Source organism: Homo sapiens (genome assembly GCF_000001405.40).
Source record: "Homo sapiens chromosome 16 unlocalized genomic scaffold, GRCh38.p14 Primary Assembly HSCHR16_RANDOM_CTG1".
In the NCBI taxonomy this organism is placed as follows: Eukaryota; Metazoa; Chordata; class Mammalia; order Primates; family Hominidae; genus Homo; species Homo sapiens.
In genome coordinates this window covers 980,615-1,052,703 of record NT_187383.1, presented here as the reverse complement: position 1 = coordinate 1,052,703, position 72,089 = coordinate 980,615, and the positions used below count along the sequence as shown (strand labels likewise).

General features: G+C 41.9%; 1 long non-coding RNA gene and 2 pseudogenes across 2 annotated transcripts; 2 read left to right on the top strand and 1 right to left on the bottom strand.

Moving 5' to 3' along the window:
- Positions 1-15,085: 15,085 nt before the first annotated feature.
- On the bottom strand, positions 15,086-51,074 carry LOC102723753 (HECT and RLD domain containing E3 ubiquitin protein ligase 2 pseudogene; annotated as a pseudogene). The gene is made up of 25 exons (NR_135178.1): positions 50,970-51,074; positions 49,963-50,065; positions 45,047-45,368; positions 44,768-44,897; positions 44,212-44,321; positions 43,542-43,713; positions 42,339-42,513; positions 38,970-39,142; positions 38,482-38,585; positions 37,338-37,488; positions 34,420-34,630; positions 34,014-34,146; positions 33,779-33,906; positions 33,491-33,686; positions 30,687-30,820; positions 29,758-30,153; positions 29,489-29,640; positions 28,599-28,790; positions 22,117-22,304; positions 20,592-20,784; positions 19,702-19,884; positions 16,790-16,971; positions 15,818-15,965; positions 15,423-15,619; positions 15,086-15,318 (listed from the first exon to the last, which is right to left on the bottom strand). The product of NR_135178.1 is annotated as an HECT and RLD domain containing E3 ubiquitin protein ligase 2 pseudogene (transcript).
- Positions 51,075-51,245: 171 nt separating this feature from the next.
- Positions 51,246-57,796, top strand: LOC112268315 (uncharacterized). Its single transcript, XR_002958852.1, has 2 exons — positions 51,246-51,378; positions 55,698-57,796. It is a non-coding gene; the product is annotated as an uncharacterized LOC112268315 (long non-coding RNA).
- Positions 57,797-62,839: 5,043 nt separating this feature from the next.
- LOC102723964 (alpha/beta hydrolase domain-containing protein 17A-like) lies at positions 62,840-65,771 on the top strand (annotated as a pseudogene).
- The last annotated feature ends 6,318 nt before the right edge of the window (positions 65,772-72,089 follow it).

Here is a 72,089-nt window from a genome sequence, read left to right as displayed (position 1 = left end):
AGGCAGCAGCATGTTGGCATGTCCAGAGGACAGTGAGGTGGCCAGGACCACTGGTAAGATCAAGGGTGAAGATATAAAAGAATTTTGGCAGTTAACATGTGGCAGATGATGATGGGCTTGCAGATCATTGTAAGAAATGTTGTTTTGGCCGGGCGCGGTGGCTCACGCCTGTAATCCCAGCACTTTGGGAGGCCGAGGCGGGTGGATCACGAGGTCAGGAGATCGAGACCATCCTGGCTAACAAGGTGAAACCCCGTCTCTACTAAAAATACAAAAAATTAGCCGGGCGTGGTAGCGGGCGCCTGTAGTCCCAGCTACTCGGGAGGCTGAGGCAGGAGAATGGCGTGAACCCGGGAGGCGGAGCTTGCAGTGAGCCGAGATCGCGCCACTGCACTCCAGCCTGGGCGACAGAGCGAGACTCCGTCTCAAAAAAAAAAAAAAAAAGAAAAAGAAATGTTGTTTTTAGTGTACATGAAATGGGGAGACAAATCATTATCCCATTATCAATATTTTAATAAATTGGATCCATGAACCAAATCCAATGAGATTAAATCAATTAATAATAATATGCAAATTTGTATTAAAATTAAAAGAATTACTTGCACATTTGAGAACAGGAGAGACATGATTTTTATCAGCAATAATAAACATTATTAATTTTAATTGTGATCAGCTAATTGAGATTAATTGCAATACATCATGCTTTATAATGTGACTGCCAAAAGGAAAATATGATTGTAATCTTATACTACATCTATCAATGTCTTTTATACATAAGAGTATAGAGTAAGCCCGTAGTTTTCAAAGCCAACCTATGAAGCAGTGACATCTTATGCAAGTTTGCTGCTTTCTGCCACAGTGATCCTTGGTCAGCGGGCACAAATTGTTTTACAAACGCCCCCTAGGTCTAAAAGTAGTTTGGATCACAATGAACACAGAAACACCTTCATCCCTTCAGAAATACCTATCAATTACTTCCAATACAGAATGAAAAATTGACAAAGGAAATATGTGGATTGTAAAAATGCCAGTTAGCTTGCAACTACATGAAAGAAAAATGCCATTTTTATTACATTAGGTCATTGTTTCACATGAGTTTTGGTATAGCAAAATGTTGAACCAAGGGAAAAGAGACATGAATTAATGAAGTCTTAAGATATCAAGAATTTGAAAGAAAAGGCAGGTCATCTTTGAAGGTTAGTGACATAGCATTCATCTTCTGTTGTCACCTTTCCTGTCATTCCCTGTATGCCTGATGGACAGGTTTCACTCAAGTTCAGAGAACAGCATGCAAAATTAGCTACCAATTAATCTTTAGGAAGTGAGCTGCATTTCTAGCCAGACTGAGCTTACGTTTTAGCAGGAAGCATTTTTGGGAAATGTTTATGTTAGAGTTGGCCCTTCTTGACAAGGTGAGACATAAATGTCTACTTTATAGACATGAATTAAGATGGGAAGATATTTGGGGGAATCATTTACTCAAACGCTAAATAATAAAGGTACACAAAGGGCAAATTATACTAGATTTCTTTCCCACTTGTTTTCTATGTCTCATGCAATTCACCTTGATTCCCTTCAGTTTCTGTTTAATGTAGAAAGTGGCATTTTCATTATTTTAAGCTTCTAGCACAATGAAAGAATTTCTCTTTTTCATGAACAGGATCATACATGAAAAGGAGGAAGAGTGTCCTATATCATATTTATTGTTCAACAAAACACTGCTCCACGGCTTAAATTCAGTTTAAGAAAGAGAATTTGTTGAACATCTAACACATACATAAAAGGCAGTAAAGACACATGAGAAGAGGGCAGGATATTGAAGTATACAGACTTCAATGCTGAGTTTTATATCTTAGGGAGTTACTCCACCTTACAGAGGCTCAATTTCCCCTGATTTAGGAAGGCGATGCTAATGGGTATTGCATAGGTGTAAGTATAAAAATGTTGTATTGAAGAGAATCCCACAAGCTTGGTATAAGGCAGAAAATAAATTGATGTGACATGAATAAGTAGTTTATTACATTTGTATGCTACCTGCGGACTAGAGGAAGCAAGAAACACAGCCACTATGCTTGATTAGCATTATAGGGATGGTACAATGATTGTTGCCAGAAGCTGGGGGGAGGAAGAAATGGGGAAGTATTGTTTAATGGGTATAGAGTTTCAGTTTTACAAGATGAAACGAATTATGGAGATGGATGGTAGGGATGGCTGCACAATGTTATGACTATATTTAGTACCACTGAACTGTACACTTAAAATGGTTAACCGAGTACATTTTATGTTATGTGTATTTTACCACAATAAAAAAATAAAATACCTTAGGAACATTTTCATGAAAAAGCCCACATAAAATTCATTTTAATGCACGTGTTTATGCATAGCTTTCTATTTTTCTCTTTTCCCTTTACATTCCTAATTCTAATCAGAGAAGGGAATCCCCTCTGTACCTCCAGGATATTCAGTAAAGACCACTGGAGGTTCATGCCCTAGTGACAGTGCTCATTTAGCTCCAAATTACAGATGGCTCTAGACTAACTCAACAAAGCTTAAAGAGAAGATTTAAAACAACAACAGACAAATACTCATCCTGAAGTTACTGAACTGCCTGCCACAACATTGTTCAAAGGTAGCCAATCAAATCTAGATATTCAATAGCATAACATCAAAATACCCAAAAAAAACTCTGAAATGCAAAGAAGCCGTAAGATATATATAATTAAGATATATATTAACAGGATAAAAATAAGTCATTTATAAATGACAAAAAAGAAGGAAATTTCAAGGTTCTTAAAGTAAATATATTTTATAAATACATATAGATAAATACATATATATGTCAAGGTACTTAAATGAAAATTAAACATAGGAGAAAAATAGAAGTTATAAAATGAAAAATGTGACATATATAGATGAAAAATAAATATTTGAAATAAAAATTCCATGACATAGAATAAGTAATGGATTTTACCCTAACATCAGAAAATTTATAGAACAAATTAGAAGCATTACAAACTAAAGGACAAATGGTAAACTAAAATAAGAAAACCAGAAACTCACTGATACGTCAGACAATATGCATCAGTGTAACATACATGTAATCAACATCTCAAAAAGGATGGGTGGGGTAATTATAGGTGAATAAAGAATGGTACACTCATTCCTGAGGGCACCGAGGAGGGAGGATAGCTTTAGATTTCTAAGGGAGGGTATTATCCATTCATGAAGGTCCAACCCCATGACCAAACACCTCCCAGTGAGCCCCACCTGCAACATTGGGGATCAAATTTTAACATGAGTTTGGAAGGGGCAAGCATTCAAACCATAGCAAGAGTTAAATTTCCTTTTTAAGAAAATCACTGATATGATTCCACTTCGCCATAGATAAAAACTAGTATTTCAGCCTACCATTGAGTGTGCTTATAGCTCACCAAAAGGGCACTCTGTCTCGGGAATACAGATTTGCCTAGAGGTATCCTATTGCAGTCAAAGAAAGAGCAATGAGGGATAGAAAAGGTTAGTGATGGAGACACCAGCGCTGCATTTTGCAACAAACAATGTAAAAACTTTACGGATTGGTTCTGCTAACTTACTACAGTTTACATGCCTCTCAGGTGGGAGAATTGTTGCGTTTTTTCTTAAGATAGAAAAGCAATTCAGATAATCTGAAATCTCCACAAGAAGGATAAGAAGCACAGCAGAAACTATTCTAGGCAGGAAGTCAATCCTTTCAACTGTCTGTGCTCCATAGAAACAATTGTCTGCACTGGGAGTCATATGAGGTACAGACAACAGCCAGACTTCTGATCCTCTCATTAGTGATTTCAGAAGAAATTACCAGTCAACTGAGTAACTCACTGAGTATAGTAAACATTTGGCACTGAAAGAGGTTAGACGGATAACTATTTGTATCACCATATTCATGAAGCTGGAATATTTTCCATTACTGGTATCACATCCGAATGGAAGATGTTAAAAGGTCTCTCATCATGTAAGATAGATATGAAAGAACATTTTCTGAGAAACGAAATTATTAACACACCTGTGAGGTGCATGGAAGAGAAAAAAAGAATAATCACCTTGAGTTCTTCTCCTTGATAAGAGAACTCACTAAAAACATAAAGAGAAAAATACAAGTTTAAAATAATTAACCAGAAGAAGACGACTCTAGAGATTTTAAATTGCTGATAAGATTTTAATTTGCTCCAAGTTGAAAATAATTATATTGCTTGTGTTTTAAGGCACATAATGAGCAATTATATCACACATGATAGTTTCAGCAGTAAAATATGATCCGTTAACAGCTGGAACTCATAAAAGCATAGCACAATGTGAAGATGGAATTTGCTAAAAGAAACCATCTGCTGAAAACTGCTATCCTGCAAATTTAAAAATAAAGTTTAAATGTTATTTGTCTTATTTAATAGGTCTGTGAAAAAAATGCGCTATTTGAAAAGTAGCTGCTACCTTAATTAATTCTTTATATTAGACGGCTGGTTACAGTAATGCACAGTAAGGTGCTACATAGATATATTGCTAAATTTTCTGCATATACTATGTATTTGGCTTAAATTATTTGAAATTTTATAGTTAAAATAACAAATGTATATTTAAATGTTGTGACACAAATTGCAAATATACCTTTAAAAAGCGTCTTACACTCTAAATATTATTTGTCACCTATATATTTGTCTTTCCTCTATAGGAAAGTTTAAATTCTTCCCTTGAAGCTTTAATTATTGGAGTCTATAAAATAAACTGATAATGTACAAATTAACAGGAAAAAAAGGTTTACAGATATGTGCACAAGTATGCACTTGGAGTTTACATAATATATATAAATATATCTATACAAATATTTGTATATTATAAAGAGATATACAAATATATACTCTTTATATAAAAACTCCAGGAAAGGCAAGGTAGTCAACACGCCTATGCTGTCTTGAGGTTACAGAAAACACAGAGCTGTAGGTTGGTAAATCAGGCTTTGCGGAAGACAGGTGACGACAAGGAAGAAAGAGGAGCCTGGCAGCAGAGGTGGTCTTGTTACATGGATGAAACCTCACAGGGAGCAGCCCTCCTCTTGGGAAGTATAGATAGGAAATGGTTTTTAGAAATGTAAACGTGCCAGGCTCAGTTAATCATTCCAAAACCCAGACAAGGGAGTATCTCAGGGAAAGCCTGTATATATCAATGCAGATTTTCTCTACAAATGCAAATCTCCCCAACAAACACAGCTTTTCAGCTATTCTTGTAGAAGAAGCTATCTCCAGTCTTCCAAGTAGCCATCTTGAAATATGTCAAAAAGCTGGCCAGGCGCACGCCTGTAATCCCAGCACTTTGGGAGGCTGAAGTGGGTAGATCGCCAGAAGTCAGGAGTTGGAGACCAGCCTGACCTACATGGTGAAACCCCGTCTCTACTAAATACAAAAAATTAGCCGAGTGTGGTGGTGCATGCCTGTAATCTCAGCTACTTGGGAGGCTGAGCTAGGAGAATTACTTGACCCTGGGAGGCTGAGGTTGCAGTGAGCCAAGATTGTGCCATTGCACTCTAGCCTGGGCAATAAAAACAAAACTCCGTCTCAAAAAAATAATGTATTTTAGGGTAATATTTTGAGTATCTTTACCTCCATATGTACAATAAAAATTATTGCGATTTTTAATCTTTTCTGTGGAGAAAACACAGTTGTGATTTCTAGTGTAGCTGAACATCGTTTATTTGACAATATTGCACTTCTGTGTGGGTGTGTGCATGTGTAGCTACTTTTTAATTTGGTTCTCACAAAATGATTAGATACTAACAATTAATTCAGTAAAATGTATGTTTTGCAACATTTCTCCATGTTATTATGCTTTAAATTAGTTTAATCATGCCCCTATAATGTGTACATTTTAACCTTTGACTACAGGTCTCAATCCTACTTTGGTTCCTGTATTTGAATTTATGCTAATAAAGTCCTACAGCTAAAAAAGATTACATAAACTTTTTAATATAATTTTTACTAGTATTCTGGTGTCATTTTAAATTACGTAATGAAATCACATTTTAATTTGGATTATTGTTATCTGAGTTAAAGATCTAAATTTTTAATTTTCTTATAAATATTACATAATTATTTCTGAACCATATATTGACTAATCTGCCCTTTATAGGATGTGCATTATAAGAGCTTGGGATTGTTTCATTTGCAAAGATGAATGCTTGAGAAGTAGATATTTAATCATAACATTTCAAAATCTACTGGATAACCTAGAATTGAAAAATAGCCTATAGGTTGAAAAACTCCTGTAGTGAAGAAAGAAAATAACTAATATACAGTGACAATATAAATATTATAAGTATTTATTTTATTATCACCCTGAAATTTGATAATACAAACATGTAATATCTACATATCATCCATATATCAGGTCATAAAAAATCAATACATTCTTCAAAAATTTAGAATAACAGAAAATGCACTCTCTCTCCTTGATGGAATTAAGTTACAAATAAAAGTAAAAATAAGTAGATAAGTAGATGGAAGTAGATGTTTAAAAACAAAGAAAAATATTTGTTTTGGATAACATAAAATCTCAATTGACAATTCCAATATTTCCAGAACTTTGCCTGTCAACTGGTAGAGAGTTTTCCCCAGGAGACATTTGTCAATGTCTAGGGTTATTGTGGGGATGTCAAGACTGGTGGAGGTGTGAAATTTAGAGGTCAAACGAAACACCTAACATTGCTAGGGCAGCCTCCCACAACAAAGAATCCTCTGGTCCTAAAGGTAAGTAGCACCAAGATTGAGAAACCATAATCTAGACAGGAAACACTACGTAGCTATTCCAAGTGCTCAGGAAAACACATCAGTGCCCTCGAGGGGAAAAGTGTAAACATTTTAATTGCTGTACATGGTGACACAAATCCATGTTGTTAATCTAAGTGGAAGGGGCTGAAGCACAAAACATAATTCAAAGAGTTTACTTGAGCCACAATGAGGACAGCTGCCTGGAAGAAACAGACCCAAGTATCCTTGGATATGAACTCCCTTTGGAGCTTTGCAACAAGCAGTTTCTTAAAGGCAAAAAAGGGTCCAGAAGTGGGATGATGCAAAGAGGTTTGTCACAAATTCTCATTGGCTTATGGAAATAACATTTATTAGTGACTGGCTATACACTGTTACACTATTTTGGGGTGTGGATTATAGTGTCTGGTGTGGCGTTATTGGTTAATTTATAGCTACTGTGGCAACAGCAAGCAGCCTAGATGAACACACAGCTCAAAGAGGAGCAGGACAGAACTGCTGTCTCATTTGAATAACTCTCTGGGCCTGATTATATAAAAGGACTTGCATTTCTCACATGAAAGTTATTTTCTTTTCTCAATGTCCATAAATGAGAATAAATAGACGTAAGATACATCTTTTCGAGGATGAGGTAAATGGAATGAAAAACAAAACCCAAGCTGACCAGAAATCATTGAGGGAAGAAAAGGATATAAATACATGGATTTTTTCAATGTGATTTTAAGCTATTAGGAATCAGTTAAATGTTGGGGGAATTTGTCTGAGAATGGGCTAAAGAGAATGTCGCTTTTGCCTTCTGAAGTTTCCCTGAAAATCACTAATAGGAGGCAGATAAATAGTAGAAAAGGCATACAGGTTTCTGCAATGTGTGTACACTGGAACCCTTAGAACGAAGACCCAGTCACACGATGCGAGCAGAAGCTTATCTACCACATGAAGTTTACAGAAAAATGGGGTCTTGGATCACAGGGAAAAGAAAGAAAAAGGTTATGTGAGAAAACGACCCTGGCTAGCAACAGTGGACTTATTACATTGGTGGAACCTCACTGGGAGTAGTCCTCAGAGAGAATAGACAGAAAATGTTTCTTTCAGACCTTTAGAGACCTCAGCCTCTCAGTTAACCTTTCCTAGATCCAGACAAGGGGGCAGACCTCAGAGAAAACCTGGCTGCATCATGGCAGATTCTCTACCGATGCAAATCTCCCCAAGACAGCTTTGCAGCTAACATTGCATTTGCAGCCCTTCTCAATAGCCATTTTGAAATATATCAAGGAAATATATTTAGGGGTAAAATATATTAGTTTCCTTCATACAGCTGTAAAACATACAGGAATAATTTTTGTCAATGTCTACTACAAATCCAATATAGCAGTAACTATGAAACCCACCAGATATTGATGAAAAAATATGTAGAGTACCTCAATTACAAATGTTGATACTAAAATGCCAAATAAAATACAAATAATATCCAACAATATTTGAAACAGTAAGACAAGAAATTGGCAAAAAAAAAAAAAAAACAAATATCCACATTTGGGATGAAAGTGTGTTTCCAAATTTGGTAATCCAGTAATATTAATAATCATATTGATTAGCCCAAACTAAAAATAAATAGGCGATTCTCAGTACATGGTAAAATATATTTGTTAAAAGGCAATATTCATGTCTTTAAAGATTTTAAATGCTACAAAGAGTCTGATATTCTATATGCAAACGTGTATGTCCATTAGAAGAAGAGAGGCCTGATTTTCATATGTTACTACATAGAGATAGAGAAGTGGATAGATTAATTTGCATATGCATAGAGAAAGCATAAAATAGAATTTACTATCATATTAAAGGAATTTTAATTCAACAATAAAATAATTCAAAGGTAAAATTTTAAATATTTTTAACAGGTACATTATTAGTATTAGATAATATTTATAATAATTGTGAAAATATTCAGCGCTAAAATAAGATACAATGTCTAAACATCAGTATTAAAACTAGTATAAATATTTGCTTGTTTATACAAGGAAAATTCAAGCTCAACCTCAAATTATAAGGGAAATAAAAGAAAAATATTAAGGGAGCTCTTTAATGACATAAACATATATATATAAACACACACATATTACATGTATATATGTTATATGGGATAGATATAGATTTAACAGGTTATATCTATATTTGTATCTGTAACTACAGCTGTATGTATCCACATTTCTATATATTTACTCAGTGATATAAATGTAGACTGGAATAAATATAAAGACACATATGATTCTTGAATAAAAAGGATTTAGTATCATAAAGACAAATTCTTTCCAAATTCACTTATGAATTCACAACAATATACAGTTTCATTAGTATAATTTAATATTTCTAAATAAATTCCAAGATTCATTTAAAGGAATATACATGTATACAAGCAGTCGAGAAAGAAGCAAGAGGGCACTAAACTAACTTGCTATTAAAATACATTTTTAAACTTAGTCACTAAAACTGAGCAGTACTGATTTGGAGTACTGGAATTTAGGTGTATGGGATCTCAAAAGCACAGAGCTCAAAGGAGGCCCCTGTATGCACGAGAGCTTAGGATGTGCTTTAGAAGGCATTACCAAACCTCGGGCAAAGTTACTTTAGTGTCTTAGTCTTACTAGGTTTGAAAAGCCAGAGAAAAGACTCAAGACCACCATATAAGAGCAAAACAAAAGGACAGGGAGAGAATGTGAAGATACTGAAACATTTTACATAAAGTTGTATAAAACATCCTTTAAAGAAAATATAAACTTTAGGATATACATCAAAATCAGCAGAGCCACTATATAAATAAATAGGCATTGTAAAATAACAAGAGAAAATTTAAATGGATTTCTAAAAAATATTGACACCTATGATTTTTAAAATATGTTTAAGAAATCCCGTATTTCACAGGGCAGCCTTTCACAACACAGATATGTTAGGACATAAAGGTCCTTCTGTTTTTAATTTACTAGTGTTTATAGGGTTACAAATGTCTTCTACACTTGTCTTTTGTCTGATGGTGCAAAAAATTTTCATAAGCATGTATTTCTGAATGCCTGATGGATTGACATATATAATAAGCTGCTAGTATTAAAATATGAGACGGAAAACGCATCCAATCTTCTCACTGTTTACGTAAATTCTAGGTTTCTCCTCTTTACCTCAAGCACATATGGATCGAATTCTTACCTTTTAATATTGCCATGGCATTCACATTGAACATAAGTTGAACTCTCTCATATGGTAGCTGGGTTCGGATTCTCTTGACAATTTCCAGTTCTAACCTTCACAGTTCCTCAGTGTGGTTGGCCCAGATATTGACCCTACACAGTTGTCTCCTCGTGGTGACTACCAGCTATGGAATCGTTGGATACAACCTACCTGACTCACCCCACAGACTTCACAGCACACATGGACAGCACCCACATGCCACAGTAACCAGCTCGGTTGCAGCGGGAGTCAAGAAATGTGCCTGCTGGCACTCACCCTACTGACTAGTACCCCGTGGAAAACTTATTTGGGTAATGTTCTGGGCCAAATAATGGCTGGAGTCCCACAGACCCCTTTTCTGTCTCCTGCTCCCCACTCATCTTCCCCATTTTGTTCAGCCCTATGAGGTGTGCTACTGTATCAGTCCATTTTCACACTGCCGGTAAAGACATGCCCAAGACTGGGTAATTTCCAGAAGAAAGAGGTTTAATAGACGCACGATTCCACATGGCTGGGTAGGCCTCACAATCATGCCGCAAGCTGAAAGGCACATCTCACATGGCAGCAGACAAGACAAGAGAGATTGTGCAGGGAAACTCCCCTTTATAAAACCATCAGATCTTGTGAGACTTATTCACTATCAGAAGAACAGCATGGGAAAGACCTGCCCCCGTGATTCAATTACCTCCCACCTGTTCCCTCCCACAACATGTGGGAAATCAAGATGAGATTTGGCTGGGGACACAGCTAAACCCTCTTCTCAGCTACCCTCTTCTCTCTGGATCTGTGAGTAATAAACCTACTTCTGTGATTTCCCATGTTTGGTTCTGTGGCCTCCATGTGTCTGAGCTGACCTACACTGGAACCTAACTCTCTTCCTGGCCAGGGTCTCTGAGAGTGGCTCTTGTCAGAAATACACAGGACACAAGTCAGGCAACAGTCACTAGGCATCTCCTAGTCTCAACAGATGTTCTGTGAGAGGGAGGCCTGGCCGTGGGATGCACACCTGGCCACTGCTGGGGTAAGGAAGTGTCCTGTGAAAGGCACATGTTAAGCATCCACAACCCCCTGACCAGAACCCCAGAAAGGCAGGGCTCCAATTGACAGTCACTCTCCAGAGACAAACCTCAAGCCCTAACTGGAGGAAAAGAAAACAATGTAAAAAGTTCAATTTATCTTACTATTTTAATGATCCAGTAAAGACATTCTATGCCTGTACACCACATATTTTCTTCAATTGTGGATTTATTTTAGATAGAATTTTAGGTCTGGCTTTCACTTTAGCCTGGTCCCTACCTCAAGCATAAGGTAAAGATTTTCCATGCGTTCTTTTCTCGTACTACTACCTGCCAGTGTGGGGTCATGTCCTAGTCTATCTTGAGGGAATCCCCCTGTTCATTATTGTCAGAGTGAGACTGTTAAGTCTTGATTTCCCTGGACAACTTCACTGCATGACTTTTAATATGATTTTTTAATATACCCTTTACTGGAAAATAAATTCTATAGTTATCTGAGTAAGAGATATGGTCAGGAAGAGGCATTGCCTCATTCAGCTTTTCTCTTTGGTGAACTCGCATATGTTCTCCTCACCCGCCAGTCACCTCTAAACCGTATTGTTCCAAGACAACAAACAGAACTCGAGTGTGTATCTTTCACCACTGGATTTGTGTTTGCTCCATAAAGCTTCATGCTTAACAGAGTTTCCGTTAGCATTTTCTCTATTTATTTTCCCATAAAATATCACAGGCCTTCTTCATATGGAATTATGGGTGATTTCCTTCAATCTGCATCATATCAAGTTGAGGTTCATGTTGATGAAAAGTAAAACATACATTGAAAATATCAGTAAGGATGTTTTCCCCTCCTTTTTAGCACCTGTGCTTGTGATACAAGCACATTTTAATACAACTGTACTCTCATGCTTTGATCATTCCTATGATGAAAATAACATTTTTAGATAAAATATCTGAGTTTTATGAGGCCTTTAGTATGTGATGTGATAGAATATCAGAAGACCATACTTTTTTCTAGTTGTCCGTGCAATTCTATCATTGTTTCATCTTTACTCCTACCAGAGTAATTTTCCAAAATACATATCTTGTCATTCTTCCTGTTGTTATCAGTAAAAAAGTGAAATGAAAAGCTAGATTATATAATTTATCTACAACAAGAAAGTAGAATTGAATCTATATTCATTAATGAGTCTAACCAGTCAATTACACAGACAGGCATTTTACATTTTGAAGATCATATGGACCCACTGTCAGAAATATTATTTTTTATGTCTATATGGACATCACCTGTGCATATTTACATAGAAATCAATGAGAGTTGATTTTTATTATTATATATATTTTTTGAGATGGGGTCTTCCTTTGTTGCCTAGGCTGGAGTGCAGTGGTGCAATCGCTACACAAATCAATAAATGTAATCCAGCATATAAACAGAGCCAAAGACAAAAACCACATGATTATCTCAATAGATGCAGAAAAGGCCTTTGACAAAATTCAACAACCCTTCATGCTAAAAACTCTCAATAAATTAGGTATTGATGGGAGGTATTTCAAAATAATAAGAGCTATCTATGACAAGCCCACAGCCAATATCACACTGAATGGGCAAAAACTGGAAGCATTCCCTTTGAAAACTGGCACAAGACAGGGATGCCCTCTCTCACCACTCCTATTCAACAAAGTGTTGGAAGTTCTGGCCAGGGCAATTAGGCAGGAGAAGGAAATAAAGGGTATTCAATTAGGAAAAGAGGAAGTCAAATTGTCCCTGTTTGCAGATGACATGATTGTATATCTAGAAAACCCCATTGTATCAGCCCAAAATCTCCTTAAGCTGGTAAGCAACTTCAGCAAAGTCTCAGGATACAAAATCAATGTACAAAAATCACAAGCATTCTTATACACCAACAACAGACAAACAGAGAGCCAAATCATGAGTGAACTCCCACTCACAATCGCTTCTAAGAGAATAAAATACCTAGGAATCCAACTTACAAGGGATGTGAAGGACCTCTTCAAGGAGAACTACAAACCACTGCTCAAGGAAATAAAAGAGGATACAAACAAATGGAAGAACATTCCCTGCTCATAGGTAGGAAGAATCAGTATCGTGAAAATGGCCATACTGCCCAAGGTAATTTACAGATTCAATGCCATCCCCATCAAGCTACCAATGCCTTTCTTCACAGAATTGGAAAAAACTACTTTAAAGTTCATATGGAACCAAAAAAAGAGCCCGCATCACCAAGTCAATCCTAAGCCAAAAGAACAAAGCTGGAGGCATCACACTACCTGACTTCAAACTATACTACAAGGCTACAGTAACCAAAACAGCATGGCACTGGTACCAAAACAGAGATATAGATCAATGGAACAGAACAGAGCCCTCAGAAATAACGCTGCATATCTACAACTATCTGATCTTTGACAAACCTGAGAAAAACAAGCAATGGGGAAAGGATTCCCTATTTAATAGATGGTGGTGGGAAAATTGGCTAGCCATATGTAGAAAGCTGAAACTGGATCCCTTCCTTACACCTTATACAGAAATCAATTCAAGATGGATTAAAGACTTAAATGTTAGACCTAAAACCATAAAAACCCTAGAAGAAAACCTAGGCATTACCATTCAGGACATAGGCATGGGCAAGGACTTCATGTCTAAAACACCAAAAGCAATGGCAACAAAAGACAAAATTGACAAATGGGATCTAATTAAACTAAAGAGCTTCTGCACAGCAAAAGAAACTACCATCAGAGTGAACAGGCAACCTACAAAATGGGAGAAAATTTTCACAACCTACTCATCTGACAAAGGGCTAATATCCAGAATCTACAATGAACTCAAACAAATGTACAAGAAAAAAACAAACAACCCCATCAAAAAGTGGGCGAAGGACATGAACAGACACTTCTCAAAAGAAGACATTTATGCAGCCAAAACACACATGAAAAAATGCTCACCATCACTGGCCATCACAGAAATGCAAATCAAAACCACAATGAGATATCATCTCACACCAGTTAGAATGGCAATCATTAAAAAGTCAGGAAACAACAGGTGCTGGAGAGGATGTGGAGAAATAGCAACACTTTTACACTGTTGGTGGGACTGTAAACTAGTTCAACCATTGTGGAAGTCAGTGTGGCGATTCCTCAGGGATCTAGAACTAGAAATACCATTTGACCCAGCCATCCCATTACTGGGTATATACCCAAAGGACTATAAATCATGCTGCTATAAAGACACATGCACACGTATGTTTATTGCGGCATTATTCACAATAGCAAAGACTTTGAACCAACCCAAATGTCCAACAATGATAGACTGGATTAAGAAAATGTGGCACATATACACCATGGAATACTATGCAGCCATAAAAAACGATGAGTTCATGTCCTTTGTAGGGACATGGATGAAATTGGAAATCATCATTCTCAGTAAACTATCGCAAGAACAAAAAACCAAACGCCGCATATTCTCACTCATAGGTGGGAATTGAACAATGAGATCACATGGACACAGGAAGGGGTACATCACACTCTGGGGACTGTTGTGGGGTGGGGGGAGTGGGGAGGGATAGCACTGGGAGATATACCTAATGCTAGATGACAAGTTAGTGGGTGCAGCGCACCAGCATGGCACATGTATACATATGTAACTAACCTGCACAATGTGCACATTTACCCTAAAACTTAAAGTATAATAATAAAAGAAAAAAAAAAACTTTAAAAAAAAGTTTTTTTAAAACTTGAGTTGTTCAATAAAAAGTAAACTTCATAAATTCACATTTTAAAATAATTAGAACTACCTCATAGACGCACGGTACCTTCTAGGTTGCTAAAGCCCTCTTCATGTCTCTGAGGCTGAAAAACACAGGAACCACTGCTTTAGGTGCCCTGTGAGACAGGCCCTGCTCACCACAGAAGCGCAAGCTCACACAGCTTCCTAGAAGGCAAACTTGAAGTACCAGAATCAAGTTCTTTCAAGTGCTAATGTTGGTGCTGGGTCCTAGTGTAAAGCCAATTTCCCTTATCATACAGTAACTGAGCACAAGTTCACCTACTGGTTTCAGCTGATTCAATGGGCAAATGTGACACGTCCGCATGTCAGAGAACTGCACGGTGATTTTGCCCTTCGGGGTGATGCCAGTCACAGTGCCTTCTCCAAACTCATCGTGCACAATTTGGCCGCCCAGGCACAGGCGACCATCGATGCCTCCAATCACAGCCAGGACCGCCATGAGGCCCCCCACTTCAGGGTTCTCGGAGTCGGGGAAGTAGTCCTCTAACTGGGCCTAGTGCAGACCAAACAGTGAGCTCGACCAGGGACACTCACGGAGCTGCCCAATCCCTACAAGTTTACTGTTCAACTAAATTAATTCTGAGAACACAAACTCACCCCTTCAGAAGGCCTTCCCGCAAAGCTGTGGGTGATGGAGCGGAGCTGGGAGTTGATGTACTTGTTGATGAGCCCATTCCACTGAGTCAGGGAGTGCAGCGTGCACAGCAGTGCCACCACCACCTCCACCAGTGTGCTGCTATGGGTGGCAGTCAGCAAGGCCTGCGGGCGCACCCTGCGCCACCTCGGCATGGACTCTGAGGAGGAAACAAGGGGAGAAGCTGCTGCACTGCTCTTCACCAGGACACAGGGAAGGGAGACGGCCACCGACCTCTGAGTGATGGCACTGTGCCGCAATTCACCAGGGCACAGGGAAGGGAGACAGCCACCCACCTCTGAGTGATGGCACTGTGCCGCTCTTCACCAGGGCATGGGGAAGGGAGACGGCCACCCACCTCTGAGTAATGGCACGTCAGAGGAGCAGGTAGTGAGCAAGCTCCCCAAGAAGTCAAACAGCTTCTCCACCAGGCATTTCATGTCCCTCGCCCTTTTGGTCTTGTCCCATGACCGAAGGACTGCTTGCAACAAATGCACAGCTAAGATCTGATAAAAGAAAACTTAAAATAACAAGCATTAAAAATCTGATTAAGAAACTACAGACTGTTACTTTCTCTTTTCTTTCTTTTTTTTTTTTTTTTTTTTTTTGAGACAGAGTCTCGCACTGTCACCCGGGCTGGAGTGCAGTGGCACGGTCTCGGCTCACTACAACCTCCACTTCCCAGGTTCAAGCGATTCTCCTTGCCTTAGCTTCCTGAGTAGCTGGGATTACAGGCACCCACCACCAAGCCCGGCTCATTTTTCTTGGATTTTTAGTAGAGACAGGATTTCACTATGTTGGCCAGGCTGGTCTCAAACTCCTGACCTCATGATCCACCTGCCTCGGCCTCCCAAAGTGCTGGGATTACAGGCATGAGCCACTGCGCCCAGCCTCTCTTTATTTTCTGTTCTCATAATGCAAATAATCATGTGAAAATTTTGAGATTCGTTATTTTACAGCCAGGTAATTACACTCAAGTTGATTAGTGATTAGGATTGTCAGGGACTTTAGAAAAAAGCAACATTACAGATGCATGTGTTTAATTAAAAAAGAATTATTTTTAGTTTAATTCTTAAGACAATTATGCTACAAATTCTGTGAAGCAGATGAGCAAGTAGTTGCAGGATTTACCACTTAAAAGCAGGTAAACTAAAGGTTAGTAACTTACCAATTATCAAGGACCACTGCCCCTTGCCTCCAGAAAATCTACCCTGTTACTTCTAGACCCTTTCTGCACTCCTTACTGAATAAAGGCCCGACTCTAAGGGCAGGGAACTTCAGTACATGGATGCCTCTCTCAGGGAACTGGTTTTGCCTGGCAGCACGTTACCTGCCTCTGCAGCGAGGCGGCAGGGAAGGGTGCGTGCCCTTTCATGACCTTCATGAGCAGCGTGATCCACTGCGGGGAGCTGAGGGCGCCGCACACCTGCGGCGTGAGAGCGATGCTCCGCACAAACCCCAGCATGCACCAGCTCCGGTGTTGCTCCCTGTACACCAGCCTGTTTGGAGAAGCTGCGGGAGGGAAAATAGACATGCTTGGTAACAAGTCCCTAAAGACAAATCCCTAAAGATAAATCCTTATTTTTTTATCAACTTATTTTATTTTCTACAATAAGCTCCTTTAAAATATATTGCAGTTTGTAAATTAATTCAAACTAATTCAAAGTGAGAAGTGCAAGAAGGCTTTTAAGGTAGTTCAAGAAACATTTCCGCATTTTTGTTTTTTTTTTTTTTTTTTTTTTTTTTTTTTTAAGAGATGGGCCCTGCCCTCACTACGTTGCCCAGGCTGGTCTAAAACTCCTTCAAGTGATTCTCCTGCCTTGCCCTGCTGAATAGCTGAGACTACAGGTATTTTTAAAACCTTCTAAGTATGTGTAGTAAAAGTAGTTAGGGAATTTTAGCTATGTATTGTTTCTAGGCAATAAGAAAATGATCTATAATTCAAATAGCAGTAATTTGCAACAGTGTATCTACTGTATTTTTAATTTTGTGTTTTAAATATCTCCACAATCTTGCTTATATTTAATCTGCACCACTTAAATACTTTTTTTGCATTTTTAGTAGAGACAGTTTCCAATCCAAGTTTAATACATCTGCATTAACAAAATGAGTTTTTCACTAGGTTTACACCACTGGATTCTGGCACCAGTGGGCCCACCTCTGCTCCGCCTGGCTCCAGGACTCCATTACTCCCTGAATGGAGGCTGAGGCTTGGAGGCTGGGCCCCCCTAAGGGACCCCGCCCACAGCCCCACAGGACCTGCTCTCGCCTCCCACCTCCCACCCGCCCACCTCCCCCGCCCTCAGCTATCCAAGCTTTTGAGGACACCTGCCTTCCTTCAGCATACTCACATGCGCTCACACACACACACTCTCACACCCTCACATGCATCCTCACACCCACACCAAGTTATTCAGACACACTCATGGGCACTCACACACCCACCCTCACACAGGTGCACTCACACCACTGTCGCAATCACTAACACACACAATCCCAGTCACACGTATGCACACACAACCTAAGATGCAATCTGACACACACTCCTATGCACTCTCACATACACTTACCCCTCCCACTGCATACAAAAACTCACATATGCACTCACACTCAACACTAGTCACAACCGATTCCTCACCCACTCACACCTTTACCCACTTTCTCACTTTACACTCACACCTACACCCACTTCCTCACTTTACTCACACCTACACTGTTACCTCCCACTGACACAAGCAAAATGCTCACATTCGCTCACACGCCTTCACAATAACGTCACTCGTGCTCACACTGATTCAAGGCACTCATACACATTTACACAAATGCTCACAATCGCACACTTACACTTGTGCTGCCACCCATACTTCCTCACACTCATCAAGCCTCACTGACTTACACTTCATCTCATTGGCACACCCAGTAATCCCCTCACACTCACACTCATGCCTCCCTCGTGCTCACCCTCACACACACACTGGCTCAATGCACTGACGCTTTCACTCCCACTTCACCTGACTGTAGTCACCTGCCCACTCACATGCTGTCACGGACATACACACCACTCACATAAATGCATGCATACATACACCCACACAACCACATGCTACAAACACACTGTCACACTTGCAACACAAACGCTCAGCCACTTGCCCATCAACCGCTAACACACTCTCACCAATATGTGCAGATGCTCCAGCACACCACTAATACATGCATGTTCTCACACACACTGGAGCACACCCACATACCCACCCTCACATGTGCTCACTCTCAGTCGCATGCACACTCACCCCACTCCCTCAGCTCACATTTCTCATACTTACTCTCCACACACACAAACACTTTATGGATTAAACTGTGCCTGTCCCCCAACTTCACATACATTCGGAACTCAGAATATGATCTTATTTAATGAGGTCTCTGTAGACGTCCTTAAGGTAAGAATTTAGGTGACATCATGTTGGATTAGAGTCAAAGAAGCTCAATGAAAGAGTCCTTTCAGAGACAGAAAAAGACATGCAGAACACAGGGGCAGGGGCCATGTGAAGACGCAGGCCTCTGAGACTGGCACAATGCGTCCCCACACCAGGGAAGCCTGGAGCTCCCAGAAGCTGGATAAGGTAAGGAAGGACCTTCCCCTAGAGCCTGTGGAGGGAGCATGGCCCTGCCCGCACCTGGATTTGGGACTTCTGGTCTCCAGAACTCTGAGAGAACAAATTTGTTGTTTGAAGCCAGTGTTATGGGTTGAATTCAGAATTGCAAAATTCGTATGTTGAAGCCCTAACCCCTACCATACCTCGGCAGGTGACCTTGTTTGGAAATAGGGCCGCTGCAGATGTAATCAGTTTGATGAGGTTGAATGATGTCCTTATGAAAAGGGGAGATTTGGAGGTGACTCACACACAGGGAGAATGCCATGTGAAGATGATGGCAGAGATCAGGGTGACCCCTCTACAAGCCGAGGAACGCTAAAGAGGCCAGCAAACTCCAGAAGCTGGGGCAGAGCCCTGAAGCAGCTTCTCCCTCACAGCCCCAGAAGGAACCACCCTTGATCTCAGTCTTCCAACCACCAGAATCATGAGAATTTCTACTGCGTAAGCCCCCAAGTTTGTAGTACTTTGTTACAGCAGCCACAGGAAATGAATCCACACACATCCACACCCACCCACATGCACACCCGGACACGACAAGCGTGCGGCCCCCAGCGCTGACTCCCTGGGCCTTCAATCTCTCATTCCATGCGTGTCTTGTCCGTCGTTCCGCTTTCCACTAATATTTGCAGCAGTCCGCATAAAGTCTTGGTGGCTTCGCTCTGCATGATCTCAGCATGAACTCTGGCAGGCAGACAAAGAGTCTGCAGTAAGTTAATAGTGCTGGTAAACATCATTGTAGTGGGGTGAATGTTCCTTTCAGTTTGTTCAGCTTCTAAAAAAAATAATCAAAATAACAAATTATATTGGCAGCCCCAGCCTCTTGGATGGTCTTACCAAGCCCAGCCATGTGAAGCTTCGCATGTCTTTTAGGAACAGCTAAGAAATGTCATGAAACCTCCTCCCACAACCTGGATCTCCACAGATAGGATCTAGCTTTCTTGGTCCACCCCTAAATTCTCACCTCTGCTTCCCTAGAAGCAATAAAGTGCTGACTAACTCCACATTACTTGAAGAGTTCAGAGTCAGGGACCGCAGAGGAAAGGTAAAGACAGGTGGCAGGTTGGGTGTGCTCAGGCGGGGGCTCTCACTGGAGGAGGAGGCAATGGACCGAGACCGCAGGGCAATTCCACCAGGCCTCGGCTCACTCGCTCAGATGCAGGCTCAGCACCAACCACATGAGACTCACTGGTGGTGCAGCTGCCCCGACCTGGCCACCACATTCTCAAAGAGGGGCAGGTGCACACGTGAGAGGAAAATGCAGAAAGTCAGTTCCAGACAGATCGCCGGATCCCACAGCCACTCCATGCACCTGCATCGGAGGTGCCTGGGAGCTTATTTAAATGGCAGGTTCCGAGGACAGAGTGCCAGCTGCAGGTGCGTCCTGACATCCCATTCTAAGGCCCAGATGGCAGTGGTGGCAGCCAGCACCTGGACAGTTTGTGGGCTGCCTTGGACTAAAGGCCTTCCTGAGTCACCCACCAGAGTCGTCCTCTGTGTCCGAATCCTCTGCTGAGGGCTGTGCAGCGGCCGGCAGCTCTGCCAGCTTGAGGTCGTATTTTCCTTCTTTCCCCATCCTGTAGGAGTTGGTGCTGCCCGTGCCCCACTGGACTCTTATCCACCCGTCCTCTCCCAGCTCACCAATCACTCGGCCTAGGCCTGGAGGAGGCCCATCCTGACAAAGCCCAAGTAGAGATCAGTTAGGAGGGTGCGTGCCTTGCCCTGGTCCTTCCATGGCTCCCAGCAGACCTCAGTTAGGCGGGTGCGTGCCCTGCCCTGGTCCTTCCATGGCTCCCAGCAGACCTCAGTTGGGAGGGTGCGTGCCCTGCCCTGGTCCTTCCATGGCTCCCACCAGACCTCAGTTGGGAGGGTGCGTGCCCTGCCCTGGTCCTTCCATGGCTCCCACCAGACCTCAGTTAGGAGGGTGCGTGCCCTGCCCTGGTCCTTCCATGGCTCCCACCAGACCTCAGTTAGAAGGGTGCGTGCTCTGTCCTGGTCCTTCCATGGCTCACACCAGACCTGCCACACAGATGTCGCCATATGCCACCCTGTCTGTCAGGGGCTGTCCCCAGACACAGATTTCACCTCTCCTACAAAATGTGTGCTTGCATCATTTTAAATTAAATGGCATAAAATAACGTGCTCATGCTGCTTTACCAAGGAAGTAGGGGAAATCTCATCTCAATGAGGATCCTCTGAGTTAATGCACAGACAGGGCTTTGCAGCAAGTCCTGACCCCTCAATCCCTCACCGGCCTTGCAAGAGCAGAAACCTGAAACAAGTACCAGCACCTGCACATTCCCTTTTCTTCAGTTTCCTCCGGGCCCCAGGGGGAAGCTCTGTCTCTCACTTCTGTAGGAGAAAGCTGTTTCTAGGATGGATGCTGCTGTCTCCAGACACTGCTATTTCTAAGATGACTGTGACAAAGCCGGGGCTTACTAGCGTGGCTGAGAAAAGCTAGACAGACCATGGGAAGGTGAACACTGCCCTAACTTAGCTAGGGCTGTGGTAAGTGACTTCCACCTGGGGGCACCTGGCAGCGATTTAGAAGACACCTGCGATGAGGGAAAATGGAGACATGGCCACAGGCCCATGAAGTATATCCCTAACTACTGGGTTCAGGGCACTTCGCAGCACGTGGCCATCAGCTCACAGGGGCAGAATCTGGGCTTCCTGCCTCAGAGCCTTCACTACACCAACTTTCAGAATGAGATTTACTCTCTTGCTCACTCTCACTCTTGTTCCAGTGACCCATCAAACTGAGCCTCATGCCAGTGAGTTTCCTGAAAAGAGCTGCCTCTCTTTCCAGACTTGATTCTGCTCAGATGCCCTACTTATGATTCCCTATTTGTGTTCACTCCCTTCAGCAGCTCGGGAACCAACACCTGTGTCATCTATCAACCGACACATCCTGGATTATTCCAATTTCCACCCACCAGTATCGTACAGACCTGTGCAGAAGATAACTAATGTGTGGCTAATGTGTTCACATCAAATCTCTGAGTACCTGATCGCCCCATTTCCAGTCCACACCTCTCATGACCCTCGTTCCAATCTTCATCGTGGCAGCCAGTTCTGGCCCTGAAACAGGGAGATGCACAGGAGCCGTTTCCTTCCTTGTTGCTTCCAAAACTGTGGCAGAAACACCTTGAGCAGAAGCATTCATATCTTCCTCAACATTGTCACAACTGGGGCCTGACAGAGCATCAAAAACAATAGCTGAGCCAACAAGTAGCTACAATGTCCCTTTAATACACACAAAACATTTAAAAAATACTAATGAAGATCATAATGTTTTGAAGAATCCATACTATATGTTTATCAATATAATACTATGAATATTTTACTGATATACGATAAAAAGAAGGTAAACGGAAGGACAAAATACATAAATATCCTAGGAAGATATAAAAGATATTAAAATGCTCAGTAAAGCTACTTTCTCTACTTCTAGGAATTACTCCCCCGTAAAAAGCAAAATAACTGAGTTAGAAAGATACTCATCACATTTTTTATTAATAGAAAAACAAAGATAACTACCTAAATATCTAACAGTGGGAAACTGACAAACTTTAATCATGGTTCTGTGCAGAAGACAGCTAACAGCTGGCCCGAGATACAACCTCAGACAGGATTGCTGCAGGCTAGCCCTCGGCTGGAGTCTGGATTTCAGGAGGGCTCCCCAATTCCCTAGGTGATAGTTGTGGTTCGCTGTGCCTGAATTGACTGTACAAACAACATGGTCTGTGCTGAAACCTGCTTTCCTTGTTCTGGAACTTGGTATGCACCAGGCACGGGGTGCCCATGTGGTCAGCCCTGATGGAAACCCTGGGCCTGGAGTCTCTACCCAGCTTCCCGGCAGACAGCACTTGACATGGCTCGGTGCCGGGGCAGTTATGCTCGTCCTGTGTGGATCCTGTGGAAGCTTGTACCTGCTTTCCTCTGGACTTTACACACGTCCTTTTTCATGATTTTGCTCTGTGTCCCTTCACTGTAATAAACTATAGCCCTGAGTACAACTACATGCTGAGTCTTGTGAGTCCTCCTGGCCAACCATCAAACCTGGAGACCCCTGACAATTGGTGCCCTGGGTGGCTACAGAGTCATCCATAGCATGAAACAGAAGCTGAGCTGCTGTCACCTGAGAGAAGTAAAACTTACCAATGGATTTGAAAATAGGAGAGCTAACCCTAGGAGAGTAGGCTAGATTTTTAACCCCCCTTTTCTCACTTGCTAAACTGAGAGCGGGTAGGAGTGCGGTTCTGGTAACTCCCTTGATTTTAGTTTTCTCCTCCAGGTGGGAGGGAAAAAGATCCAAACGGTCCCAAAGGTGGGCTTGGGTGAGCCAAAAAATGTAAAAAGTTTGTGTTTCTCTCTCTTCCAAGAGAGCAAAAAAGGATATTCAATTCCCAGGGCTGGAGCAAAACTTTAGATAAACTAGCGGGGGAAACAGCCTTTCCTTTAGCCTAGCCGCTACTTTAGGGCTCCCAGGAAGGGGCCCCAAGGAAGGGACAGGAGTTGCATTCCAGGTGGATCTCCCAGGATCCCCTGGGCAGCTATACTGTTAACTCTGTAAAGACTGAATTTATTGCTAAGGGCTTGAATAAATTTGCAACCAAAACTGGGGGAAATTTTTTATTTTACATAGCTTTATGTTTTGTGGCTGTTACATGTGGATGTACACATTAAGCTGGTATAAAATATTATATGCTTATAATTTCTTAAATGATAAGAAGGATACCCTGATCAGGGCAAGCTGCAAATATAGACGGATATTCATGAGACACAACTTCCTTGCTTTTTGCAGCCAGTGGGCCAGATGAAATTTAAACACATGAATACTATCAACAGAACAAGTCCCCATACTTAATGATTTGTGCTGTGATTTTTACTTATTGGAACCTCTGGGGAAAAAGCAGACAACATAAAAAGGCCATTTCTCGATGGAGATATGCTTCTGTAATTTTTAAATGTAACTTTTGGTTGCTAATGAGGCCTCAAGAAATCAGATATAACTCTTACTAGATGATTCTTTTCAGCTGTAATACACATATTAAAATATATATTTAACATAATACAACATATAAATATAATATATAAATTAAAAAATAATTATATACATATATATATAGAGAGAGAGAGAGAGAGAGACAAACTGACAGACAGACAGACAGAAAGATTCCCCCCACCCCCAAGACAGGATTTCACTCTGTCGCCCAGGCTGGAGTGCAGTGGCTTGATCTCCGCTCACTGCAACCTCTGCCTCCCTGGCTCAAGCAATCCTCCCACCTCAGCCTCCCAGGTAGCTGGGACCACAGGCACACACCACTATGCCAAGCTAATTTTCATATTTTTTATAGAGACAGGGTTTCGCTATGTTGCCCAAGTTGGTCTCAAACTCCTGAGCTCAAGCAATCCACCCGCCTCAGCCTCCCAAAGTGCTAGGATTACAGCCTGGCCTGATACGTATTTTTGAATGGATTAATGTGAACTCTAAGACTGATGTGATTAAAAGAGCTTGGGAAAACCTTGCTTTTTCACTGTGACTTTGACAACGGGCCCTGCAGCATCTCAGTTTTAGCCAAAGAACACCACCATAAACCAATCAGATCTAATAGACATATACAGAACATTTCACCAAAAAGAGCAGAATAAACATTATTCTCAAGTATACCACAGAACACTCTCTTAGACTGACCAGACCATATGTTAGGCCACAAAGTCTCAAATTTAAACAGACTAAAATCATACAAATTACCTTCTCCAACCAAAATGAAATGATGAGAAATTAATAACAAAAGGAAAAGTGGAAAATTCACAAGTATATGAAAATTAAACAACACACGGTAAACAATCAGTGGGTCAAAGAAGAAATCACAAGGGAGATTAGAAAATACTATGAGATGAATGAAAACACAACATACCAAAACTTCTGTGCTGCGCCAAAAGCAGGGCTAAGACGGGCAATTATACTATAGAAGTCTGCATTCACAGAAGATGATCTCAAATCAATAACTCTACATCTGGAAGAACTAAAAAAATAAGAACACAATAAAAACCAAAGTTAGGCCAGGTGTGGTGCCTCACACCTGTAATCCCAGCACTTTGGGAGGTTGAGGCAGGTGGATAACTTGAGCCAAGGAGGTTGAGGCTGCAGTGAGCCATGACTGCGCCACTGTACTTCGGCCTGAGGGACAAAGTAAGACCCTGTCTCAAAACAAAGACAAAAAAAAAAAAACAAAAACAAAAAAATACAAAGCAGAAGGAAGGAAACGACAGAGATTAGAGCAGCCATAAATTAAATAGGGAATGGAAAAATAATCTACAAAACCAAAAGTTCGGTTTCTGGCAAGAACAAAAAATCTGATAAACTTTCCGCAAATTAAGAAAAAAAGAGGCCAGGCAAGGTGGCTCACGCCTGCAATCCCAGCACTTTGGGAAGCTGAGGTGGGCGGATCACGAGGTCAAGAGATCGAGACCATCCTGGTCAACATGGTGAAACCCTATCTCCACTAAAAATACAAAAAAATTAGCCGGGCATGGTGGCGGGAGCCTGTAGTTCCAGCTACTTGGGAGGCTGAGGCAGGAGAATCACTTGAACCTGCGAGGCGGAGGTTGCAGTAAGCCGAGACTGTGCCACTGCACTCCGGCCTGGCAACAGAGTGAGACTCCGTCTCAAAAAAAAAAAAAAAGAAAAAAAGAGAAAAGATGCAAATAACTAACATCAGAAATGTAAGTGGAGACAGTACTAGCAACATAAAAATAAAAAAGATTATAAAAGAACACTGTGAACAACTGTATGCCAACAAATAAAATAGCCTAGATAAAATGGACACATTCCTAGAAACATAAATTACCCAACCTGACTCAAGAAGAAATAGAAAATCTGAATAGACCCATAACAAGTAAAGAGATTGAATCGGTAATTAAAAATCTTTCAGGCCGGGCGCGGTGGCTCACGCCTGTAATCCCAGCACTTTGGGAGGCCAAGGCGGGTGGATCACGAGGTCAGGAGATCGAGACCATCCTGGCCAACATGGTGAAACCCTGTCTCTACTAAAAATACAAAAAATTAGCCAGGCGTGGTGGCAGGCGCCTGTAGTCCCAGCTACTCGGGAGGCTGAGGCAGGAGAATGGCGTGAACCTACGAGGCGGAGCTTGTAGTGAGCCGAGATCGTGCCACTGCAGTCCAGCCTGGGCAACAGAGTGATACTCCGCCTCAAAAAAAAAAAAAAAAATCTTTCAACAAAGAAAAGCTTAGCTGGTTAACTCTACCAAACATTTAAAGCAGAATTGACACCAATCCTCAAACTCTTCTAAAAATAGAATATATGGGAACACTACCTAGTTCATTCTATGAGGCCATTATTACCCTGATAACTGTAAAACAATAAAATATTGCTGAAAGAAATTAAAGAGGACGGAAATAAATGGAAAGACATTCCACATTCAGAGAATGGATGTTAACATTGTTAAGATGGCACTATTCCCCAGAACAATCTACAGATTCAATCCCTAGCAAAAATCCCAATGGTCTTTTTTGCAGATATGGAAAAGCCAGCCTTGAAGTTCATATGAAAATTCAACGGAACCAAAGCAGCCAAAATAATCTTGAGAAAGAAGACACACTTCTCAATTTTAAAACAGTACAAAACTACAATGTTCAAAACAGTGTGGTACCTGCATAATTATCAACATATAGAATGTAATAATGTAATTGAGAGTCCAGAAATAAACCTAAATATCTACAGCCAACTGATCTTTGCCAAGGGTACCGAGAACTTCAGGGAAAGAATAGTCCTCAACAAGTGGTATTGAAACAATCAGATAATCAAAAGGAAAAGGCTGGACTCTTACCATACACTGTGTAAAAGAAATTACCTAAAAATGGACCAAAGATCTAACTATAAGAGCTAAAACTATAAAACTTACGGAAGAAAACATGAGATGAGGATAATCTTCATCAGTCTTGTATTTGGAAATGGCTTTTTGGGTATGATATCAAAAGCATAGACGACAAAAGAGAAACAGATAAACTAAACTTCATCAAAATAAAAAACTTCTCTATGAAAGGAAATACAATCCAGAGAACAGGAGAAAATACCCACAAATGATATATCTGATAAAGGTCTACAGATCTGTGAAGGTCTAGTATACATGAAATTTTTAAAGAGTCTGAGGACTGGTGTTAATTCTTCTTTAAATGTTTGGTACACTTACATAGTGCATTTACCGGTACAACAACAAGATGACGACAAATAACCCTATTTAAAAAGGAGAAAGGGGCTGGGCGCAGTGGCTCATGCCTGTTATCCCAGCACTTTGGGAGGCCAAGGCAGGCAGATCACCTGAGGTCACGAGTTCCAGACCAGCCTGGCCAACATGGCGAAGCCCCATCTCTACTAAAAATACAAAAATTAGCCAGGTGTGGTGGTGTGTGACTGTAATCCCAGCTACTCGGGAGGCTGAGGCACGAGAAGCGCTTGAACCCGGGAGGTGGAGGTTGCAGTGAGCCGAGATTGTGCCACTGCGCTCCAGCCTGAGTGACAGAGTGAGATTCCGTCTCAAAAAAATAAAATAAAAAATAAAGAGAAAGGGACTTGAATAGACACTTCTCCGAAGAAGATATACAAATGGCCAACAAGCACAAACATGTAAAGAAGCTCAATGTCATTCATCATTAGTGAAATGCAAATCAAAATCACAATGAGATAGCACTTCACACCCACTAGGATGGCCTTAATCCAAAAAAAAAAAAGAAAACCACAAAAAATAGTGTTGGCAGGGAAGTAGAGAAACTGGGACCCTGGAATCCTGCCCCCTGGTGGTGGGAATGTAAAAATGATATGGCACTGTGGAAAAGTTTGGTAGTCTCTTAGTAAGTTACACATAGTTGTACCATATGACCCTGTAATTCCAGTCCTAGGTGTATAATCAAAAGAACTAGAAACAAGTGTTCAAACAAGTATTTGTATATAAATGTTGCTAGCAACACTATTCACAAAAGTCAAAAGGCAAAACCAACCCAAATGTCCATCAACAGATAAATGAATAAACAAAATGTTATATATTCATACAATGGAAATCTTTTTCAGCCATAAAAATAAAGTACTGATATATACCAAATGAAATAACCCAGACACAAAGGCCACAAATGGTATGATTCCATTTATATGAAATATCCAGGATATGCAAATCCATAGACAGAGAAAGCAGATTTGTGACTACCAGGGGCTGGAGAGCAGGTGAGTCAGGACTGATGGCTAAATGGGGTGCATTTATAGTGATGAAAAAGTTCTACAACCAGACAGTGGTGATGACTCTAGAAAATTGTGAATGTATTTAATACTGCTGAATTGCGACGTTAAAATGCTACACTTTCTGCTATTTGTGTCTTACCATAATTTACAAAAAGCTTAAAAAAAAAAAAAGAAATCAAAGCAAAATCTTGACGTTTTCCCAAAGGCTCTCAAGCCAGTGCAGACCTACCAATCAGGCGCAGTGCCGTCTGAGTGAGGGCCAGCGTGCCGGAATTGAGCAGGAGGTCGAGGTTGTTTGCGCTGTGCTGCAGGGTGAGCATGCTGAGCATCATCAGGAGGAAGCGGGCTTGCGGGATGCTCCCCAGGCTCGGTCCCAATGGGTTCTCACTGGTGATGGTCTGCAGGGGAACCGGCTGGATACCTAATAAGCATTGACACCCACTTACGTTTCTTGTGATGGATACAAGAATAAACATAACGCAGAAAGCACGGGCTATTACTTTAAACATCTGACTAATAAGCATTGACACCCACTGACATTTCTTGTGCGTGGATACAAGAATAAAAGTAACACAGAAAGCACGGGCAATTACTCTAAACATCTGACTATTTTTCAGTGGTTTCCACAGAGTGGGCAGCTCTGTCATGCTGCACGATGGGCCTAACCCCTGTATTCTATGCACAGGTCGTTCCATCTGTCTACAGGACTTAGCATGTTGCTCTCTGAATACACTGGTGCCCTATTCCATTCCTTCCATTTCAAATATAAAAGTTATGTCTCACTTTTCCTCCACAAAACCAATCCAATCAACTCTCTGTAGATGCTCAGACTATCCAGGAAATAAATATTAATATAGGACACAGACACTTAGGATATGTGGTGATACACATATAAATGTCAAAATGTAAAAATGTTATACTAGAGTACTTCAACATTGTATCTCCTGCTAAATTTTAAAGTTTTGTTTAAAATCTGAGAAAGCTGACAGCAGCATAGATTATACAAGTACAAAGTACAAACTTATTACAGTCTTCTCAAAAGCAAAAATTGGCATTTGCAAGTTTCCACAACACATAATTAAAGGCAAACTATAAAATAACATTGATGCAATTGGTCACCAAGCTCTTTAAATTTGGCACTGGCATCCATCAGAACATTTAGAATGTTCTGAACAGTCCAAGCATACAGCTTGCCAAAGGTGACTTCCAGCAGCATCCGATTAAAAGGTGGGATCAAATCAACATCCTTTAAACAATCAGTAAGAGGTTCCCTTTCAAATAAAGATAAAGAATTTGACTCGGGACACTGCCAGACTTCTAACTGTTACAGAACAACATTCTGTTGCCACAGCTTCCTTAGTTAGGAAAAAAATATGCTAACGTTTTACCCTATATCGATTCCTTCAGGAATAAGTCTTTGCCATCCACAAAACATCGCTTACTGCACAGATGGAAGTAAGAAATTCTTGCTCACCAGATACAATTTCAAAATTGTATCTATCCCTTCCAGGCGAACCTCTGCTCTCTCCAACTGCAAAATATCAATGCATATACAGTTAAGTGTTATGTATATTACCCACTGCAGAGAAGCATTTCTCATCAAATGTTATCTGTTTTAGTAGGCACTATCTCATTTTTTCCACATCCACTGGCTCTTCCTTAAGGGCAAATTCAGCAATTGTACTGAGGAGTGGAGACTGCGGATAAAGATCCTGAACATTCTGCTTCAACCACTTGTATCTGTGAACCCCTGTAACAGTACTCAACAGTGGCTGCCATTTGTCCTAACAAAGGAAAACAATTTTCATCATTAGTCTACCCTATTTAATATTAAACTGTGCTCTAAAAGTTATTCAAGTAAAATATAAATAATGCTCATAGGTTTAAATTGGTTAAAATATGTTAAATTTAGTAATTAATACATGGTTTTAAAACTATGCTATAAATATAAGTGAACTTATCTCTATACTAATATATGTTGGAACAGGCTAGCTTGGCATACGAAGTTAAGTTGTGGTTCATATTAATAGCCACAGGGCCCAGCACTGTTTCTGGAACAAAGAATATATTTAAGGAATGAATGGTGAATAATTAATGATACAATCTAGTACCAAAAATAAAAGGAAACCCTTCTCCAGCTACAGCTCTGACCAGGACATCATAAGTCAAGTTCATGAACCATCACTGGGGCCGTATTTCTAACAACCGCCCGTCCCTCCCTCCGGATGCTCAGGTACGGAGGTACAAGACTGTGGATTCCTTTGCTACATGCTATGATTCTATTCAGCTAACCTCAGAATCACAGAAAACACTGCACCTTGGGTGATTTAATTGCAATGGGTCTCTTGTCCACATTTATTGGACTATGAGGCAAAATGCAGGCTTCTTCTAAATCACTCTCTTCGTTTCCAATTTTTTCTTCATCAGCCGTAGATTCTGGCTTCTTAGGAACTGTGTTTTAAAACATCATTCACTATAAAAAATCATACACTTAAACATTAATTTTAAATTAGGAAATACTTAGACTTACATGAAAGACAAATATTTCATTCAAATAAACATCTGAACAACATTATAAATTGCAAGGCTCAAACAACAAGAGTGAAATGATCACCATGGCAGAACAAAATGACAAAGTGAGAGTGTGACAAGGGGAGAAGCCCCGAAGCAGGGGAAGCCCAGCAGCCAGCAAGCTCTTCCTCAAGTGCCAGAGAGTGAACATTTGAGTCTTTCAGGCCACGCAGTCTGTTGGAAATACTCAACTCTGCTGCTGTAGCACAAAAAGTAACCACAGATAAAGCAACAGGTGTGGCTGTGCTCCCGTAAAACTTTATGGTGCTACAATTTTAGCTTCATGTAATTTTCATGTGTCAAAAATAATATACTTCTTTTAATTTTTAAAAAACAATTTCAAACTGCAAAAAAAAAAAAAAAAAAAGGTCTTAGTCCACGGGCAACACAAAGCAAGCAAGAGGTGGAATTTGGCCCACAGTTCCTGGCTTGTCCACCATGGTCCAGTTCAGTGGTTCTGTTAGTGTGTAACTGAATTAATTGAATTCATTGTGATATGTGGAATTTCCTCCCTATATTTTATCTCTTTTAAAATTTTTGGTCTAAATCTCCTCAGCATATAATATAAAAAATAAGCAACATGACAATACACCTGGGCAGTAAAGAGCTAACATAGCAGGCCGGGGTTGCTCAAACACTGCAAATTCCCAAGGAAGGTCTGTCCCTTCAGGATTGGTCCTTCTTCTTCTAGGAGCTGAGCTCTGAGGCCTTGGAACATCCTGCCTGATAAGTTTTTTGGTATACCTGACACCCAGGACCTTGTGGCAGTGGTCTGGCCAGGCAATTTATGCTAATGATGTGACTTGCGAGGGACCACTTGTTTTTGCACTGGGGCACTGGAGTGTAAGTAGTTGAGGTCAGTCACATGGGCACTGCCTGCGTATGTGACTGGCCCCCAACAAAATCTCTAGACTCTAGGTTCAGGTGCGCTGGCCTGGTTAACAATTCTGCACACATGATGTGACCCACTGTTGCTGGGAGAGCTAAGCACATCCACGTGACGCCACTAGGGAGAGACACCAAAGCTTGTGCCTAGTTTCCTCTGGACTTCCCTCCATGCACCCTTCCCTTTGCTAATTTTAATCTGTATCCTTTTTGCGGTTAAAAAAAAAAAAAACACACAGCTGTGAGTATAACAGCTCTTCTGAGTCCTTTTGGTGAATCATCAAGCCTGAGAGAAGGCTTGGCGATCCCTGACACAGCAACAGGAATATTAATCACTTAATCTTCTTAAGTTACTTAATTTCCAAAAAAAAAAAAAGAAAACCAGCTTGAAACAACACACAATAAATCTATAAACCCACAAGAAACTCTAAAAGTGACAGTGTGGGCTCAGAACCCACGGATATGAAATGGCAAATGGTGGAGTCTCTCTCCCTCATGCTGAGGCAGGCCTGTCTCCTGGGCCCGGGCTGAGTTCCTGCATGCCTGGGTTAAAGGAATTGCAGCAGTGTGACTGCTGTGACTTCCTGATCCAGAGCACCCATCGGATTCCGACAGGCTGTTATGGTGTAGGGTTTGTTCAGGAACAATCAAATTAGGATGGCTTCTAAAACGCTCTAGTCTTTCATAAGCTTATTGTTCAAAATGCCCATCAGAAACTGAGTAATTAATACTGTTCAATAAGCAGGTTTGTGAGTAAATCAGTATAAGTCATAAGAACATGATCAGAGGCCAGGTGGGGTGGCTCATGCCTGTAATCCCAGCACTTTGGGAGGCCGAGGCAGGCAGATAACAAGGTCAGGAGATCGAGATCATCCTGGCCAACATGGTGAAACTCCGTCTCTACTAAAATACAAAAATTAGTCAGGCGTGGTGGCGCATGCCTGTAATCCCAGCTACTTGGAAGGCTGAGGCAGGGGAATCGTTTGAACCTGGGAGGCGGAGGTTGCAGTGAGCTGAGATTGTACCACTGCACTCCAGCCTGGCGACAGAGCAAGACCCCGTCTCAAAGAAAACAAAAAAGGATATAATCAGAAACTTCTGTAGTTTATTTATAATCACAAGTGACTGAATTCTAAACTATTTTATAATTTCTAAGCATTTTTATTCAAATTTGGATTTAATGCAAAAAGACTTTTCTGTACTCTTACACAGCTACTTCCAGGAAAATGTCAGTAACTCTTTCAGCTTCCCTTTATAATTCTCCATGTATCAGAATACTCAATATTTCCAAACAAAAAACATTTCTTTAGAAGAATGGCAATAAGTTTAAATGTTCCCATTATATCTCATTACCAGGATAACTAATAAAATAAAAATACGTCCTTGTTCCCATCAATTTAGCAAAGATTATTTACGTTTTCAACATCAATTTACTAGTAATCAAATCATACCACACTCAATTCCTAAACTGCCTCATTGTCTGATCGGTTGAAAAAATAGGAGAGATTTCCGTATTTAATCATAACTATACATAAAAATGATGGCAGCAGGTAGAAATGTCACATGGAATCAACAGTAGAGAAACTTCACTCTGAAATCACAGGTCCAGCGAGGCAGGGTGAAGCACATGCTTTAATAGTATCTTCTGTCCTTTTACATTCTTACTTCTCTTTTTCCTCCGTTCCCGAATTATCTTCTGAGCTATCCTCCTCCAACGGGGCAAAGAACTTAACAATTTAAACTCAGAGATTATAGAGAGGTCATTACCAACAGCAGGTCTCAATTCATTAGAGAGGAATCTCAAACGTTCGATGACAGGAGTGCAGACCTCCTTGTAAGAACGGCCCTGTTCTTGATGAGTCTGCAAAGTTAACCAGGAAAAGACAACTTTAACAACAAATATTTCTGCAACTGTCTGCAAAGCACAGAATAAAAAGAATTAAAATATATCACCTTAATGAGCGAACATTTTGCTTGGTAGACAACTCTACAAACATCCACCACTGACTTAGGCAACGTTCTGTGCTTTATTTGCTCAATATCAAGTGCACCTGCATGAACTAAAGATAATGCCACATGACCTGCAAAAAGACATTTAAAAGAAGGACAGGGAAGGAATGAATATGTACCACAGGTTAGTCGAGGAATCTGCAGTCTAGCTGAAGTACACAGATATTGAGCTCCTTACCTAAATCTTCATGTTTTAAGAAGCAACATAACAGCAAGCGACCGACCTCTTCCACGGGGTGCTCGGGGGGAAACATGATCGGTGTGGTCAAATGGCACTGCCTACAGTACCTTTCTATTTGACACAAAAAGCCCTGCAACAGAAACAGCTGGAGGTAACTTCAGGGCCGGCCAGTGAGTCTTCACAAATCTTAAACATGCCACAGCTTCTGATGCACTTGCAATCAGTAATGCTTCCGAAGCCTTGCTAGCATGTTAACACAATCAGGTTCTCACCTCAAAACCCTCCAAATAATACATGAAACAAAGTCTGTGCTATGTTAACCAAAGAGCACATAAGTATTCCTATGTCAAAGTCCTCAGATAAACAGAGCACTGAGGTGGCAGTGGGGACAGGCCTAGCTCACCTTCACGTTGTGATCCTGAATGTTATTGTCTGCAATGGCTTGCAGAAATGCCTGAGAATGGTCCCCCAGGGCCCATCTGTGGGAGCAGTCGCGATTTGCTGGCAGGTGTGCCCACTGGGAGCTGCAGTGGTCCTCATCTTTCTCCTCGTTGTAGCTGTAGTGGATCTGGCTGGTCTGCAGCCTCCAGAGAAGATGGATGACTGAAGCCATTCTAGAAAATGCACACGCAAACATGAAAGAGAAACTCAAGTGCACAACTCAAAATAAATACTAAAAAAAAAAAAAAGATGCTCAACTGAACACTCAATTTAGAAGGTAAAATACAGCATCATTCATATGAAAGAGCTCCACCTAACATGTTTACACAGGTTGACTTGTAATTCCTCTATCTACGTGAATACACTTTCTGGTGATTCCACACACCTCAGGCATGGCATCAGAACTCAGGATTGTAGTTCCAGTCCAAAATTCTCTGGATACCTGTGCTCTGCCTGCAGCTGCCTGGTTCCACAGATACCGTGTGAAGACTGAGTTGCACACTCTAACAAGGAAGGCAGCAAAGGGCACCGCTGACACAACTAATCACAGGATTTCAAGTCCAAAACTGTGCAACGGATGACTATGGGAGTACCAGGGAGACTGGAGGACAGACCACCGCTATTCTGAGGGTCAGTAAGGGACTTGTGGAAGCAACAACTGAGCTAAGATGAGGAATAAGACCCAGACGCTGAGTATCCAGGCAGGGAACAGCATATCTGAAGGGTTTCTACAAAGAATTACATCCTCAGGGTAGGCTATGTATTCCTAGAGCACTTATAAAGGAATGAAAAGGAGAAAATATTTAACAAACACACAATCTTTAATGAAGGATAGATCCTTGGAGACGGGAGGGCCGATGGACTGGAAAGGAGACCTGTGCATGGTGCAAGGCATGGGATCAGCCAGTGCAAATGTTAATTACAACTGCTTATGGTCACTTGAGGGAGCGGCACATACACACAAAATTAGGATGTGCACCACTACAGATCTCTATTAACGATCTGTGTTATCAAATACTGCTCCAAATCCAAGCAATCAAAGCGGGGATGCACTTACTGTTCTTTTACTGGACATTTAGATTTTTAGAGCACTCAGGAGCATTCCCCAACCCACCACATTCATTCTTCTGAAACACTAATCCAATGCCAACTCTCTCTGGCCCCCTTTCTTTAAGCACAGGACAGCCCCTCCTTACTGCTCCAAGATAAGCCTCTGATCCTCCTGTGGCTCGGACCCACCTGCCAGGGCTCATGGCACCCTCTGCTCTGGAGCTCGCCAGCCCTGCCCTCCTTGTCAATTTAAACAAAGCCCATCTTCTGGCAAGCAATGAGCCTTGAGGAGGAGGGAGGGAAGCAGACACCTCAGAGGGCACCACAGGCAGTCCAGCACCCAGCACTGCACAAAGGTCCACCCAACGGGGGGCTGTGTGGACACCAAGATCCTCCTTTCCCGCAAGCCTCTCCCACACCCACTCTCGCAAGCAGCAGGAAAGCCCTGCTCCTCTCAGCATTGCCCTTGACACTCCTGTGTTTTCTGCCCAGAATGCTCCCTCATGCAATTTCAGGACTGCTGCCGGTGTGAAGCCTTTCTTCTCCCAGAACCACGTATGAACGTCTCCATTTCACCATTCACCACCTTGTAACGTGACCTGCTTAGAATGCTGGCTCATCAACAAGCAGCAACTGAAAGCAGAGGCGTGTCCTATCCATCACTGCATCCTGAACACCTCGCATGGTAACGGCACCAGGCAACTGCTCAACAGAAGCTGCTCACACGGACGGACAGATAGACAGATGGGAAATGCACGACTACATGAAGGAAAATGTAAACCCATCTTAGGAGACAGGAAAAAGCTTATTATTTTAGGTGGTTACAAAGGCTGCCATCCTGAAATATAACTGACTTGAGCCTGGTCTGGTAAAAACGCAGTCCTCAAATAGAACGCTGTTCCCTGAGAGAACAGCTGATCCACATTCTGTGCAATTTCTGGGCATGCAGGGAGACAAAAGCCATGCTGGGCCCATCAGGCAGAGGCTGCAATACGTGAGACCACCACAGGGTAGACGGGTAGACACTCCTGCACACTTTTTAGCTTCCTCTGCAGCAACAGACCATGAGGGCAAATGACAGCCACTCACAGCTGTTTCTACCTGATTGAGTCTCACTATCCTTATTATTATTTTTTGTAGCATCATCAACTGTGTTGAATCCTCCTCTTTTTTTTTGAGACGGAGTCTCGCTCTTGTCACCCAGACTGGAGCGCAGTGGTGCGATCTTGGCTCACTGCAACCTCTGTCTCCTGGGTACAAGCAATTCTCCTACCTCAGCCTCCCGAGTAACCGGGATTACAAGCACCCGTCACCACGCCCAGCTAATTTTTGCATTTTTAGTAGACATGGGGTTTCACCACATTGGCCAGGCTGGTCTCGAACTCCTGACCTCAGGTGATCCACCCGCCTCAGCCTCCCAAAGTGCTGGGATTACAGGCATGAGCCACCGCCTGGCCATCTCCTACTTTTTTAAAGAGAGAGTCTTGCTCTGTCACCCAGGCTGGAGTGCCGTGGTATGATCATGACTCACTGCAACCTCAACCTCCCAGGCTTAAGCGATCCTCCTACCTCAGGCTCCTGAGTATCTGGGACTACAAGTACATGCCACCATGCCTGGCTAATTTTTGTGTTTTTTGTAGAGATGGGGTTTTGCCGTGTTGCCCAGGCTGGTCTCAAACTCTTGACCTCAAGCAATCCACATGCCTCAACCTCCCAAAGTGCTGGGATTACAGGCATGAACCACTGTGCCTGGCCCTCTCCCACTCTTAATGGCACTTACAGTTCAAAAAAAATAATCTGCTAATCAGCAAAAAGCAAAGATTTTCTTACTGGCACATTCAATCTCGACAGGAGACAGCGGTGTGCTCATTGCTAAATAGGAAGTGTGTAATCCGAGAAGCAGGCCCAGATTCCTCTCTGTGTCTATCAGAGGTGAAGAGAGACTTCCCGGATCTGGTATGGTGACAACTTCTTGGTCAGGCTGGAAAAATAAACTTCATCATCAATCTGAGGAAACAGAATTAATTAAAAACATAAAACCAAAAGGACAGCTCTGTCCTGCAGCTGTACCGCCATGTGAGCCCAGGGGTGCCCTGGGTGTTCTGCCCCTCCATCCTGTAATGAGTTGATGCTGCTGTGCCCAAGTAACAGCAGATACCACATAAACCCACATGCCCTATAAAGCTGGCAGCAACCGTACACGCAGAAAAACTAAAGCACAGATACATGATTTGGCTAGAATATTCCTTAGGAATCAGTTTCCAAAGTGACTGTACACCATGCTTCAGAAAGTATAATGAATTGTTACATGCATAAAGAACCCACTGGGCAACAAAACTATGACAAGTATTCGATGACAAGTATTAGTGGACTGTGACCACACAGGTAGAGGAAATGAAATTTATTCTAACAAAAATCAAACTCTGAAAAAAGCAAGAGTTCAACTTTTCCAGTCACAGAAGATATTTACAGCAAAGTTAATTCTCCCCTTCATAAAATGCTTTAAGCCCTGCCCTAATGGCATTTAATACATTTTATTACTTGTGGATAGCTGGAAAGCTAATCCCAGTATATAAATTCTATGTGTTCGTGAATACATAGGAAGGACATATTTCTATTGTAAAGAATTACACTTCTACATAGTTCTTCCCAAAAAATACATACCTCAAGATAATAAGCCATTCCAAATTTCTACATAAGACCAAAGTTTAACCTCTTTTCTTGTGGAACACTGTCTATATTTCTCACAAATTGATCATTTAAAAAACAATCTTTCAAGACCAGTACATCACAGATCCTAACACGAATAAATGTAAATTCATTTATGACAAAACTTCTAAAGGATCTTTATATTATCCCTAATGCCCCCCAAAAGACCCAGATATCAGTACTTCTAGATCCAAATATTCCTATCACAAACACACAGAGGGTGTCCCCTGCCATCCTCTGCATCACTCAAGGCATACAGCCTCACCTCCAAATATTGGCCAACACAAAATGCGTGCATGGATTCCCGGGTGACTTCAAACTCGAAAGCAGCTTCCAAAGCTACCACTGGGTTTTCCCCTGCAAACTGAGCTGAAAGAAAAAGGGAAAAAGCAACAGGAGTTCAATTCAGCTTGCCTGAAGAGCTATAGGAGAAACAGTGAGTAGGAAATAAGTTAGGCGCTTAACTCAAAAGTGAGGGTTACCAGAGTATAATGACCTCCCACTGTCTCCCAGGGTTGCCTGGGCCAACTCAGAACTTGAAATGAGTTCCAAGTATTAAAACAAAAAATGCATAATGAAAGGAAATTCTTCAAATGTGCTGAATTTGTTGATAAGACAGACACCAAAGCCACAGATACATTAAAATATGCGGGGGCTGGCGCAAAACTAAAGAAATCATTTATAAGCCAAATACTCTGCTTAAAATGATACAGGCTGTAACTTTTAACCAGGAAATAAGAAGGGTAATCTTACCAAGAATACTATTTCCTGTTAACGACTGTGTCTGGAAGTCCTTTATATCATACACTTTCTCATCAATCACAATCCAGAAGCCTCCATCTTTATTATGGTTCTCCAAATCAGCTTTGCATATAAGTGTCACTTCCTCATTATTTCTACAGTTCTGAACTGTAAAAAATGACTCTCTGTATACAGAAACCAGAATCAGTCCATTGATCAATCAACAGGTAAAATGAAAAGAACAAACTGTGTGAAAGAACTACAAGCAGAAATAAACAAATCCACAATCACAATGGGAGAAATACATACCTAGCTCTGAAACTAATACCACACATACAAATTCTATTAAATATAGAATGCTTTAAAAAAAATCTAGGCAGCATGAATATCAAATCAGGCCATGCCAGGCCATAGAGCAAATCTCAACAGATTTCAAAGAAATAAAGTTACACAGCATGTGTGCTGACTACAATGCAGTTAAATTAGAAATAGGTTTTCAAAAGTTCATTCAAAATAAAATAAAAATGACTCTGTATATACAGAAAATGAAAATATTCATCCACATATTTGAAAATTACAAAATACACTTATAAGTAACCCAAAATTCTAAGAAAAAATGACTATGAAAATTAGAAAATGAGTTCAATTAATAATCAAAATATTGCAGATCAAAATTGGTGACATACAACTAAATGCATGCTTGAGGGCATTTACGCCTTTAAATGTGTATATTAGGGGGAAAAAGCTAAAAAAGAAAAGAAACACCAAATCAATAGAAGTCTATTAGTTCATAAAAATACTCAAAAAAAAAGAAAACCTGAGTGGTGGTCACCTATGCAAGTGCTAGGATACCAACTCAATATTATGAAAAATAGTTAAAGGGAGGTGGCAGTTCAAGAAGTCAAGCTTAGATTATGTCCTTCCTGTACAAATTGTACCTCCTGCTAACCAGACAGCAGAGGGCAAGGTTGGTAGGGGATTTTATAGAGGACACGCAACACATGAATTCCCTGGTCTAGCTTCACAGAACTAAAGCGGGGAGCCACTGAGCATTACAGGCCTCCTGAGCCAACAGAAAGCATGCAGCATGACTCCAGACATAACACCACCCCAACGAGACTGAATTCAAATCCAACCAAACCTCTAGATCTAACCAGCAGATTAATGTAACTAACAGAAGAATATGTTGGTCTAGAATAAGAGAATGCAATCAACCAAGTTCAGAAAATGTGAAGTTCTCCAAAATAACCAACTTGCTTCTTTGAAAAAGAAAATGGTATGATCAGAGACAGGGAGAGGAGGGCCTGGAGCCATGTTGTTTGGGGAAAGAGACTAGAAGCATATGTCAACCAATGCCAATACACAGAACATATTCAGGTCCTAATTCAAAATTACCACCTAAAAAAGGCATTTTTGAGATAGTCCAGGAAAATGTAACATGGACTACATGTTAGATTAAGGAATCACTGTTAATCTTATAGACAGGATAATGATATTGTAGGGTTTTTCTTAAATCCTTATCATTAAGAGGTAAAATGCCTTAAAATGTTTTAAAGACAGAGTTATGCTTTAAAATAATCCAATTGGCCGGGCACAGTGGCTCATGCCTGTAATCCCAGCACTTTCGGAGGCTGAGGCAGGCAGATCACGAAGTCAGGAGATCGAGACCATCCTGGCTAACATGGTGAAACCCCATCTCCTACCACGCCGTATTACCGCATTTAACAGGTATGATGAAGCAACTGAACAGGCTATTTTTCCATTTCCATTGCATTTCAACAGAACCCATTAAAAAGTAGTATAAATGGCCCTTAAATACTAATATATTTTAAAATGCTCAAACTATATCAGGGTCACCATTTTGTGCTTTAGCAGGCAAAATCCCAAAAGCCCACACACAAGGCTGGGAGACCAGCATCCCTATTGGTGGTGAGAGAAATCAAGATGTACAGGAGCGATCTGGTGACAACCAGCCCACACTAGGTGCATCCCCACCTGTGCATGTGCACAGGCACACACGCGTGCACACATGGAGGACACATGTTCCAGGTCAGGCCTTGCAGCACTATTTGTGTTTTTTGTTATTGTTGTTGTTGTTTTTTGAGACAGTTTCACTCTTGTTGCCCAGGCTAAGGTGCAGTGGCGCAATCTCGGCTCACTGCAACCTCTGCCTCCCAGGTTCAAGCGATTCTCCTGCCTCAGCCTCCCGAGTAGCTGGGATTACAGGCATGTGCCACCATGCCCCACTAACTTTTGTATTTTTTAGTAGAGACGGGGTTTCTCCAAGTTGGCCAGGCTGATCATCTCAAACTCCAAACCTCAGGTGATCCACCTACCCTGGCCTCCCAAAGTGCTGGGATTACAGGCATGAGCCACCACAACCGACCCTCAGCACTATTTGTGTAGCAACACTGTGGCAATAAGCCCAAGTGTCCACCAATAAGAGACTCACTGAAGAATGATACATAAAAGACATATCTACACACTGAAGACTAAGCTGCTTTATAAAAACAAAGAGCGACACTCTGATAAAGTACTCCAGTATATATGGTTAGTAAAAAAAAAACAAGCAACACAAGTAATGCAACATGCTACCACTAGCATACTCATTCCAGAGAACAAGGAGGTTACAGAGGAGACTGAAAAGCCAGAGAGAGCAGGTAGGAAAATGGGTGGAAGGGGTGGGCAGGGGAAGTGACAGTGTGTCTCTGCCTAGGTTTGATTTTTGAACCATGTGACTGTATTCCTCTTTTTTTTTTTAATGACTGTAAAACAAAATAAACACTCTTCATACTAGAAATAAAATGTTAGAAAAATCTGGATTCAAAACTAGGATTACTGTTATACACTGGCAAAGTTCACTAACATTCCCAAAGGCAGTTTTCTCATTGACATAATGAGATACAACAGCGTGCATGAGGTCCTCAGTGGGCCTGCACCCTACAGGTGCTCCACACATGCAAATCACTACTATTACCATTACTATTACATAACAGATATAATATATAATTATACTGTCACTACTATAACCAGCATTACATACTAAGACAGCCCACGTTCAGAGTATAAAGAAGGCTGTGGAACCCTCTGTAGAAGGTGGGAGGGCCTGGGGCTGTGGCTAAAGGGGAGCTCTCTGGGGCTGTGCCACCTGAACCTGGAACCTGGGCCCCCAGGTTGGGTCCCCAGGCCTGTGCGCCTCAGCTTGCTCATCATTCACTCTCAACACGGATAACACCTTCAACTGCAAACACGTTTAAAAACCACAGGCCAGCTCCCCCTACCAATACCAGAAAAAGCAAGTCTCCACACGGGCCCAGGATGAGAACCTACAAGTGGTACTAGCTACAAAACCCATGGAGAACACGGTTCTTGCACACACACCTTATGAGACGTCGGACAGCTACACGGCAGAGGCATCTACAGGGTGTAGCCAGATCTTCTAAATGGGCCATGACAACAACCGCCGTTTGTTGCAGATCAATGGCAAGCTCGTTGTCTTGTGGAGGGTGAGGTACCTCAGGAAACTCTCACTGGGGCTCAGAGGGCCAGACAAAAGCTAGAAAGGAAAGGTAAACAAACATTCAGAAATGGTGGGAAAAATTAAAGTAATACAGTTAGCCTTTACCCACTCTTTATATTTTGGTATTGACTCATTTGACCCATCAAATGACAATGTCGATGATACAGTTATACTATACATCTATATATTTATGTAGCATACAAACTGACTGTATAAATGTCTAAATGTGCTGTACACATGTACACAACATTGACTGTGCATGTATACATTTATGACACCACAGGTAAGTTGAATCCACACAGATTACTAACATGACCAAACCACCCTACAGGCCTAGGACCCCTGGAGAAAGGCAGAACCACCTCTGTGGGAACCCAGAACAGCATCTCAAGCTGGCCTTGAAATCTAAAACCAAAACCTTTATTTTAATCTAAACATTGCCCACTCTGGAGAACACCTACTTTCATTTGCAAATTAAATCATAGTTCTAATTCTTCTAAAGGCAGAAGAGCCCTATTATCATTAGTTTAAAGACTAACAAATAATAGAAAAATTAAACCAAAGCATGATATTGAAATGCCTAAGACTTTCCCAAAAAGATGCAAAATTCAACTTGTACTTGACCTGTAAAGACCAGCACTCCTGGAGATTTACGCCCAGGGCCCCACATGCCTGCTCCTCCCCCAGCTCGGCGTCCACACCTGTTAAGGGGGGAGCTGGTACTAAACAGAGTGACAGCTCAGATGACATGCCCTGCACAGAGCCCAGTACATAGGAACGGCCAACAAAGAAAGCCACTATTTTCGTTGTTCTTTTCTAGTATTGATTTAAAAGTGCGTGTTTCAAGCTTGGTTCTGTGCTGACAAGGAAGTCGGTGCTCACTGATCCAAGTCTTCTCCACAAACAAGTGGCCTCCCACACCTGTCTCATCTGACTCGCTGCTGTTACCACCAAATACACACACGCCAGAGAAAAACACTGCCGTGGACACACACACTGGTCTTGCGTAAAAAATAACTAGACTTGAGTACCACCTAAACACAACGTTCCATCATGACACTCACGTGCATGTTGCCCTCGGAGGGGGGCGTATCCTTACTGCAAATGATGCTCTGGAACGTTTGCAGCAAGGACAAAAGCAAGGTGCTGGTGCCCTGGGCAGAACGCTCATTGTCAGTTTCCTGTGCCCTGCTGTCCCACAGCTGAAGCAACAACAGGATGGCAGACAACATTTGGCTAAAGGAGAAAACACATTTATTCCTAGTAAAAACAGATTAACTTTTTTTTTCATGGTTGATCAAAAATAAAAGCAAACAGCTAGATAGAAGTGAAGCAATACTTGGGATATGAAAGGAAATGAAAGTAAAGCCATGGTAATTAAATCACTGAATTGACACTAAGATTTTAGCACAAGTCATCGCCTTCTGCTGATAGGAAAGACCAGTTAAGAAGCTCAAAGAGCACATTCACATGGAAGTTCTAGGATCTTAAATTCATGGAATAAAAATAATTAAATGAGGAAAACTGAAAGAAAAAAAAAAAAAAAGAACAGTTCCCAGGCTAGAAAACTGAGCATAAAAAAGGAAGTGAAGAAAAGGTAAAGAGAGAGCGAGCTCTGGGACATGGTGCTCTCTGCTGCAGTCAAACACGATTCAGTGAAATGCACACAATGCAACAGGTATTTGGATACAGAGGCGTTTCCCCAAAGCGTTCCCATTCTGCACAAGCCCTCACCTCAGCGTGCCTCTCTGCACAGCCAGCTCCAGCAGGATGGCCAGAGCCAAGTGCTGGTCCTGCAGGGGCATGCTTCTGGCCTTTTGGTGTCTGGCGTTCCGTGAACATCCCTGAAATGAAAACAGTGGATGCAGGAACACAGCGACCTCCAGAAAGACAGTATGCTTACAATCACACTAACATGTTTACTACATGCTCCCTCCCAAGGAAGGATATATTCTTAATATTTAGAACCAAGTTTCTGAGACTTGCTACTCAAATTTTTCAGAGATTTTTAAAGTATACAATTAACTTACAGAAATGTATTTTATTTAAAGTATTCATTCAGATACCGTATTACAGTAGATGACATACTCCAAGTGTGTGAAGCATAAAATATCTCATTATCCAAAACATGAGTAGAAGAATATCTAGCTACCTTTTCCAGTTTCAATGACGTGTAAGCCTATACCAGTATCAACCTTCTCCTACAGAATTAGAGAACCAATTTCTAAAACCACCTGAGGATCTGGAGGCAAAATGTCTATACTAATTTCTATCTCTGATCAAAGATTACCTGGTTGCTTACTCCCATACCCAGCTCTCCAGAATTGACTTGGCCCTATATACAGGTGCAGGAGTTTCATCTTTTTTCTCTTTGTCATCCAGATCTTCTTTCTTTGTTCCACTTGGTTTGACACTATCATCTGCAGAATTAAAATTTTTTTAATCTGTAACCGCTTTTCAGAATGCCATACCATTAGTCAGTCTCTGCAAATGTCCCTCCCTGAAAAGTTACAACACACATCATTAACTGAATGTTTGACAACTCAAAAATAAAATATATCAATCATACCTGTAACAGATCCAGTATAATTTTCATAAACAAACCAATATATCGGCCGGGAGTGGTGGCTTATGCCTGTAATCCCAGCACTCTAAGAGGCCAAGGCCGGTGGATCACGAGGTCAGAAGATGGAGACCATCTTGGCTGACACAGTGAAACCCCGTCTCTACTGAAAATACAAAAAATTGGCCAGGTATGATGGTGGACACCTATAGTTCCAGGTACTCGGGACGCTGAGGCAGGACAATGGCGTGAACCCGGGAGGCGGAGCTTGCGGTAAGCCGAGATGGCACCACTGCACTCTAGCCTGGGCAACAGAGCAAGACTCCATCTGAAAAAAAAAAAGAAAAGAAAAGAAAAGAAAAGAAACCAATATATCAAATTATTTAAAGCATGTCTTCCAAAATGATATTTCATTAACTTCCTAGTAGATTTCACAACTGAGAAACTTAGTATTTGATATTTACCTACTTCAATTTCACACGAATTGCTTCCATCCATTGAGTCCCAATGCTTGCGTACCCATGGGAAAAGGGAGGGTGTAGAAAAGGAGTATGATTCAAAAATCTTTTAACCCTTTCCAAGGCCCTACTCCACTGCCAACTGGCAAGCACTGCTATGCAGGGGCGCTGTCACTGATAGCATAATTCAAGAGCACTGGGACACAAAGGAAAAGCTGGGAAAAATGACTTTAGGCCACTGACAATGTAACGTTTCAGTCAAAAACAACTGTCATAAAACTCCTGACATAGTAAGCGAAGAGAAGAGAGAACTAACCTTAACCTTGAAGTGTAAACACGGTCCATCACAGAAGGCTGTGACTAAACGTCTAAACAACATAATTAGAAAAATGTACCTCAATCGGTGAAAGACATGATATCCCATCCAGATTATAAATAATGAGTATCTAAAAATCCCTAAGGAAACAGTTCCTCTGTTTACAACACTTCTGACGCCAAATGTATGGACTTTTGCACCAAGCAATTCTCCAGTTCTTTGCGACACCCAGCTATGTGTCCCACAATGCAATTCAATTCTGAAACTAACTACCTAGAATTAGCACAGACCCCACAGGTTAATAACAGGAGAGAAAAGGTACAATGCTGGAAAAAAAATCTAAAGAACTAATAGCTGAAAACTTCCTAGGTTCAGCAAATGACAGAAACCTAGGCAGATTGAAGAATCTGTGCAAAGCCCAAACAAGATAAATCCAAAGGAAGCCATGATGAGGCACATCATAATCAACTGCTAAACACTAAGGACAAAACCTTTTGAAAAGTGCCACAGAAAGTAGATACAGAGGAATGTCTTGTGTGGCCTGAAATTAAGACTAAATATTATGTGCTGCCTTGACGTCAGTAAAATCAAGAAGGCCTCAAATAGCCTAACCACAAGGTCTCCTCCAAGCTCTGCTCCCACGGATAAGATCCCAGAGCCAAACAACCCTCCTTATCGCGGAGACCCGACCCCAGCCTGCTCATCCCTGCCGGTCCAGAGTTATTCCAACAAGCCAATCACATCTTCCCACGGAAGCAAGGTCATTTCACCCTCTTCTTACTACAAAATGTGCCTCCCACAGCCCCTCGTGGTTCACTCTGTTCCCAAGTGCAGCCCCCGTGTGACATGCGGTGTCCCCCACCCCCAGGGCTGTGAGCATGCGTGACTAATAAACTGCTATTTCATCTGTCCAGTGTTGGTGTCTTATGTTCAGCCATCCCATATCCCTAAGGCAGGAATCTTCTAGGATTATAAACAGAACTTTAATCAACCTCTCCTTGGTTATTTTACTGGTTCCATGATACAGCTTTTTCTGTGCAAAAGATCTGAACAGAAACTTCACAAAGGATACAAGAGTGGCAAAGAAGAACATGATATTCAGCATTGTTAGCCATTATGGAAATGCAAATTTAAACCACAATGAGATCCCACTAGACGTGTTAGAATGGCTCAACTAAAAAACACTGATAACACCAAGTGCTAACAAAGACACAGAGCAACAGAAACGTGACAGATTACCAGCAGGAATGCAAACTAAAACAGCCACTTCGGAAAACAGTTCAGCACATGACCCAATTTTCACACTACTAGGTCTTTATCCTAGGGAAATGGAAACTATATTCACACAAAATCTGTACAGAAATGCTCACAGCAGGATTACAATTGTGAAAGAAAAACGGAAACAACCACAAGGTCCTACAATAGCAGAATGGATAAACACAATGTGGTACATCCAAATGATGAAACACCATTCATCAATAAAAAGAACTATTAATACACAGAACAACAATAAATCTCAAACATATAACTAGGAGTAAATGAAGATGGTTTCAAAACGTTACTTAAAATATGGTTCCACTCACATGACATTCTCAAAAAGAATACCCTATACTGATGGAGAACAGATCAGTGGTTGCCAGGGTATGAGGCCAGGGGATATGTGATAAAAAGCAGCACCTTAAGGGAGCTTTTGGGGTGATGAAACTTCTCCATCCTGATGATGGCGGGGGTTAAATGAATCTATAGGGTCAAAATTTACTGAACTAGATACCACAATAAAATAAATTTCATGTAAGTTTTTTAATAAAAAAAAAGTTGGCTGGGTGCGGTGGCTCACACCTATAATCCCAGCATTTTGGGAGGCCGAGGCGAGCAGATCACAAGGTCAGGATTTCGAGACCAGCCTGGCCAACATGGTGAAACACCGTCTCTACTAAAAATGCAAAAATTAGCCAGGTGTGGTGGCATGCACCTGTAATCCCAGCTACTTGGGAGCCTGAGGCAGGAGAATTGCTTAAACCTGGAAGGCGGAGGTTGCAGTGAGCCAAGATCGCCACTGCACTCCAGCCTGGACCGCCAAGTAAAACGTCATCTCAAAAACAAAAAACAAACAAACAAACAAAAAAACAAAGAAAATATCTAGGTCCAGGTAGGACAGTTGGAATACAGTCCAGTGGAATCATGTCAGAGCAGGGAGCTGGGTCTGGAAGGCTGGAGCAGGGCGTGGCCCCACTCTAGGAAGGAACTAGGAAACGCATCCTGGATGAAGCAAGAGCAGAGTCCCGTTCTGCAACAGATGAGCCTTTATCCTGATCTGAGAAACTATATGCAAATTTAATACATCTCACTTAGCCTCTTATTTTCCTTAACAACATGGAAAATGAGAGAACAAACAATTCAGAAGGTTAAGACATGAAATACATTTCATTCAGAAATCATACACAGAAAGGTAGGAAATAAATGGGGGAAAATAGCAGCTAATGAAAAGTGAAAATGGGCCAGGGCAGTGGCTCACACCTACAATCCCAGCACGCTGGGAGGCTGAGGCGGGCGGATCACTTGAGGTCAGGAGTTTCAGACAAGCTTGGCCAACATGGTGAAACTCCAACTCTACTAAAAATACAAAAATTGGCCCAGCATGGTGGCAGCCACCTGTAATCCCAGCAGCTTGAGAGGCTGAGGCAGGAGAATTGCTTGAACCCAGGAGGCAAAGGTTGCAGTGAGCCAAGATAATGCCACAGTACTCCAGCCTGGGCAACAGAGCAAGACCCTGTCTCAGAAAATAAAATAAAATATTCATAGTCTTAATAATGGAAAATAAAAACATTTACTGAATGCCAAAAAATCTCCCTAAAAACCCCAATCAGTTGGGATCTACATAAAGAACAATTATGCTCTGCTTTCTAACCACAATTTTTAAAAGAACAAAGGACAAAAATATCCATCAAACGTGGGCCGGGTGCGGAGGCTCACGCCTATAATCCTAACACTTTGGGAGGCCGTGGCAGGTGGATCATGAGGTCAGGAGTTCAAGACCAGCCTGGCCAATATGGCGAAACTCCGTCTCTACTAAAAATACAAAAATTAGCTGGGCGTGGTGGAGGGTGCATGTAATCCTAGCTACTCAGGAGGCTAAGGCAGAGAACTGCTTGAACCCGGGAGGCGGAGGTTGCAGTGAGCCAAGATCATGCCACTGCACTCCAGCCTGAGCAACACAGCAAGGCTCCCTCTTGAGAGGAAAAAGAAGCAAACAACAAATTCATCAAATGTAATAAATAAAACATATACTTTGGATTTTTCCATGTGCTTAGCTTTTCTTAGAGCATCTTTTAGAATTATTGTTTCACAAAAAAACACTTTGGGAAATGTTTTAATTTATTAACAAATACTAGGGCTAGGAAGAGAGCTTAAAACTTTTTAAAATATACAGAATGAATTACAGATACGTGAAAGAAAAAAAAAAAAAAAAAGATTGCTGACTCCTGTCATGGAAGGCCCTATCATATGGACATTCTTAGCCTCAGCATCCGGAGGTCCAGAAAGGGACAATTTCGAGTCAGAGAGAATTCTATATATACCATTTATTTGGAACCTTCAGCCCTTAAGATTCCAACATCATGACCTCAGTTTCAACACAATTGTCCTTAGACCTTGTATTGCATACAAATACAAAACAAACACCTCGACTGAACTAACTCTTGTCTCTCCAAAAACACAAACACAAGACCTCATAAAATGAGTGCGTTTCTATTGGCCATAATTACTGCAACTTACTTCTCCAACTTTCCCCTGCACAGTTAACTAAACAGCTCAAAAACTATCAGTAACAAATAACAGTCACCATCATATGGTTAGGAGTGTGGCAGATTTCTTAACCAGTAATAAAAAAATAGGAAAAAAATTTTGCCTATTCATAGATCTCAAGTTTCGTGCACTTGCAAGAAACTAATTAAAAGGCAGCCGTGCACGATCTACAAAAACAGCCATAAAGACTGTTACATTTTAAGTTACAGGAAACAAACCTGCTCCTCTACTATAGCAAGAAACAACTGACTTCCCCTTACATACCCTAAAAAAAAAAAGACTTACACGAGAAATTTAAACATGGAAGCAGAAATACACCAAGAAAGAGACATGTCAAACCCCACCTGTATATCTGTTTTCAACCATTTGGAGTCAAGGCGAGCCTGGGCAGCCAAACACAAATATTCAGAGGGCATCTTTTCTCCAGCTTCCTCCCAGTTCTCAGGCCTGCAAGTAAACATACATGTTGAAGACCTAACGCTTTTTAATATTTTACAAAGACACTCCCGAAAAGTTTAATGCAGAAAAAAAAGAACAGAAAGATGGGAGAGAAGAGCTCGGGGAAGGGAATGAAGAGGAAAGAGAGATAGAGGGAAGAGATGGAGGGAGAGGGAGGTGGGGAAGGGAAAGCCTCCTTCCTAGATAGGCAAGGTATGCCGGGTTTCTGCACCACGCTGGCGAGACCTTGAGAATGGACTGTCACAGGAGGCCAAATCACAATGTCATACCCCTGCCCTCAAATCCAAAAGGTACACACACACATGACAGGAAGCCCATCATTTTTTGTTTTGTTTTGTTTGAGATGGAGTCTCCCTCTGTCGCCCAGGCTGGAGTGCAGTGGCGGGATCTCAGTTCACTGCAAGCTCCGCCTCCCGGGTTCATGCCATTCTCCTGCCTCAGCCTCCCGAGTAGCCTGGAGTACCAGCGCCCGCCACCAGCCCGACTAATTTTTTTTTTTTGTATTTTCAGTAGAGACGGGGTTTCACCATGTTAGCCAGGATGATCTCGATCTCCTGACTTCATGATCCGCCCGCCTCGGCCTCCCAAAGTGCTGGGATTACAGGCTTGAGCCACCGCGCCCTGCCAGGAAGCCCATCGTTTGAACGACAAATGACAGCAGCGTGAATCTGCCGCTTTACCCAACAGCAGGGCGCCTGCATGAAACAAATTACTCAAAAGGCTCACCTGCAGAAAAACCCACAGCCACCACCACTTAGAGATAGAGAGAGGCAGGGGGCTGCGCCGCGGGCGGTCCGCGCAGCAACGCCCCCCCCGCCCCCCCACCCCTTGTGCCGCCCGCCAACCCCGCACCGCCTCCGACGCCGGACGCCCCGGTGCCCCAGGCCAGGACCTGAGGCGCAGGGCCCGGCCTCCTCGCCCCGCAGGCGTGCGCACACAGCCTCCCAGCAGCCGCTGGCTCAGCCGGCGCCCGCGATCCCGACGCCTCTCGCTACCCGAGGGGCGTGCCCGCGCGGGACTGCCGCCCCCTCCACCGACCCGCGCTTACCGCCAATCGCAAGGCGGCTCCGCGGGCGCAGCCAATGGGGAAGAGGAGCCCTTCCCTGCTCCTCCTGACTCTCCCGCTTCCTGCAATCCCGTTTATCTTCCTACTTGGAGCTCACCCACTGCAGCCAGGGCCAACCGCCGGCGCCGGAAGGCGGGATTTCCGCGGCACGCACGCACGCCCGCACTCCCACGGGAGTCAGTTTCTCACCAGCTGAATTATTTGAATTTAGCACCACTAAAAGTGGAGCAATCAGGTACGGAGTGCCTCCAGAGCTGATGTAGCAGAAATCACTGACACCATCTTTTTTTTTTTTTTTTTTTTTTTTTGAGACAGTCTCATTGCGTCGCGGAGGCTGGACTGCAGTGGCATGATATCAGCTCACTGCAACCTCCACCTCCCGGGTTTAGGTGCCTCAGCTTTCCGAGTAGCTGGGATTACAGGCATCTGCCACCCACCCGGCTAATTTTTGTATTTTCAGTAGGAACGGAGTTTCATCACAAACTGCTGACCTCTGGTGATCCGCCCGCCTCAGCCTACCAAAGTTCTGGGATTACAGGTGTGAGCCGCCGTGCCCGGCCTATTTCAGATATTTTAAATATTAAAAAGTAGAACCTGGCCAGGTGTGGCTCACACCTGTAGTCCCAGCACTTTGGGAGGCTGAAGCGGGAGGATCGTTTGAGCCCAGGAGTTCAAGACCAGCCTGGACAACATAACAATACCCTGTCTGTTCAAAAAATAAAATTAGCCAGGTGAGGTGGCACGTGCCTGTGGTCCCAGCTACTCGGGAGGCAGAGGCAGGAGAATTGCTTGAACCCACGAGGTGGAGGTTGCAGTGAACCAAGATCGTGCTACTGCACTCCAGCCTGGGAGACAGAGCCAGACTCCATCTCAAAATAATAATAATAATAATAAGCTTGGGCGGTGGAGGGCTCCCCCAGGCATTGGCCACCTGTGGAGTGACCTGGCTTTTGGCTCCCTGGCAGCCAACTTCTGGGTCGGGCATCTTCGTTGGTGACTGCCCCTTCAGCTCTCCTGGTGTGGCTGTGAGTGGTATGGCACTGCTGTGACCCATCATCTTGTCTTAAAGAGGCATCCTGACATCTCCACACTTGCACACTGAAGAACGCAACATCATGATTAACTTTTTAAAGGAATATTACAAAAATCACAGCATCCGAAAATTTTTTGGTCATTGCAATGATCTTGATCAGGCAATGAGAAAATAAATCCTTGAAGAATGAGTACATGGAAAAGAGGACCAAGAGCAGAGACTATGGCAATTTGATGCAAGAGACTTTTTTTTTTTTTTTGAGACGGAGTCTTGCTCTGTCACCAGAGCAAGTGCAGTGGCTCAATCTTGGCTTATTGCAACCTCCGCCTCCTGGGTTCAAGCAATTCTTCTGCCTCAGCCTCCCACATAGCTGGGACTACAGGTGTGTGCCACCACACCCAGCTAATTTTTGTATTTTTAGTAGAGACAGGATTTCACCGTGTTGGCTATGGCCAGGATGGTCTCGATCTCCTGACCTTGTGATCTGCCCACCTCAGCCTCCCAAAGTGCTGAGATTACAGGTGTGAGCCACCATGTCCAGCCGCAAAAGAGACTTTTTTAATTCTCCAGAGGAATCTGAAAAATAAATTGTATTTTCACTGGATGCCTTGGCTGAGAGAAGACTGAAAGACTATGGGTTGGCCCGGGCACGGTAGCTCACGTCTGTAATCCCAGCACTCTGGGAGGCCGAGGCGGGTGGATCACCTGAGGTCAGGAGTTCGAGACCAGCCTGACCAATATGGTGAAACGCTGTCTTTACCAAAAATACAAAAATTAGCCAGGCATGGTGGCGTGGGCCTGTAATCCCAGCTACTCGGGAGGCTGAAGCAGGACAATCTCTTGAACCCGGGAGGCAGAGGTTGCAGTAAGCCAAGATGGCGCCACTGCACTCCAGCCTGGGCCACAGAGCGAGACTCTGTCTCAAAAAAAAAAAAAAAAAAAAAAGACTGGGTTGATACCTGAGAGAATCCTGTCTTATTTGCTCTCCAGAATCCTTGTAATGAAAAGTGACCCATGAGAAATTGAACCATGGAGAAATATGAACATTTCTGGATTCTGAATATTTGTTGGGCAGTCTTTAGTATCATTTTTCCTCCACCAACAAACCTGACTTCACCCTGTTTCTTCTCTTTGCCTACTACCAGTTATCTCAGTAACTTATCTCCCTGAATAAAGGAATATGATAAGTTAAAATACAATAATTTATTTTAAAAACTTGTTTAAATAGGCCGGGCACGGTGGCTCACACCTATAATCCCAGCACTTTGGGAGGCCGAGGTGGGCGAATCACGAGGTCAGGCGATTGAGACCATCCTGGCTAATATGGTGAAACCGTCTCCACTAAACATACAAAATTAACCGGGCCTGGTGGCGGGTGCCTGTAATCCCAGCTACTTAGGAAGCTGAGGCAGGGGAATCACTTGAACCCGGTAGGGGGAGGTTGCAGTGAACCAAGATCGGGCCACTGCACCACTGCCCTCAAGCCTGGGCGACAGAGCGAGACTCCATCACACACACACACACACACACACACATACACACACACACACACTGTTTATAAATAAATTAATAATTTATTTTTAAAAATTAATAGACTGAATCTGTAGGCTTTGTAATATCTAGTTTATCTACTCCAATACCTCTTGGAGGCATACTTCCTTTATTTGATTTCTGAATTGGGGATCCTATCACTGCAAACAAACAATAGAAAATAAAGAAATAAAGGCCAGGTGTGGTGGCTCACACCGGCAATCCTAGCAATTTGGGAGGCCAACGCTGGCAGATCACCAGAGGTCAGGGGATTGAGACCAGCTGGGCCAACATGGTGAAACCCCATCTCTACTAAAAATACAAAAATTAGCCAGGCATGGTGGCACATGCCTCTACTCCCGGCTACTCCGGAGGCTGAGGCAGAAGAATCGCTTGAACCCAGGAGGCAGACATTACAGTGAGCTGAGATTGTGCCACTGCATTCCAGCCTGGGTGACAGAGTGAGATGAGAGAAAGACAGACAGACAGAGACGGGGTTTCACCGTGTTAGCCAGGATGGTGTCGATCTCCTGACCTCATGATCCGCCTGCCTCGGCTTCCCAAAGTCCTGGGATTACAGGTGTGAGCCACCGCGCTCAGCCAGGTATGTGATCTTGAGCAAGTTTCTAAGCCTCTTTGTGCCCCAATGTCCATTTCTTACAATAGGGATAATAATAGTAACCTTTAAGTGAGTCATTACGCATAGAGTTTAATTAGAAGAGCTCTTGACATACAGCAAATACTAAAAACATTCAGTAGCATCCACAGTAGAAAACGCAGGGCCGGGCGCGGTGGCACACGCCTGTAATCCTAGCACTTTGGGAGGCCGAGACGGGCGGATCATGAGGTCAGGAGATCGAGACCATCCTGGCTAACGCGGCGAAACCCCGTCCCTACTAAAAATACAAAAAAAAAAAAAAAAAAAAAAAAAAAAATTAGCCGGGCGTGGTGGACGGTGCCTGTAGTCCCAGCTACTCGGGAGGCTGAAGCAGGAGAATGGCTTGAACCCGGGAAGCGGAGCTTACAGTGAGCGGAGATAGCGCCACTGCACTCCAGCCTGGGTGACAGAGCGAGACTTCGTCTCAAAAAAAAAAAAGAAAGAAAGAAAACGCAGAGTACATAGCACATGGTAGATACTGACACTGCGCTGAGTCTCTTACAAACATCGTCTCATTTTATTCTCACAAAACCCCAGGAGTTTGGTATCTTTATTCTAATTTTAAAGACGAGAAACTGAGGCTTGAAAATATTAGGGATATGTCCAAGGTCACGGCGGAGCTTGCAATGAGCCGAGATCACGCCACTGCACTCCAGCCTGGGCAACAAACAGAACAAGACTCCGTCTCAAAATAAATAAAAATAAATAAATAAATAAATAATTAAAAAAGATGTATTTGGATGGTTAATGCATTTTTAATGTATAATCATCTACTGTAGTTAAAAGATGATCAAATGTGCTGATTCACTCAGTGTGTTTCAAATGCAGGACTTAAGGAACAATATGCCATAAGCCACCAACTTATTGTTTTCTTTTAAATTATATATCTAACACGCATACATACACACACACACACACACACATATATACAAAATGTTAATAATGATGAAAATTTTGAGCATCATGAAGAATAGTATATATGTAATATATGTTTTTTCACAAGAGTTTTCCAACTTCTGTACTTTTTTTTTAGTAGAATACATTAGATACTACAAAAGAAATGAAAACAAAATGATGTGGAATAGCATGTAAACAATAGAAGGAAGTTTTTGAAGACTGTTACAACACAGCTTCCCTAGCTAATAATACCTGAGAAAACCTGCACATGTGGCATATATGTGTCGCTACCTTTTAGCATATATAATGGGTTTATTAATATTTCTTCATAGCATTGATGGGATGAATATATAAAATAGTATCTATAAATACCTAGACCTTTGCTGGGTGTATAGTAAATATTGTGTTAAAATAGAACTCTTCCATCTTTCTGCAGAAATACTCTATGCAGTGATTACTTCTGGCTGTGATACATAAAAACAGGAAAATCTCAATAGAGAAAAAATATGTATTGATGATACATAATCTGGATTTTTCCAAAGAACAAAAACTATGAATTGGGTTGCAAGGATTTCATGTTAAGACAACAGTAAGAATAAAGACATGGAGTAGAAGATACACACGTTGAGTAGGTTTAACAGGCCTGAGCAAAAGATGCATATAATGAAACGTCACAAGAACAGACTAGAAATTCCTCTAAGCCTGTTGCGAGAGCCAAAGAAAATACATCTGTATTTGACTGTTGATAATGAGGAATTTCTGAAAGGTTGACCTATAGAAGTTCTGAAAAAATGCTTCTAAACAAACCAGATTCCTTTGTCAAACAGATAAGGGAAATTATGGATATGTAATGCCACTTTAGAAATTTCAAATGCACATTAACAAAGCAACAGCAAAAAGCAAACCCCATTTAACATTGTTTAACCTAGATTTTATGAACTTATTTACCAAGGAAACTCTCCCATCTGTATTTCCCTACTTGTAATACTTATTAAGAATCACTATTTTGGTGTCGTTGGAATTTACTTAGAGAAATGCGGTCTAACCTCTGCTTTAAGAAGACAACTCTGGCAGAACTATCAATTGGAAAAAGAGAGTTTAGATGCTAGGAGGCCATTATAATAGCTCACTTGAGAGCTAATCTGTGCATGACTCTGATGGGAGAAAATAAAACTGAGAAAAAGGCATGCATTGGAGGCAACAATCCTTGGAATGTGATTGACTGTAGAGAATAATGAATGTGGAAGACCCAGAACAGACTTTAAAATGTTAAGCCCAAATGACTGTCTGACAGGTGGTATCTGTAACAAAAATTGGAAACTCTGAAGGAAGAACAAGATTCTGAGGAAACGACTAATTTTTTAATGTGTTGAGCTTGAGGGCCTGCTTTGGAACTAACAGGCAGCTGAAGATTTCATTTCATGTCAAAGAAACTTAATTTAAAATCCATCAAGTACTAAACTCAGAGCTAAATGTGAAGGACTGAAATACCAACTTGCCCACCATGTTAGGTTTATGAGAGCTCAATGCAGAAATGCCTCTGAAGTGGGAAAATCTATAATTTCCCCGAAGAAGCACTGTCTGTGCTCTGGAGGTCAGAAACTTTCTAGACTCATGTCTTCATTAGGGCAGATCGAGAAGCCTTTTAGAAATTAAATTTTGGACATGCCCATGTGTCCTCTGAGCCTGTCCTTTCTGTCAGAAGTCACGCAGAGACCCAAATGTCAAAAAGGGACACACTCTTTTGTTGATGCACAAGATTGTGGCATTCCAATCTCTTTCTGAAAATACATTATTGGATTCTTTGCAGCCAAATTCTTAAGAAAAGTTTGGTATTGGAGACTAATATTCCATGAAGAATTACCTGAAGCATGAGGAAATCATCCCTTTAGATCAGTGGATTTTTTGCTTTAATTTTTAAATTGACACATCATTGTACATATTTATAGGGTATAGGGTGATATTTTGATTAGATCAGTGTTTTATATAGCATGTTATGTAAAGCTTCTGAGAAGAGTCAGGGAGCATCTTAGAAAGCAAAATGGAGTCTGTAAACAGACATGTAATGAATACTAAGACATGTAATGAATCTTCATGCCCTCCCAGATATTTCAGAGACATCCAGTTATGTTGGGATCACGTGGAAAGATCTAAGAGACTCTGAGGTGAAGTGCCATGAATCACTCTGGGGCTGAGGCAGTAAAAAGCCCCTGCCTCCTTCCCAGGTTCTCTCCTTTTCCACTTCCAGTACTTTGAAGGTTACGTGCAATGTGTGTCATAGGTTAATGATAGAGGAGTTTATTCTGACTGACATTGAACTTTATGGGAGCAACCCACAAACTTTGGTGTGGTTGAGCCACTGAGAATTCAAGCTTAGTATCTTCTTGTTGCTGTTGCTGTTTACCAACACTGTGGTATTTCTACAGGGCTCAAGCGGGCAGAGAAATTCCATGTGAACAAGAATGTCTCATGTTGGGCTTCTGTATAAATTGTGCTGTTGAAAAATGTTAAGCAGATAAAAATTTTAGAAATTCATTGCTCCACACTGTATCGATACTATTTTTGTCTCAGTCGAAGCCATCCTAAAGTTATATATACTTAGATCATATAATCTTCAATAGAATTGTTTTTATCAAGTTGCTTTTTGATGTTATAGATGAGCCTTAAGTAATTCACAACTGAATTCATACACAAATGTTATTGAGTCTATTTCCCACCATGTTAGAGAGGTTTATGAGAGCTCAATGCAGAAATGCCTCTGAAGTGGGAAAATCTATAGTTTCTCCAAAGAAACTATTATAGTTGTAACAGAAAGAATGATGGAAAATAATAAGATAGAAAATCGTATGAAGGAGTACAGAAGATGGGGCACTATTGAAGGGATTATTTAACAGCAATAAGGATGAAAATGTGTCATTGAAATTCTTTAGGTTCCACATAGAAATTGCACCAGTTTATCCCGGCAGACATATTGTTTAGAAGTTTTTAAGAAAAGAAATTTTTGAATCATGGTTTTACACTGTTTTAGGTCATGGGAACTAGTAAACATGTTTCACTCTGCAGACTATTAGTCAACATTTAGATCATGCTTTTCAATAAAGAATGTCAAATTGTGAGAGGAGAATCGATAGATCTAATTGTTACAGTCACTCAACTGACATGTTGACGGGCCTGGAAAATTTCTCACATGAATAATGGGTGAAGAGTCAAAGAATGATTCTTTTGGGGAAAAGAAGACCTGCCAGGGTTTTGGAAAGGGTATGTGTATGCATTTAGTATTGTTTAGTGTGGTAGCTCTATGGTCCTGACTGTCACATATTTATTGGGCTGCCATGTGTTAGGTGGAAACACAAAGCTGTCATTTTTTTGTAGGACAGAAAAGGCTGAATACTGACAATTTCATATGGTTCCACCTAATAGAATAGGAAACACAGGTATCTCTGAATTGTTTATCTAAGGTAGAATTTGGGGAAGAACTTAGAACTTATAAAAATTAAATTTTAGACTAAAATATATAGATATATCTAGAGTTGTTCAAAAATGAAAATAGAGCTGAAATATCAAGTGCTATAATGGAGTTCACATAAGAATTCCATGCTTTATATTTGAGGTTGGATATGTGCTTTTTCTTTATCCCTTTCATTTATATGGATCTAATCTTCTATAATGTTTAAAACATTTTGATTGAGATGTTCTTTGGCATTCTTTTTTTCTCTTGATTTAAAGATCTGCTTTACAACCAAACAGTAAGATTAAATAAAACAAAACAATGCCCATGGCTTCATGATCACTCTACCCATTTAGAAAGGCCTTGTGCATGGCCTATTATGGTCATCTTGAAATTCTTTGTAATTTTTTATCAAAGGGTTCTACATTTTCACTTTTTACTGGGCCCTGAAAATTATACACCCAGTCCTCAATCCGTGGTCTTCTTAAATTTGCATGCGGATTAGAATTATAAAGGTACATTAATTCTAGGCCGTCAAAGCCTAGCTTATAACTTTCAAATTACATTTGGGAATTGTTCTTATATAACAGCATTTATTGCTCCAAAGATCATTATGTAATAACTACTAAATAATCTATATGATTGTACATTTGGGAAACCATGAAAACTTTCTAAAAGAGCTCTGCTGTTTTATGTAACAATCATGAAATATTTCCAAATGCATAAATATAAATAATTACAATAGAAAATCTGAGAGACAAAAAAAGCTATGATAGTATACCAATGCAATTTCTTGAAAACAGATACACAAGAAACAAAGAATAAAGGAACAGCAGGAAAATGTGCCACTATTGTGGTTACAGCTTCGAGGCAACACATTAAAATGCCAACCAGACACAGGTGGCAACAGATGTATCTACCACCAAAAAAAAAAGTTAAATCAAGTGAAAAATTTCAAATGAAGTAACTGTTCAATGAAAAGGAAAAAGAATAAAAACCACATCTGCTTACATGGCAATGAAACATGAAAGATTCTGCTAAACATTTATGTTGAAAATTAAGATGGAGGTAATTATGCACACTCATCCAAAAATAGAAAACAAGGAATTAGTGGACCAATGCCAATGTTAATTTTGAAAACCTCAAGAAGAAGAAAATTAAGATATGGTTGATAGGTTCTCTACAATATAGCAAGAAAACTCTGCCCAAATTCTAAAGGATACAAAGTCTACTCAATTTAAAAACAAATGGCACGTTTCTGTTTCTTAAAAGACATACGCATAATCTGTGAGTGCATTTTCTACTTTAGAGACCATTTGAATTAAAATCCTTAAGTTCTTATGAATGTTTTCAAAATATGTACAGTAAATGAATAAAGCCCACAGTTATTTAAGGATAACATTTAAAATTATTTACTAAATCTTTAATATTAAAATAATAGTACATGCCATCCAGTCATAATCAAAAAAGCCAAGGTGATTATGGAGTATTGAGGCTGAAAAGAGCAAGATCTAAACCAACCTATTCTGGACTTCACTGTCAAGGAAAAAAATTGAGAGGAAAATTTTCAAAAAATACTTATACTTGTGAGATTGGTGATGAGAAACAATCTGTGAAATATTGCCATTTCTCTGGAGTAAAAATTTTAAATGATTGGTTATCACGATGTCCCTTTCTCTTCACACTCAACATCTTTCTGATTTGCTCCTCAGATCTCAGGCATGCTGAGGCTATAATGTCTTTCCGTCTACCTTAGGTTTACTATTTTAAAATTGATTTTTGATGTTGTTGTGAACATGAATTTTGTATTAATACAGGAGGATGGGGTGTGTATTTCTGAAAGTCCAGAGTTGTAGGGGCAAAGAAGAGATTTCTGGAGTTCCCCTGCGTGCCTGCTTACAGAGGTTTCCTTCCTGATATTGTCAACTTCTACAATTCTTGCTCTGGCTCCATTTTAAAGCCCTGAGCAGTTAAGTGTCTTTTCCCGACCCTCATTTATACTACCATGAGGCTCCTTTGTAACAAGAAATGTACAATGTGACCAATTGTTGGCTGCCCAAACAAACATACGTTAGGACTTTTCACTCTGGCCTCCTATACTGAAACATCATTCACATTTAGTAAAGGAAGGGGCACTCTGTTAAACTCACCACATTCTTTACTTTATGGAGTCAGATAGAGATATTCCACTAAGTCCTTTTGCTTGATCCCATAGAGACCATCCTAGGAAAACTGAATTAATATGAAAGCAGGTAGAGTGAATATTCATTAAAGTCATTTACAACAACATCCAATAGTGTCTCCAAGTGGAACAGATATTTAGAGACCATTTGGCAGGAGATAGGATGGGGAAAGAGAGTGGCTGATGCATGCTGAGAAGTAGGAGGAACAATCCAGTTTTTAAAATATTGTTCTTGTTAAGAGTCTGTTTATCAGGTTAAACACAGTCAAGTGGTCAGTTGGGTCTAATAATTCAGTAACTGAGAACAGATGGAGAATACATGGATATGTGTCTGTGTGTACACTCACATGCAAAACCAGTTGCCCTGACTTTATCTTACTTACATCAATCTATTTACTGATTTTGATAGGAAGAGTATGTATTTTAGATACCTCAAGAGTATCTCCTGAAATACTTCCATATTCTTGCCTTTTGAAGAATCTTTTTAAAGGAAGAAAAATAATTATTAGCAAAGAATTCACATTCCCAATGGCTCCATTTTCATCTCCTTAATCAGGTGTTAAAATTCATGGCTTGGGAAAAGTGGGATGTTTACAAGGCCTATCTATACCATTTATCTATACCATTAGTTTTAATAGCCTGTTCACTTGAACAATTTCTAAGTATGTGGTAAAAGAAACTAAACTAAAATAATAATGCATTATATTTGAAAACATCAGTATCCTGTACACAAAACTTCCATAAGTAGTTCTTCCTAGATTGAAACTAGAACTAATCCATTTCCAAAATCATCTATATTTTTCTGAAGACAAAAAAAATGTTGCTACAGATAATTGCCATAGGCTGCAAATATTCTGATTCATCCAGTATTTCTCTCTTGTTGCATGTTGTATAGATAAATATAATGCATCAATATTAGGATAGCATATATTTTGTTAAATGTTAATGCAGAATTCTAAATTTTCTAGCATTCACAGAAAAGCAAGCTACTGATAGTAAGTAGTATTTAAAGAGAAATCTTATCTACTACAATGAATTGAGAAATCCAGGATATTAAGACCACAAAAATGATTGTTTAGATGATTTAATTATAGCACAACAGGCTTTTCTGCTGATAATGTTATAATTATGTTTTAATAACCCAATCTCAACAAACATAGCTAGAGTACAAATGATGAGCACAAAAATCCATCTCATCTGTAGCTCAGACTAGTATTTCAAATGTAATTTCTCTATTAGTAATTTAGTCTGATTTTTATAATTCATTAGAATAAATCAATAACTGACTTAGAAATCACTTCTGTGATTTTTTTTCCACAGAAACATTAACAATACCACAAGCATTAAAATGTTGAGAAATATTTGTATATGATGATGTCAGTGGATGTTCCTTTCCTCAGCTAATAAATTCTAGTATAAAGTTTTCAGATCTGTACACAAAAATGGATCATAAAAATATAATCATGGTAGAAGAAACTAGCAATTTTATGAATGTGGAGAAAGAGTTCAAATAGTACTTTTGTGCTGTACTGTGTCCATGCAAAGCTTCATTCAATCAAACAAAAACAATACTGAATTTATTATGTTAAAATATTTAAGGACACTCTGGTAGATGAGATCATTTTCCTGCATTTGTTCACACTCTCTCCTATCTCCATCTCTAAGGGACAGATATAATTCCCCACTCCTTGACTTTGATCCTTGCTGTGTGATTTTGCTTAAGCCAAAGGGGTATCTTAGAGGATTTCAGGCAACAGAAGCCTGGCATGTTTTTGCACAGGCAGGTTGCACTCCTGACTTTTGCCATAACAATAACATGCTTCAAGTACCCGGGAGGGCTGAGGAGAATCACAAATACGTAGAACAGATCTGGACACCAGCTGCAGCTTCAAGCCAATGCTAGCCAAGCCCAGCCTAGATCAGCTGAACTGCGTCTGACCAGAGGTGCATGAACAAGGAAGGCAACGCGGTGGACCTGGGCCAGATGAGCAGCTTCTACATTGGCCTGTGTTCCCGCCTCCACTGCAACATTTTCTCCTACCACTACTCTGGCTACGGTGCCAGCTCGGGCAGGCCCTCCGAGACGAACCTCTACGCCGACATCAACGCCGCCTGGCAGGCCCTGCGCACCAGGTGAGGGCGACCCCGGGCGCAGCTCAGCCTGGGCACACCCGAGAGGGGACCAGGCCGGGGGCCAGGGGCCGGGGGGAGGGGCGGGCTTCCCTGGGAGGAAGGTGGGCGGCCCTGCAGGAGAGGAGCCACAGTGGACGCATGCTGCCAGAGAGCCGGACAGGTGAGCTCAGGCATGCGGGTGCTGCCTCCACATGGCTGAGGTGTGGCCAGGAGGTCCCCCCACACCCTGGCCTGTGGAGCCAGGCTCCCTGGGATCCCCTGGCCTGAGGACAGGAAGGGGCTGAGCTTGTCACAGGGGCGTGGACACCACCTGGCGGGAGGGGGTGGGTGGTGTCAGGGGGTCTGTGCATGTGTGGCTGGGAGCCCACGGGCTGAGGCCGCACTTGGGGCCAGGTGAGGCGAGGCTGCTGCATCGAGGTCCCAAGGCCTGGCCCATGAGGCCCCGTGGCTGTGGAGCTCAGCCATCCCGGGGCAGGGCCTGCAGGGTCAGGTGCAGACCCCCAGCACACACCTGAGGTCTCGGCCAGCTTCGATTCCAGATCCAGCCCTCCTAATCATCCAGGTCCCCAGCCCTGCGCTTGCCTGGGCCCTTCACTGGTGTTTGAGCACCACCCGGGCCAGTGCTGCTCTGGACTAGAAGACCCGCGTGGGCCTCTGGGGGCCTTTCCTGCTCGCCACCCGCTGGGGCTGTCTCGTCCTGGCCCTGCCCTGCCCAGCCCAGTGGTCTGACCCGCTCCTGCAGGGGCCAGGCGCAGCTCTGAGAAGTCAGAGGCCCTGGGAGGTGGGGTCCTCGTTGCCTTGGAGATATCCCAGGCAGTCCCTGCTGTGGGCGTGGGAGCTGGGTCCCCTGGCACCACCCTGGCTCTGGGGGCCTCCCGGCAGTGTGGGGCGCCGAAACCAAGCACCACTTCATGCAGCTTCCTGGGCCCCTCCTGTCTCTACTGCCCGGGGCACTGGCAGAGTCACACACCCCATGGCCAGCTCTGAGCTCTGTCTACTCCGCCGTCTGTCCTGCTGTCGCTTTGTCCTGCAGGATCCTCAGCCCAGAGCCGTGAGGGGGAGGCCAGATAGCGCTCAGGGCCTCTATGGAGGATGTGTCTTGTTTGATTGTGTGAGTGGTGACATCTAGGTGGCAGCTGGGGGCTCCTGCCTGGAGCAGGTGACAGGGCTGGGCTGGCTCAGCACACTACTGGCCTTGGCTGCCAGGGAGCAGGCCAGGGAGGCTGAGGCAGAGCTGCAGCCACAGGCACAAGCCAGGCAGCATCCTTTGGGGCATGGGTGAGCAGTGAGCTGTGGAGTGCTGCCAGGAGGCTGGGATTCCAGGCCAGGGAGGGAGACAGCCCTGCTGGTGGAGTCCGAATGCCAGCCAGACGGGACGCACACCTGCCCATGCTCCTGCCTCGCAGGAGGGCATCTGCCTGGCATCAGAGCCTGGAGCTTGTGGGAGGAGAGTTCTGGGGTCTCGGCATCGACAGGGTGGCAGGTGGGTCCCGCGTGGTTGGGACTGGGCATGAGGAGGCCTTGGGACTGGTGCTGGGTCAGCTGGGCCAGGGGCCGCACACCAGTGACCTGGGAGTGGGGGTGGCCCTGGGTGGGAGCTGGTGGTGCTGAGGTGGCGGAGGACTTGTCCACTCCCAAGGGAAGGCACTGGTGGGAGGAGATGCTGCCCCCGCAGCCACCACCCTCGATGTTGACCTGGGTTGGGCTGGCAGCTCATTGGGCATGGGACTCTGAGAGTCCAAAATTGGGTGGAGACATCTGGGGACACAGCTGCCTGAATTCCTCATGGCCAAGGGGGTAGGCAAGGGCTGCAGGGAGGAAGAGTGTCCCGGCCAGTGCACCAGGAAGAGCTTTCTAACCTGGGCAGGAAGGCGTGAAGCATTCAGGATGTGGGAGGCCACACAGTTCCCAGTGTGCGCCTAGGGGTGACCAAGAGGAGGAGAGGTGCCAGGGCTTCCCCTACCCTAGCCCGAGGGGGACTCCCTAGCCAGGATCCAGCAGATCCTGGCTAGGAAACGCCAGTGAACCATAGTGGCAGGGAACAGGACCAGGCCGCCGGCTTCGCCCACCGCTGCGGTGTTGGGGGGCTTGGGGGTGGCCCTTGAGACTGGTGTGGAGCCTGGGCCTGACCAACTGACTTGGCTGAGCGGGGAGACTGGAGAGTCGCATCCGGAGCTGGGCCCGGGGACGCCCGCTGGCAGGAGGGGTGCGCGCGCGTTGGAGGCCTAGGCTGACCCTGCTCAGGTGCCGCCAGGTACCGCATCAGCCCGGACGGCATCATCCTGTACCGGCAGAGCATCGGCACGGTGCCCACCGTGGACCTGGCCTCGCGCTACGAGTCCGCCACGGTGGTGCTGCACTCGCCGCTCACCTTGGACCTGAGCGTCGCCTTCCGGACACCAAGACCTACTGCTTCGACGCCTTCCCCAAGTGAGCAGGCTGGGGCGGGGACGGGGGCGGGGGCGGAGCGGGGCGGGGCCCGGGCCGGGCGAGGTCTCACCCGCCCCACGCCCCTCCCGCAGAATCCAGAAGGTGTCCAAGATCACGCCGCCCGTGCTCATCATCCAGGACACGAAAGACGAGGTGATGGACTTCTCGCACGGGCTGGCGCTCTACCAGCGCTGCCCCAACGCCGTGGAGCCGCTGTGGGTGGAGGGCGCCGGGCACAAAGACATCCAGCTCTACAGCCAGTACCTGGAGCGCCTGCCCGCTTCATCTCCCAGGAGCTGCGCAGCCAGAGCGCCTAGCGGCCGCCAGGGCCCCAACCGGCCGGACCTCAGCAATAAGGCGGCCCCCGGACCTCACCCCGCGCCGGCCTCCCCAGGGACTGCATGTGGACCCCCGGGCGGCCCGGGGGACCCCGCCCCAACCCAGGGGCCGTGGACGATGTAAAGGCAACAGAGCTACGCACTCCTTTCCTTTTGGAAGCAAGAAGAAAAATCGTGAAAACGGAAATTAAAGATTTAAATTTTTTTTAAAAAAAACACAATGTTTATTAATATACTCCAAAGTTTTTCTTTTTTTTTTTTTTGAGACGGAGTCTCACTCTGTCTCCCAGGCCGGAGTGCAGTGGCGCGATCTCAGCTTACTGCAACCTCCGCCTGCCAGGTTCAAGCGATTCTCCTGCCTCAGCCTCCCGAGTAGCTGGGACTACAGGCGCGTGCCAGCATGCCCAGCTAATTTTTTGTATTTTTAGTAGTTACGGGGTCTCACCGTGTTAGCCAGGATGGTCTCAATCTCCCAACCTCGTGATCCGCCCGCCTCGGCCTCCCAAAGTGCTGGGATTACAGGCGTGAGCCACCATGCCCGGGCGTTTTGCATAGATTTTTTAATGCAGAATCATGGTGGCAATGGCTAATGGCTACCAAGGTGCCATCGTTCAACAATCCTGTTATTCAGTCATCACATCTACTATGTGTAAGCCATAATATCTTCTAAAATGAATTATAACTATTTTCTAATTGAAATAAATGGTATCACAATATTTCACTAAGTAATCTCTGCTAGTTTAGTCTCTATTTCATCTCCACGGAATGCCTTCTGAGTTCCTATAATTGTGACTAATTCTCTGAGACGACATCAGAAATATCAGTATAAACTATGAAACCTACAAAGGGGATTCCTCTTTTTCCTTTTTATTATAGAGATGCTTTTCTGTTTGTTTTCTGCACGCAAGCATGGTCTTAATCAATTTTGTATGCCCGTACCTAGGAGAGCCCCTGATTCATAATAAGACCTCAATAAGATTTGTTGAATAAAGTGAAAATATTATTTTTAGCTTTCCCTCACCATTTTCTTCAAAACAGACTAGTTCATAACTGAAATAGGCATTGTTTCTAGAAAACAGTCACTCCAACTGATCCCCTCATTTAATCATTTTTGTACTCCCTGAATCTATCATAATACCTGGCACATAGTGGGTAAGTAATCAATATTTGTTCACTGAACTAATGGAAGCATGAGTGAATGAAACAATACAGGCATTTTAAAAGTATAATTCAAGAGTGAAAGCATATTACTTGTCATTAGAGTGATTTTAAACAGCTAAGTATATGATAATTAGGAAGATTTACTTTCCTGCTTCATTTAAATTTTAAATATAGTGATCGAGGTAATTATGATTTTCATTCATTTATTCAATAAATGAATGTTTAATATTTTTTATCTCACATGATAGATTGATACTGGTCAAAGACATTACAATGATATTATACATAAAGATTTGTTTTAAATTTACAATATCTTGAAATTTTTCTCTTGTTAATCTACAAAGTATATTTATAGGTTAGGAAATATACTTTTTAAAATGTCAGATAATGATATTTTTATTTTCTATTTTATATTATTATTATTTTTGATACAAGGTCTCACTGTGTCACCCACACTGGAATGCAGTGGCATAATCATGGCTCACCACAACCTTAACCTCCCAGGCCCAGGTGATCCTCCTACCTCAGCCTCCTGAGTTGCTAGGACTACAGGTGCCCGCCACCTTGCCCGGCTAACTTTTTACTTTTTTTTTTTTTTTTTTTTGGTAGAGATGAGTTTTCACCATGTTGCCCAGGCTGGTCTTGAACTCCTGCGCTCAAGCAAAACGGCAGCCTTGGCCACCCAAAGTGTTAGGATTACAGGCATGAGCCACCACTGTGGGGCAGATAATGATAGTTTTTCAAGAATCGGTAAAACATTGTCCTTCAATGAATTAGTGCAGAAGCATGAAAAACATCTATTATGAGCAAATCTGTGAAACAGATGTTGAAATTAGTATTCTAATAAGGCTTTTGTGCTTTTTGATGATACAAAATAATTTTGCTATGACAATACAGTTACTTAAATGAGAAGTATGAATAACTTGCTTTGATATGTTTGTGGTATGTTTCACTTATTTTTTGAGAAGGGTAATTATTAAATTTAAACTATATATGTAAAGAGTGCACATCAAATATTTTAAAACCCTGAAGAGTTAGGTCTTCATTTCAAGAATTGTTAAGTGTCTTAAGAACATGTTTATTTTCTAGAAATGTTGAGCCTCTTCTTGGGTAATGTGATTCTTTTAAAAATTTTGGAAGGATTTCTTATTACATTAAAAATGAATGTATACAATAGGAAGTTACTAGGATAAAGTGAATTTAGCAGCTATCTTGCTTTGTTATATGTCTTATAAATTAAAATTACATTTTCATAATTAAAAGCCAAGCTCATTTGCTTTGATAAGACTAAGAGGAAAGGAGTATTAAATGAAGTTAAATTAGATTTTACCGTCTTTTTAATAAGTTTCAGGCCTGGTTTGATAATATATTCCCAGATGCATAATTTAAAAATGATCTTTTGGCCGGGTGCCGTGGCTCAAGCCTGTAATCCCAGCACTTTGGGAGGCCGAGGCGGGTGGATCACGAGGTCAGGAGATCGAAACCATCCTGGTTAACATGGCGAAACCCCATCTCTACTAAAAATACAAAACATTAGCTGGGCGTGGTGGCCGGCGCCCGTAGTCCCAGCTACTCGGGAGGCTGCGGCAGGAGAATGGCGTGAACCCGGGAGGCGGAGCTTGCAGTGAGCCGAGATCACGCCACTGCACTCCAGCCTGGGCGACAGAACGAGATTCTGTCTCAAAAATAAATAAATAAATAAATACATAAACACATAAATATGAATTTAGTGAGAGCTGGTTATAGTTTGGAACCTCATTTGTGAAATAAACCATATTTCAAAATATTTTAAGCAGAAATACATTTAAGTTTTAGCCTATAAATCACCAGAATTTATCCTAGTCACCTAAATAAAAAATATAAAAGTTCTACATTTTAACGTCCTTTCAACATTTTATGACCAGAAAACCCAGCAGATAAACAGCTCAGGTCTTAATGGGAAATGATAACATATAAGATCAGAGGCATCCGCATAAATAAATTTGTATCCAACACAAAACAATTACATACGCTTTAATCAAAAAGAAATTACCAATGGCCAACCCCAATCCCACTACTTTCAAAAAAAAGTCCTCAAGCTTTCCTTTCCAGTTGAATGTACACTGATGGAAATGGTTGTTTTATGCAGACAATTGATGTTTTTAAATGAAATGTCTAATAGGGAAGTCAGTGCATTACACTACCCATTCGAGAAAGCAGCCTTCCATTGAATTTACTCAGACAAACTAATTGCTGAATTAGATGACCATGGAAAGTTATTGAGGGCATATCCAGCGCTTCCTTCTGAACCAAAACTAAATCAGTTTTGGTCAGTACTGCATTTCTATTCAAAATCAAGAACTGTTCGTCTCTCTGGAATATTAGTATCATAAGCCTGGGGAGGTGACAATGTCATGTAATGGAGTTGTGGGGAAAGGAGTCAGAGTGTTGTGGCAATTCCCCGACCAAGGGAAAGAGTCTGTAGAAGTTCATAGAATCAGCTGACGTGCTATGGTCAAAGAATTCGGAATTAGCAATTGACCAATCAATTATGATTAACTCATTCTGTATGACTATCATAGGCTATTAAAAATAGGAAAGGGTGTTTCTAAAGTGTGTTTCATAACAAGTGATTTAATGATAAAAGCTTGGACAGTTTTCAGAATACAAAAATTCCGAGATACTAATATCTTTAAAAACTCCTGTCATTGTGTGTGTGTGTGTGTGTGTGTGTGTGTGTGTGTGTGTGTGTAAACACTACCTGTGTAATCATCTATTGAGATTTAAATTAGAACTTTTCTCAGTGTATCACAGTTCTAAAGGTACTATTTATTATATTGGTATCCTAGGAACAGAGTGAAAAAAGGCAAAGAGGTAATTTAGCACAGTCTTTTTCTACTAAAATCAGAGTGTCTCTCATCTCTGCCTGAATCCACTACATTGTGATTACTGAAATACATATTATAGAATATCTACTTATTTTGTGGATTTAGGCAATGATTATGATTATTGCTTTTCTCACATCTAATTTATATTATACATGAAGACATTTTGTAAAGAAGTTTTGGTCTCTATAAAAATGAATGCTTAATAGAAACGTAATATTACTTTATGTTATTTGAATTGTTAGGTTTAAGAAAATAAAATGTTTTTTAAATCTATTACTTTTAACGACACTGTAACATTTATTGGTTTTGCAATAAAATAAATCCAGAAAATTGCTGTGATATTACTTTTTATGTTTCTTATTGAAAGTAGGTCAATTAATTTCTAAGCAATGGGGCAATATAATTGTCAACTAACAGTGCTCAAGCAGTTAGGATTTTAACTGCTGACATTATTTTCTTTGAAAAATGATAGATGTCATTTAGTGTTTAAAGATAAATTGCTGCATAACTGTGACTTTTTTGCTGATAACTTTGCCGTAAGCAAACATAATATGACCAAGAAATTTCAAAGTAAGTTTGCTAGGTGAGCAAATCTAAATTAAAAAGGGTCTCATATTTCCTCAATCAGATATACTAAGATCAACCAAATGTTGTTTTCAACCTATAATATTAAAGGGCAATTGAGTCTGACTCAAACATCTGGAAACGTTAATGTTAACACTTAGGAATATGTCTCCCCATAGGAAAATCTTCACTGGCCATGGGCTATACCACATTTATCACAGGTGATTTTCAAAGGGACAAATATTGCCTATTTCACAAACAGGTCTGGAATGCAGGAAACTGCCAGAAATTAAGTGAGAGTTTGCACAATGGCTGACCCAGAGGAAGATGTCAGAGTCACAGATGGAAAAGGGAGGTTCATGACTCCCCTCTGTTGCCAAGGTTCCCATTCTCAATTCAGAAGGATTTGCAGAGGGGGTGAAGGAATATTGAAGTTTCTGAGATATTCCTTATGGACCAAGCTATAATCCAGTTATCTATTTACATCAGATCTCAGCTTTTTTTTTTTTTGAGGAGGGTGTGGGAGGGGATGTGTGCAGAACATACATATAGGGCTTGTCCTAAAGGATGAAATAAAATTGTGTATGCTATGACCTCTCTAGGAAGCCTCTAAACTTTTCTTATAAATTGTCTTCTAACTAAAATATTTCTTTTGGTCATCCTTGGAGTACTCCCAGGTGACACACAGCTCAGGCTAACATTTCTACAGGACTGCTGCCTTGATCTCTAGAGAGTCCAATGGTGTTCCATACCAATATGTCTGAGAGTCACTGCCAAGCTTCCACCCACAACCTTAACACACAGAGAAAGCTGACACTTTCTGTTATCTATAATTTTCCTTGAGAAAAACGTGGCAATATGTATCAAAATACAATTATTAGTTTCAATATGTAGAATGCATTACAAGAAAAAAAAAGATGCCAAAAACATTTTATGTCTGCTGATATTCCTATTAGTCTTTATTATCATGAAAATCTGGTCACAAGCTAAATATCCAACTTTAGGTGACTGGATGAAGTAAAACTGTAATCTTTCCATATGATAGAAAAATATGCCAGCACTGACAACCAGATAGCAGGATATTTAATGCCATGGTAAAATATTTGTTTTGTGTGGTCAGGTGAGCAGTTCAGATCATAAAATCAAACGTGCCCTACGGTCTTATTTTTTTAAGTAAAGTATTGATGTATTTATATGTATAATTAAGTATAGAAAAAAAGCCTAGATGGCTTCTCTTATAAGTCTTTTCATTGTTTTATAAATGTATCAATATTTATTTTTCACTTTTTCCATCAGATTTCCTAGAATAATAAAATTCAATTCCCTCTGATGAGCATTCATTATTCTTTTATTTTTTGAGACGGAGTCTCACTCTATCTCCTGCAGCTAGAGTGCAGTGGCCTGATCTCAGCTCACTGCAGCCTCCGCCTCCTGGGTCATTATTCTTACAGTAAGAAAAAATGAATGTTACTAAGTATCTTCTCTGTCCTAGATCAACTAAGTATATACAAGGTGCCAAATACAATTAATAAAATGTTTTATCCATTCATAGGTTTTTGCAGTACAATTTTTTTTTTTATGATTCCATTGTCTTATAGTCTCCACTAATAGTTTTGGTGTGAATTTATACTCTAAAGGAAAGGTGACAGCCTTATACAATCTCAGAGCTTAAGTACTATCCACATGCTAGTGCTTACAAACATAC